Genomic DNA, 61,394 nt, shown 5'->3' with positions numbered 1-61,394 from the left:
AAGCAGTGGTATCAACGCAGAGTACTGAGGCGATTTTCTCTCAAGCGGAACTTGATTTATAAGTTACAAATTCAGAAGGAGGCTATATGGAGCCACGCGTAGGGTGTAGGACCTACACTGTAGGTACGCAAATACTAAAAACAAACTTGTTGGAATAACAAATTTATTAAACCTAAACGTTTCGGTCCTTTCTTTGGACCTTCTTCAGTAAATTTAATACAATAAATTATAATGTGGAATCTACATACTGACGCACGCAGCGCAAAAAGCCGTGAGCCCCCCAATCGATACCCCACTAAATAGACAAAGTGAAATAATATGTCATAAGGTACTCAAAAGTGGACTCTAATGAAGAGTATAGTGAGGAATTTCCGACAGGGGGCTCATTCTTACTCACACACTCTTACTCACACACTCATTCATCGCACGTTCACACGACCGTACGCGGACGCGTCCGACGCACGAGTGAAGAAGATATTCGGTTTGATGCTACTTATAAGGCGCCATACAATGGCTCATAGCCTGTTATCGAAGTCAATGTCGAAACACAATGTGTGGAATTTATTTCTCTCCCTCTCTCTCTCTCCCTCTCCTTATCCCTCTCCCTCTCCACTCTCTCTCTCTCCCTCTCTCTCCCCCCTCTCTCTCTCCCCACTCTCTCTCCCTCACCCCTCCGTCTCTCTCCCTCTATCCCTGTCCCCCTTTCCTCTCGCTTCCCCCCCTTCTCTATCTCCTTCTCTCAAACATACAATGTATGGAAATTAATGTTACAACTGATTTATGGCTCTATAAAGGAATTCGATAACAACTAAACGAAGACCGTCTTTCAGGAAATTTGTGGCATATTTGTCACAACAGATATATATGCTTGACTTAGACACTCTGTGTCTTCTTGTCGGTTTAGGCCATTTATCTGGCGTCTGATAAACAGCATCTCTGATACAAGTCTCTTTCTTAGAAACGGTTCCTTATCCAAGATCTCAACGTTATCCCAATCAAATTCTTGGTTATTCAGCCTGTGGTCCGTGATCACGGATTTTTGCGCGGTGTTTCTTTTTATGTGATTTCTGTGCTCCCTAATGCGTGTTCTCAACTGTCTGCTGGTCTGACCGACATAAGAGGCATTACAATTTTGACATGAAATTTTGTATACAACGTTATTATGCCAGTCTTTCTGCAGTGTGTCTTTATGCACGCGGATAAACGAGCGTAACTTATTCAAACCTGTGTAGGACATTTTTACATCTAGATCACGGACCACATGGCTAAACCGCTCGGAAAATTTGGGTATGTATGGGACATTAAAATATGCAACGCGGGCCGAATTAGTATCAGGTGTTCTGTTAGCGTCACCTGAATTGTTATTTTTATTTCTCGCAAACAAAGTCCTAAGCCTTTAATGAAATGTTTCAAAAATCAGTTGCAATGGATACCCATTATCACGTAACACCCCAATGACCAATTCGAGGTTCTTTTGATGATATCTTGGGTGTGATAACCAGAAAACCCTGTCTATTAGGCCAAATATTGTGCCTCTCTTGTCGCAGAGAGGGTGACAGGAATAATAATTCAGATATCTTCCCGAAAATGTTGGTTTATGGTACCAGTCGAATTCAACATATCCCCGGTTTAGAATGAATGTAACATCCAAAAAATCGAGTCTATTGCCCCCCCCCCTTTCCAAAGTGAACTGTAATCTATTATGACACGCGTTAAACTGTCTTAGTATCTCCTGGCTTGTCCCGGGAGGGACGGCCAACGCGATATCATCAACATAGCGTACGTAGATCGGGAGTTCAAAAGGAAGGTCTCCTATCACTCTGCTCTCCAAATCGCGCATGGTTAAATCGGCTACTATGGGAGACGTAATTTATCAATGCAGGGAGCCTACATTGTTGACTTGATTTATAAGGCTTTATATAAGAATTTCGCAAGGTCGTCTGAATATAGTACTCGCTGAAATATGAATCGTCGTATGCGTCATGATTGTGGTCGTTTGCGAGACGGTCAGGATCAACGTCTGATGCTTCGCGCGATCGATCGTGCTTTAGGCAATTACGTAGAAGCTCGCGAAATTTATAGGAGATGGTTGCAAGCGCACACTAACAGACAACTACGTCCTGGTGAGATTTCAGATCGGCGCGAGTTTCAACGTCTTGATCAACGTTTTAACGACCAGGAAAGATTCGAGGTTCAGAACGCTGCATAAGAGCAGGACGACCTCGCATCCATTGGAGAACCGAACCAATCATTTTTATACACCCTGTACGTTGAATAGCAATATTATCAACTTCACTTTCACTGTTAGCTTTTTCAGACTGTTCGAAACGTGAACGAATGCAAATTAAGTACCTGCATCCCCGCTGAAAATCAGCCAAACATATATCATTAACGATATATTTAAAGTATCCTCGATGTGAGAACGTGACTGTGGAACATCAACAAACGTGCCTTGTTATGACAATTTAATGTCATATCCAGTAAAGCAAAAGATTATCGTTCACAAAACAGTCACTTTCGTACACCGAAGAAAAGCAAATAAATAATAAGAGTCTTTTAGATGTGACTCATGACCGCGATCTCGATCGATCGAGAACCTTCTCGAAAACAATGCCAATAAAGAGGCCACGCTCGCTCGCCAACGGCTCAGATCGCTTTTCGTTTACACACGTATTGGAAGTCGTCACGCAATTCTCTCGCGAAGAAAGTTTGCACTCAAAGTCGCGCGCTTCTTTCATGAAAATCTAAATTGAAATAATCTTATTGAAAGAGTCTGTTACTAATTTGTGTACACGTATAAATTACTGTTGTAAATATAGCTTGTTGTGTGCGTCACTAAAATTTGTGCAGAGTTTCAAACCTCTCAGACCCTCTACTAAACACAGACAAATTAGATTTTATAGTACTATCATCTGGTTCAATGCAATTTTCTACAACTTGAGTATCCTTAGTGAAAACTTTCGCTGCATTTATACAATTGTCCTTTTTGATCTCATCTAGTAAACGATTAAATTTGCTTGTATTATGATATGCACTGGTGTTATGCACATTTTTGTTTTTAGATACACAATATGTAGTATTGTATATAGAGCATATAACATAAGTTATTATATATTATGCATATACATAAATCAATTATTTTAATTACCAGGGTTGGGAAGTAACGCGTTACTTGTAACGCCGTTACCGTTACAGTTACTTTTTTCGGTAACTGTAACGATAACGGCGTTACAAAAATTTGTAACGAAAAAAGTAACTTCGTTACATTTTTCAGTAATGAGTAACGAATTTAACCGGTACTTTGGTCGTTATCTTTTCCGAATTTATTCGGTATAATTTTCATACAAAGGAACATATTGGCAAAAGTGGGAAGCGTCCCATTTGACTACTATTACATTTATTGCGTTATGTATGTTAATTCGGATATAGTACGTCGGATATAAGATTAGGTTGTTTCATATAAAATGTCCGATTTTGCAATGTAAATTTTGAAGCTTTCTTTGTCAATAAAAATCTTTATATAACATAACATAACATACTTTTATTCGTCCTCTTGGGGATTGAAGGCGCTTTTAACGAGGAGCGTTCGCGAATCTCTTACAATCCTCCTTTCTTCTCTACCATATATACAATACAATAATATCACATACTGCCGACCGTCTTCCAACACTCTCCTTTTTCCTCCACATCTCCCAGCATTCCTCTATCGCCTTTCTATGCACAATCCGGCTCCTTTTCCCTTTTCTCCTCTCCTGCTTTTTCGGCCTGCCTTCTTCTCTCCACCTTCCTTTTCCCTCCTCTTCACTTTTCCCTTGTCACCTTTTTCTCTCCTCTCCTTCCTCTTTTCCTTATCCCTGACTCATCCTGCTTTCTTCTCTTTTCTCACCAACTCTGTCTCCTTTCTTCCACCAGAACCCGAGCAGGCATATGGGGTGTGTTGGTTCTTACTTTGATTAATATAAAGTTAAGTTTAAAAAATATTATATTTCTTTAAATTTTTTATTAAAAAATATTATCTATACTATTATTATAAAGACACAGAGTTTGTCGGTTTGTTTGTTTGTCCTCGATGATCTTTAAAACAAGTAGACCGATTGAAATGCAATTTTAAGGATTGATTCTTTATCATTTTGGGAGTGTTATAGGCTGTGTAATATATTCTTCTGAGAAAATTTTTTTTGGGAGTGGGTATGCATAGAAAATAAATCGATAAATCAATAATCGATAAATGAATAATCAATAAATCAATAATCGATAAATCGATAATCAATAAATCGATAATCAATTAAAATGTAATTTTAATTTAATTTTAATTTTATTAATTTTAATTTTAATTTTTTATTTTAACTTTAAATTTAAATTTAAATTTAAATTTTTATCTTATTAATTATTTCATCTTATCGATTTATGGATTTTTTTTCTTTTCGAGGTGAGTCTTACACTCCCATGCTATGTATCTGACAATACACCCAAACACACAACACACACACACACACACACACAAACTTCTTTTCAAAATCATCTCTTGGTTTTGGCGTGAGTGTTTGTAATTATTCACTTAAAAAAAACAAAAAAAGGGTATCGCATGATGGAGTTAAATGAATGAGAGAAGGAGAGAAAGAGAGCGAAAGAAAGAAAGGGTTGACTGGACAAGTATAACATACTCCATGCCTTATAATACAGTACGAAAAATCGTACCGTGTGCCGCTGGCTTTAATGGTGATATGAGTTTTTAATTCGTGAGTCATTTTATAAATCGATCATACCCGAACAAATTCGAAAACACCCGAATACACCCGAGCACACCCGAACAAGTCCGAATACACCCGAACACAACCGATTATACCCGAACACACCCGAACAAGTCCGAACACACCCGAACACATCCGAATACACCCGAACACATCCGAATATATCCGAATACACACCACATACACACACGCACGCACGCACGCACGCACACATCATCGTCGATGGTATATGGCAACGTTTATTTTTACTGCGGGATATTAATGCAGTATCAACTTGCCTTTTTTTACGCGAGTCATGTTATAAATGATTATATACATAAGTTGCTGGTTTCATATGTTAAATGTCATCATGGATGAAATAAATAGTTCGAAAGAAATAGAAAAAGTCACCATGGATAAAATAGATAGATTAAAAGAAATTGAAGAATTTAGAAATGGTAAATATATTACACATACAGGGGTTGGACAAAATAATATGAACACCACGCAATATAGTACATCTTGTTTCATGTTGGCAACACTGCTTCCGTGTAAATAATGCGACGCGTATGTATTGCGCAGTTTACGTGCCAAGTCTTGTAGATTATATTTCAGTGTATTATACGCTTTGTTCTGCGACGGTTAAAACAAGCGATCGGTGAAATGTGTGATCTCTCAGACTTCGAAAGAGGGCAAATCGTTGGTGCTCGGTTAGCGGGAGCGTCTGTGACGAAAACAGCTGAATTGTTTAACGTTTCACGAGCGACAGTATCCACGGTAATGACAGCATACACAAAACATGGTAAAACATCATCGGCGAAGAGGAATAGTGGGCGAAACCCAAAGTTAACTGACAGAGACCGACGAACATTAAAAAGGATTGTGGCCAGACGACATAAAACTACCGCGGCAAAAGTGACAGCAGAACTCAACACTCACTTGAGTAATACTGTTTCGACAAAAACAGTACGGCGGGAGCTCCACAAAGCTAACATTCATGGAAGGGTTGCAATTGCGAAACCCTTTATAACGGAAGCCAACGCTAAGCTGCGAAAGAAGTGGTGCCACGATCATAAAACCTGGACACTTGATGATTGGAAGAATGTGGTATGGTCCGATGAATCATCGTTCACATTGTTTCCTACAAACGGCCGGGTTTATGTATGGAGAAGCCCAAAAGAAGCCTACGATCCGGACTGCCTGCTTCCTACAGTCAAGCATGGGGGAGGTTCCGTTATGATTTGGGCGGCTATATCGTGGTATTCAGCTGGTCCTCTCATTCACATCACTGGCCGGATTACTGCGAATGAATATCTCGACATCCTCAATGATGAAGTTCTTACTATGACTAGCATATTGCTGCCAAACACTGCCATATTCCAAGATGATAATGCGCCCATACACACAGCCAAAAAGGTTCAGTCTTGGTTTGAGGAGCATCAGAATATCATCAAACATCTTCCCTGGCCAGCACAATCGCCAGACCTCAACATAATTGAACCGTTATGGGGAGTTTTAGAGCAGAGAGTGAGGAGCAGATTTCCATCTCCAACATCATTGAAGCAATTGGCGGATGTTTTGGTACAAGAATGGGACAACATTCCGTTGGAAACTATTCAGACACTCTACGAATCTATTCCGCGAAGAATTGCAGCTGTTCTACAAGCAAATGGTGGCCCAACACCTTATTAATAAATAAATTTTGTGTATATGTCAGGTGTTCATATTATTTTGTCCACCCCCTGTATATACATATAATATAGATTAGATATATACATATAATATATAATATAAATGATGTAAAATATAATATAAATGATAAGTAACAATGTAGGCTCCCTGCATTGATAAATTACAAATTCAAAAGGTGGCTATATGGAGCCACGCGTAGGGTGTAGGTACGCAAATATTTATTAAAAATAAATATTTATTAAAAACAAACTTGTTGGAATAACAAATTTATTGAATCTAAACGTTTCGGTCCTTTCTTTGGACCTTCTTCAGTAAGTCGTCCAATTTTTTAAAATATAATAATAAGAATAATAATATTGACGAGAACAAAATTGAATCTCCGACAAAAACACGTTACATTTCGATACCTTATGTGAGTGACATTAGTGATAGTATCTCATTTTCTCTAAAAAAATTCGACTTGGAAGTCGTTTATAGATGCCCTAAAAAACTGAATACCCTCATTAAGTGTGGCAAGGATGTTTTAACTAGAGATCGCGCGACTAACGTCGTTTACAAAATAAATTGTAATGACTGTCCAGCGGCATACATAGGACAAACGAAGAGACATCTTAGTACACGGTTTAAAGAACATTGTAATAATATAAAATTGCATCATACGTCACATTCTGTTATAAGTAAACATCGATCTGAGCATAAACATGATTTCGATTGGAATAAATATAATGTTTTACATACTGAAAAACATGTAAGGAAGAGAGAGATAGCTGAAATATTTTACATTAAAAAACTTGATAACAACATAAACTCACAGAAGGATACAGAGAGTTTAAATGATGTCTATAACAAAATAATTAAGGTCGTGTAAGTAAGCTTACTTGAAATCTATTATTCTGTGACGATCCTTCGGGAGGATATGTTGTCTGCTGTCTCGCACTTTCAATTTATTTGACTTTTTAAAAAAATGCTGTAATTGTAACTAATTTTATTTGTAAGTATGGGTATCTCTTGTAAATTGGGCTTGGTTATACTAAAAGTGTTGTGTGTCACCGACGATATGTAAAAAAATTTTGTTTCAGTGTTTCACTCGAAAAGGACCACAATCATATGGTCGAAACGTCGTGAAATTTAAATAAATTTATTATTTGCTAGTTTTGGTCGATCATTTCCACTACTCCTCTTCTTCAGTAAATTTAATACAATAAATTATAATGGGGAATCTACATACTACCGCACGCAGCGCAAAAGCCGTGAGCCCCCCTATCGATATCCCATTAAATAGACAAAGTGAAATAATATGTCATGAGGTACTCAAAAGTGGACTCTAATGAAGAGTATAGTGAGGAATTTCCGAAAGGGGGCTCATTTTTACTCACACACTCATCCATCGCACGTTCACACGACCGTACGCGGACGCGCCCGACGCACGAGTGAAGAAGATATTCGTTTTGATGCTATTTATAAGGCGCCCTACCACGGCTCATAGCCTATTATCGAAGTCAATGTCAAACACAATGTGTGGAATTTATTTCTCTACTTCTCTCTCTCTCCCTCTCCCACCCCACTCTCTCTCTCCCTCTCTCTCCCCCCTCTCTCTCCCTTTCCCCCCTTCCGTCTCACTCCCTCTATCCCTGTCCCCCCCTTCTCTATCTCCCTCTCTCAAACATACAATGTATGGAAATTAATGTTACAAATGATTTATGGCTCTCTAAAGGAATTCGATAACAACTAAACGAAGACCGTCTTTCAGGAAATTTGAGGCATATTTGTCACAACAGATATATATGCTTGACTTAGACACTCTGTGTCTTCTTGTCGGTTTAGGCCATTTATCTGGCGCCTGATAAACAGCATCTCTGAAACAAGTCTCTTTCTTAGGAACGGTTCCTCATCCAAGATCTCAACGTTATCCCAATCAAATTCGTGGTTATTCAGCCTGTGATCCGTGATCACGGATTTTTGCGCGATGTTTCTTTTTATGTGATTTCTGTGCTCCCTAATGCGTGTTCTCAACTGTCTGCTGGTCTGACCGACATAAGAGGCTGCAACGGACTTTTCTCCCTAGTGCCGCGCAACTTCGTCACTTTTCTCGGTATCTCTACACACAAAAATTCGACAGATTGCTTGGGCGCCAGGTACGGTCAGGCCGCACCACTCAAAATAACACGATAATTAATTCTACGATAGTGACGGCTTAAGCTCGGTAACTCAGTTTCTTAATTGGCAGAGGGGCAGGATTCTTAATGCGGGGAATCGTATTCGGGGCTTCGGAGAGAAGGAGAGTCATTAAATCGGCATATTGAAATACTTAAATAAAAGTTAAATAAATATATTTCATATTAGAAAATTGATTGAAGTTTCACATTACTTATTTACGGCCTCGTGACTCGGTAGATCCTCGACACTCGAGGTTTTACAAAACAATTATGGTTCGATATTTATCGCTACCGAGGGGAACAGATCCCGTATTACATTTCAATCGAGGAGGCGGGGGAGAAAGACATTCCCAAATTACAAGACTCAACGACTCGACACAAGACAATCAGAAGAACGAAACTTGATAACTAATTAGACTAACATTTATTCACAAAATTCTGGACTGTCGACTCGGTACGGCTCTCCACGGAGAGAGAGAGAGAGAGGCTGCGCAGTTCTTACTTTAATGGCGAATCTCGGTACGGGCCTCGCGTTTCGGACACTCCCGAGTGCTCGGTAACGAAAGTAATTAACAATAACATCGATAACAATTTTAGCCGTGTTACTAGAGACGCGAGTCCCCGCCGAGTTCGCTCTTACCGAGACTTTGAAGTGGTGGCCTTACAATCTTTTGTCGTCCGTCGGTGTCTCACGTGGTTCGCACGCCGCAGTCTCGTCGAACAGTGTACGACTCTGGGCTCACGGCACGCCGGTAGCCGGCGTCGGTGGCGCTGCGCGCGCCGCCTATAATCGATCCTTGATCCTCTGTCGACGCTAGTCGATCCTTGTGGGCTTCGTTGCCCCGGTATTTTCGAAACTGCTCTCGGTACTTTTCGGAATGTTGGTGCGGATAATGTGGCTGCTCGCTGCACGTTCCGAATAACTGCTTCTCTCCTTCTCTAATGGCTGTCGACTTGCGGGGGAACCCGCCGAGAGGTGATCAGTCTCCGACGGTTCCGCTTTCTTCGGGACGGTGCCGGCGGCCCCACTGGAGTAGCCATCCCTGTCTCGAGATGTCGGTACCTTTTTATGTGCTCCTCCGCTTAATTCCGTCCGCTATCCGAGGCTGTAAAACTTATCCGGCAGTAACGGGCCCTTGCGTATTTATTCTAGTTATTTTACAATAAATACCTTACTTGACCGTGTTATCCGGCGTCCCCGAGCGCACCGCTTCCACCCAGGTCGTCCACTCCTGCTGCAAATTCCGCCATCCCACGATGGCTGCTCCCTTCGATACATTAGGGCCTTCTCGGACCACTCACTTCCACTCGGTAAATCTACGGGACTTAAATAACTAAAGGCGAGTCGACGAAGAAAAGTTCGTCGCTCGCCGACCCAAAATTCGTCCTCTCTCTCGACCCTTCCTCGGCCGGGCCGTGCCGGCCCTGTGACGGGCGTAAAAAACGTCACGTCACAACTCCCCCCTTTCCGGGGAGGACCGAGGCGATCTTGGACACCGACGCACATCGATGACCACCAATCCGAAGCCAAAACACCAATTCCACCAGGACTTCCAAAACGTCCCCAGAACTAAGCGCTCTTGCCAATTCTCTCCGGGAGCTTCCTGTACCGCCTAAGTCCTAATGTTTAATATACCGAAAACTTGACACCTCGACCATTCCTCCTTTGATAATCCGGTAGAGGGTGGGATAGTTTGGGTAGGCACAAAACATTACAAAAGTAAAAAAAAAGAAACGCATCTATACCGCCTGATACATATATTTTTCTCTCTCCTTCCATAGGCTTTGCCCTTATACAGTTGTATACTTATTAGTTCCCGCCCTCACAGCCGGTTCCATCTTATTGAACGTAGGGGGTGGGCGGGAGAGAAGAGATAAATAAAATAAATAACAAAAACAAAACAAAACGGGGTTACTTCCTTAAGTACACACAAAAAAAAACAAAACGAAAACAACCCAAAAAAAAATATTTTAGGAGCTTAGAGCCAAGAGGGGTAGGGCGTGGGACGCGACTCTCTGCGGCGTCCATTCCACTCCTCGGCTTGGATCCTCCGCGGGCCTCGGTCATCCTGCGAGGGAGCGTTTGGCTCATACGTGGGTCCGCATCGCGGGCAGGAGCGCACCGTCTCTCCGGCGCGCCCACACCCGTAACAAAAATCCGCTCGTCGCGGCTGTGGACAGGCTGCCATTCGGTGGCGGCCGCCACAGTTCCAATAGCCGCGTGGTAACTCCTCGGTAATCGGCGGCCCGCCGGAACCTCTGGCTCTCTCCCTCGGTATCAGGGACGGCTGGGCTAGATCCGTCTGCGTGGCCCTATCTGTTGACCCCGGGGGGTCCACCTGAGTGGCTCTATCCCTCCGGGATACCCAGTCCGTCTGGACTGCCCGTCCCGTTTGCCACGGCAGTAATCGGACCTGCAGCCCGACGCTGCGACCCTCCGGGCGGCGGTAGATCTCCCGTCCCGAGAGAGCGGTCTGGGTGCCCGTTTCTCCGGTGGACGGGAATGTCCGCACCACTGCTCCTCGCGTGGTCACCCGTAGGCCACGGATCGTCTCTCCGACGTCCGCCACGTCGCTCCAAAACTCGGGGTAGCTCTCACCAATGTAGGCTACGAGGTGGTCGTACCTCCACAGGAAGCGCTGCCACTCGGCCCGGGCGGGATCCATCTCGAGGAAAAGCTAGTCGGAATCAGGGGTGTGATACGGTTTAAGATCTTGAACATGGATTTTGCCTACGGTCGACCCGTCTAAGCGAGTCAACTCGTAGACTACGGTGGATAGCTTCTTGCCGATTCGGAAGGGATCCTCGAATTTAGGTGCCAATTTCGCCACGAAGTTATGCGCGGCGGAAGACAGAACGTGCTGTTTTTTCAGCACGAGCTCTCCCGTACGGAAAACACGGGGCCGACGCCGCAGATTATAATGCGACGCTTGCCTCTGGTGTGCCCCCTCTAAATTCTCGGTAACCCACTCCTGTATAACCTTTAGGCGGTTCATCCTACTTGACCAAGTCGCGGGATCTGCTGCTTCGACCTGAGTCATACTGTTACCTCGGTCTCGCAACCTTGCCCTCGGTACTAATTCCCGCCCCAGATTCAAAAAGGCCGGCGATGTTCCTATCGAGGAATGCACGGCTGTGTTATAGGCAAATCTAAAATCGGCAATATGTTTATCCCATTTTCTATGGTCTCTATCGATAAACGCGACGATCATAATTTTTAAAATTCGATTCACCCTCTCTACGGGATTCGCTTGAGGGTGATACGGGGGAACTGTCGTGTGAGTTATCTTATGATTGTCGGCGAAATCCTTTATGACTCTATTCACAAACTCGGTACCGTTATCCGTTAATAGAAATTTTGGAGTCCCCCATCGCGACATTACTAGATCTTCGAGAGCCTCCCTTATTTTTGGTCCGTTCGCCGATCTAAGCGTCTTACTCTATCCATTTGGTGAATAGATCTTGAATCACCAAGAGATACTGAAATCCCGATTTACTCCGGGGTAACGGCCCCATAATATCCGCTGCGACTATCGTCCACGGCGCTTCCGGGATCCGTCTACCCATAAGTCCCGCAGGGTTGGCTTGCTCGACCTTAGTTCTTTGGCACGTATCGCATCTCTTTACGTATTTGACTACGTCTCTAAACATTTGCGGCCAATAGTATGATACTGACAGACGCTGATAAGTTTTATCGATACCGAGGTGTCCGGATTGGGGAACATCGTGCGCTTCGTGTAACGCTTCCCCCTTCAATTCGCAAGGTAATACCAGCTTCCACCTATCCAAATCCTCCACGATCTCTGAAATAACCGGTTTCGATCTTAGGAAATACAATCGCTCGTCTAGGACTCTCCACTGATTGTATCGCTCCGGCTCTTGTACTACCTGTACGTACCGTCGCTTGTACCATTTATCTGTACTCTCGGTATCCGGGATATCGACTGTTTCGGCCGGCGCGATCAAAGCAACATTAACTTCCCCCTCATGGCTTCGCGATAAGGCACATGGTGTAGTGCGCCTTTCCTATGTACGATCTCGTAGTCGTATTCTAGCAACTCGAGGGCCCATCTCGCTAGCCTGCCCGTGGGGTTTTTTAAATTATGGAGCCATCTCAGGCTATTGTGGTCGGTTATGACAGTAAACCGGTAGCCCTCTAGATACGGTCTAAATTTCTTAATGGACCACACAACGGCTAGACACTCCTGCTCGGTAACAGAGTACTTTTTCTCGGGGTCCGCGAGGGCTCGACTCGCGAAAGCGATCACTCTCTCCCCCTCCCCAAAAGATTGCGTCAAAACAGCTCCTACTCCTACCGAGCTGGCGTCTGTTTGTAACACGAAAGGTTTTTCGAAATCCGGACATGCTAAAACCGGGGCCGTTGTGAGGTGTTCTTTAATAAATTGCACCGCGTTAGACTGCTCTATCCCCCACTCCCATCGCTTATTTTTCTTAAGTAGACGGGTTAACGGTTCCGTAATCGTGGCTAACTGGGATATGACTCTGCGGTACCAAGAGGCCATTCCTAGGAAACGTCTGAGTTGTCGGATGTTTCTCGGTATCGGGAACTCTAAAACGGGTTGCGTCTTTTCCGGATCAACTGTGAGTCCCTCCCTCTGAACAATAAAACCAAGGTACTTTACTTGGGATTTGCAGAACTCACACTTCTCCGGATTGACCGTCAAATCCGCTGCAGTTATTTTTGCTAAGACTCGCTTCAGCCAAACTAAATGCTCTTGAAAAGTAGGAGTCACGATAACTATATCATCCAAATATGCGAACGCGAATGGTTCCATCTCCGGACCGATTAATTTATCCAACAACCTCTGAAACGTGGCCGGAGCTCCGTCTTTTTTCGAGATCTCGTTTACCTTTCTAAAATCTAGACAGAATCGGTACTTCCCGTTAGACTTCTTCACCATCACCACCGGGTTTGACCATTCACTGAACGAAGACTCTATTATATCCGCGCGTAACATCTTATCTACCTCTTCGCGTATGGCTTCCTGTATTCGCGGAGAAACTACATAGCAACGTTGTTTGACCGGCCTATTAGATCCGGTGTCGATACGGTGTTCTGTAAGTGACGTTACTCCCGGATTTTCGCTCGGTATCGGAACGGTCTCTTTTAAAAATTTGTCTAATTTTTCTCGTTGGGTGATGGTGAGTTCGGGCAGCCCGCTGCACATATAATTGGTTCCCTCGGTAGAATCGAACTGATGGCGGACGGTAGGTTGCCGCGAAAAGAACCACTCGGATCTTGCTAAATCTAACCCTATGCCGAATTTGCACAAAAAATCCATCCCGACAATACAGGAAACTGCTAGATCCGGTAGCAACCCTACCATAAGTTTATGCTCGACGTCGCCTAATCGGAGGGGTACTTCGCAAATTTCGCCGATTCGCGCTATTTGGCCGTTGGCTGTCCTTATTTGTCCGTCTCGGTATCGCGATACGGATATTTTGAGAGATCTGATCAATTGAATTCCTTCACTCCCGAAGAGCGTTCTACTAGAACCGGAGTCTACCAGGGCGGTCAACGGTTTTCCTCCTATTTGTATATTGAAATACTGCAATGGCGGAAACTCGGTATCATCTAACGTAACGTACGACTGAATGCCTGCCGAATTTACATTTTCGCAGGTCTTCTCCACTGGAGTCGTTAGGACCCGTTCTACCGACTCCAGCTCCCGTTTCCCGAACAGTTAGGACAGGTACGCAGCGTGTGCTGTTTCTTTCCACACCGATAGCAGTGGAGATTTCGCGCCTGCCTACAGTCTCGCGATCGGTGTCCCTTCCCCTCACAGTTCCAGCATTTTAATTCGGCTAACCGGGTATTATTCGCGGCAGAAGTTGAGGGTTTCGGCTCGGAATTGGCGTCTGATATCACGTTCGCGGAGGGCCTCCCTCCCGTCTCGGTAGCCCCGCCTTTCTTTCCTGGTTGTTTCGGTACGGATATTCCTGCCGCGGTAATCGTCTTAGAATTTTTCGAGGATCGCGGGGTTGCGCGATAGGCAAGTTCCGGGAAAATAGAACGCGTCGCGACCGGTAGCTTGTCGAGGTCGTAGCATTCTTCTACCTGAGAGGCCAACGTTTCCAACGAGCGAAAGTCGTAAATCTCGGTACGGCGTACCGCGACGCGCAATCTCGGTAGCATATTTCGGTGGGCGTAGTTCAGTTGCTCGCCTAGATTCCATGTGGGGTCTAGGCGTTCGAATAAAGCCTGCATACAGGTTATATAATCCGCCACCGGCTCATCTTCCCCTTGTTTCCGGCGCATTATTTCATCCCTCAACATGAACTGAAAATTTGGACAACCGAAACGCGAACGCCATGCGGCCTCAAAGGCTCCCCAAGTATGCCAAAGATGTCGGTTCAATCGGAACCAGTGAGCCGCGGTGCCCGATAGAAAGAAGGGCAGACATTTAAAAATTTCCTCATCGTCTAAAGGAATTAATTGACGACCCTGCTCTATTTTAATTAGGAAAGCTTCCGCTTCTCCATCCCGGGCCCCGGAGAAGTTGAGGTTCCACTTCCTCATAATATTATACGCGTCCATTGCCGTATTTGCCCTACCGCGAAGTAGTCGTGGGTTAAGGGCCCTTCGCAACTCTGGAGGTGTCGGGACCTCCACCCGTGTCAGGGGTCGTCTCGGTATCTGCCTAGGCTCCCCCCGACCGCCCCCTCTTCCTCTTTCTGTTCGTCATCGGAGGAATTATCGGATATCTCGGCTGTAGATACGTGTTCCTTCCCGGCTAAGTTCGCGGCCTCGAATCTAAGCAGTCTACTCCGGAGGGTGGGGAGAATCCCTTTTACTGATAATCCCCTAGCCGCGAGTTCCCTTTTCAGCTCGTCCACCTTAAGAGCGCATATCCATCCCAGGCTCTCCTTAGTGGTCATTATTGCGAAATATCGCGAGAGAACGAAATATTGTCGATAATCAACGCGTATCTTTCGTTATTAAACCCAGCACGGACGTCACCGAGCGATAAGAGACGGAACCAGTACGCTTTAAATATTTTGTCGTCCCGCGAGATCGTCGAGTTCCGACTCTCAAATAAATATTACTTCCCTATTATTCGACCTCGCCAACCCAACGCGACTCAATACACATCAAATTCCGCAACCGCGATCTCGATCGTTCCGTTTCAAAATATAGAGAGGCAGCTCCTTTGTCTCGAGCGTCTAAATATTACGGGAGTATCCTTGTTGATTCATTCAAGGACTCTCGATAACTCACTCATATAGTACCCAAAAGAATGATTATGCCTAACCATTCCAATGTATCCGATCAAGTCGGAATGCTCACGAAAACTGTACGCGCGGGGACACACCGAAAGAGAAAAAAAGAATCGGGAGAAACGAAAACATATAACACCCGAACGAATCCTTCGATTCCACTGTATTATTCTAAATATTTTATTACTACATATAGGATTCATTTAACAAAAAAAATTTTTGAATGAAAAGATGTAACGTTATTCCAAACAGAAAATAGAACTGAAAGAGAGAGAGAGAAAGAAAAAAAGTATATATATATATCCTTTAATTACCACGGCCCCGTTAGGCGAATATTCTTGTCGAAAATTTTATTCCTAATACTATACAATCTCCGACACCGCAAAGGTCTTACCCGAATAATCTATATCACACACCGAGTCGCAAAGGAAACGTATAAGGATACACAATATTATTGTATGTAACCGATACGCGGTGTTTACAGTGCCGTGCGCGAGCTTCAATGGAATGCGTGCTCGAGCCCGCGCAGCGGTTCTCCGCCTCGAGGGAGAAACAATGTATACGCGATGGCACTCTAAATTCGGGGTTTACTCGTCTCGGCAAGAACCGTCTCACAGGAAAATCTTTTTCCCAGCTCAAAATATATCACTTAAATAAATACAGGCGGGAAATACACATAGATAACAGAAAAAAAATCTTGTGGAAACAATAAGGCAAACGAAAAAGGTTCGGGAAATATGGAACGGCTGTGTGATGGCGATAGCCAACGCAAAGAAATCTCCTATCTCTCTCCTGAATTCTCTCCTTATGCCTCCCTCTGCGTCGCTTAAGCCAAGTCTCAAATTTCTTAATTAACCGAGGTTAAAATAATTTTCCCTCGGGCCCCACGTTGGGCGCCAAATTTGCAACGGACTTTTCTTCCTAGTGCCGCGCAACTTCGTCACTTTTCTCGGTATCTCTACACACAAAAATTCGACAGATTGCTTGGGCGCCAGGTACGGTCAGGCCGCACCATTCAAAATAACACGATAATTAATTCTACGATAGTGACGGCTTAAGCTCGGTAACTCAGTTTCTTAATTGGCAGAGGGGCAGGATTCTTAATGCGGGGAATCGTACTCGGGGCTTCGGAGAGAAGGAGAGTCATTAAATCGGCATATTGAAATACTTAAATAAAAGTTAAATAAATATATTTCATATTAGAAAATTGATTGAAGTTTCACATTACTTATTTACGGCCTCGTGACTCGGTAGATCCTCAACACTCGAGGTTTTACAAAACAATTATGGTTCGATATTTATCGCTACCGAGGGGAACAGATCCCGTATTACATTTCAATCGAGGAGGCGGGGGAGAAAGACATTCCCAAATTACAAGACTCAACGACTCGACACAAGACAATCAGAAGAACGAAACTTGATAACTAATTAGACTAACATTTATTCACAAAATTCTGGACTGTCGACTCGGTACGGCTCTCCACGGAGAGAGAGAGAGAGAGGCTGCACAGTTCTTACTTTAATGGCGAATCTCGGTACGGGCCTCGCGTTTCGGACACTCCCGAGTGCTCGGTAACGAAAGTAATTAACAATAACATCGATAACAATTTTAGCCGTGTTACTAGAGACGCGAGTCCCCGCCGAGTTCGCTCTTACCGAGACTTTGAAGTGGTGGCCTTACAATCTTTTGTCGTCCGTCGGTGTCTCACGTGGTTCGCACGCCGCAGTCTCGTCGAACAGTGTACGACTCTGGGCTCACGGCACGCCGGTAGCCGGCGTCGGTGGCGCTGCGCGCGCCGCCTATAATCGATCCTTGATCCTCTGTCGACGCTAGTCGATCCTTGTGGGCTTCGTTGCCCCGGTATTTTCGAAACTGCTCTCGGTACTTTTCGGAATGTTGGTGCGGATAATGTGGCTGCTCGCTGCACGTTCCGAATAACTGCTTCTCTTCTTCTCTAATGGCTGTCGACTTGCGGGGGAACCCGCCGAGAGGTGATCAGTCTCCGACGGTTCCGCTTTCTTCGGGACGGTGCCGGCGGCCCCACTGGAGTAGCCATCCTTGTCTCGAGATGTCGGTACCTTTTTATGTGCTCCTCCGCTTAGTTCCGTCCGCTATCCGAGGCTGTAAAACTTATCCGGCAGTAACGGGCCCTTGCGTATTTATTCTAGTTATTTTACAATAAATACCTTACTTGATCGTGTTATCCGGCGTCCCCGAGCGCACCGCTTCCACCTAGGTCGTCCACTCCTGCTGCAAATTCCGCCATCCCACGATGACTGCTCCCTTCGATACATTGGGGCCTTCTCGGACCACTCACTTCCACTCGGTAAATCTACGGAACTTAAATAACTAAAGGCGAGTCGACGAAGAAAAGTTCGTCGCTCGCCGACCCAAAATTCGTCCTCTCTCTCGACCCTTCCTCGGCCGGGCCGTGCCGGCCCTGTGACGGGCGTAAAAAACGTCACAAGGCATTACAATTTTGACATGAAATTTTGTATACAACGTTATTATGCCAGTCTTTCTGCAGTGTGTCTTTATGCACGCGAATAAACGAGCGTAACTTATTCAAACCTGTGTAGGACATTTTTACATCTAGATCACATGGCTAAACCGCTCGGACAATTTGGGTATGTATGGGACATTAAAATATGCAACGCGAGCCGAATTAGTATCAGGTGTTCTGTTAGCGTCACCTGAATTATTATTTTTATTTCTCGCAAACAAAGTCCTAAGCCTTTCGTGAAATGTTTTGAAAATCAGTTGCAATGGATACCCATTATCACGTAACACCCCAATGACCAATTCGAGGTTCTTTTGGTGATATCTTGGGTGTGATAACCAGAAAGCCCTATCTATTAGGCCAAATATTGTGCCTCTCTTGTGGCAGAGAGGGTGACAGGAGTAATAATTCAGATATCTTCCCGAAAATGTCGGTTTATGGTACCAGTCGAATTCAACATATCCCCGGTTTAGAATGAATGTAACATCCAAAAAATCGAGTCTATTGCTCCCCCTTTCCAAAGTAACCTGTAATCTATTATGACACGCGTTAAACTGTCTTAGGCTTAATGATATCTCCTGACTCGTCCCGGGAGGGACGGCTAACGCGATATCATCAACATAGCGTACGTAGATCGGGAGTGCAAAAGGAAGGTCTCCTATCACCCTGCTCTCCAAATCGCGCATGGTTAAATCGGCTACTATGGGAGACAGCGGAGAACCCATGGGCGCTCCGAAAGTTTGTTGATAGATTATGCCATCAAAGGTGAAAAAAGTTGAGTGAAGAACAAGCAGGATTGCCCCCAAAAATTCCACGCGCGGTATCGTACAGTTATTCTCTATGAAATGGATGTTAGTGAATAGCGAGACCACATCCAGTGAAATAAGTTCACAATTGTCACCAATGTAAGTTCCATCGAGTTTGTTGACCAGTCGAAAGCTATTCTCCACATGACTGTCCGCCGCCGGGACCGACTTGTATATGATTTTGTGGAGAAACTTCGCAAGACGGTGCAGCGGCGTGTTCAGTGAGGAGACGATGATTCGCAGGGGGCAGCCCGACTTGTGAATCTTAGGGACCCCATAGGCTCTCGGCAGTACTCCCTCCGAACAATTCAACGACCTGTATGTCGTATCGGATATGTAATCTAAGTTTTTCCACCTTGTAAGCAATTCATGCAAACTGTTGATAATTCTTCTGGTGGGATCCTTCTTTACTCTAATGTAAGTATTTGTATCACCAAGGAGGACCTTCATTTTGTCCAAATAAGATGTCTTTTCTAAAGCGACCATTATATTGCCCTTATCGGCTCGCGTAAAAATGATATTAGGATTATCGCGTATAAACGTTCTCGCTGCTAGGGACGCGCCCGAGAGCTCCTTATCAAACAAAGATTCTTCAGGGTTGCAACTGGCCAACTTGTTAACAATTGCCGACGACCTCTGGCGAACCAAAGGCCGAACGCCAACTTCCACTCTGTCGATACTATATTCTATACTTTTGATAAATTCCATAAAAACTCGATCTTTATTCTTACTTGGTAAATAAAAGTTGTCGCCCAGTTGCAAAACTCCCTGTATTTCTAATGGGATATCTGTTGAGGAAAGGTTTTTAAACCACTTCTCCCTGATGTGCAAAGGGGAGACTGTGTGGTTGTCAAAGGATAAGGGGTTCAAGTTAATAGTAAAGGAGGAGGAAGTAGAAGGAGCGTTTAGAGGTGTGAAGGAAAATTCGGAACCCCCGGTTCCGAAGAGACTTGTTTCAGAGATGCTGTTTATCAGGCGCCAGATAAATGGCCTAAACCGACAAGAAGACACAGAGTGTCTAAGTCAAGCATATATATCTGTTGTGACAAATATGCCTCAAATTTCCTGAAAGACGGTCTTCGTTTAGTTGTTATCGAATTCCTTTTAGAGAGCCATAAATCATTTGTAACATTAATTTCCATACATTGTATGTTTGAGAGAGGGAGATAGAGAAGGGGGGGGGAAGCGAGAGGAAGGGGGAAAGGGAGAGAGAGGAGGGAGAGAGAGGGAGAGAGAGAGAGTGGAGAGGGAGAGGGAGAGGAAGAGGGAGAGAGAGAGAAGGAGAGAAATAAATTCCACACATTGTGTTTGACATTGACTTCGATAACAGGCTATGAGCCGTGGTAGGGCGCCTTATAAATAGCATCAAAACGAATATCTTCTTCACTCGTGCGTCGGGCGCGTCCGCGTACGGTCGTGTGAACGTGCGATGGATGAGTGTGTGAGTAAGAGTGAGCCCCCTTTCGGAAATTCCTCACTATACTCTTCATTAGAGTCCACTTTTGAATACCACGTGACATATTATTTCACTTTGTCTATTTAATGGGATATCGATAGGGAGGCTCACGGCTTTTGCGCTGCGTGCGGTAGTATGTAGATTCCCCATTATAATTTATTGTATTAAATTTACTGAAGAAGGTCCAAAGAAAGGACCGAAACGTTTAGATTCAATAAATTTGTTATTCCAACAAGTTTGTTTTTAATAAATATTTATTTTTAATAAATATTTGCGTACCTACACCCTACGCGTGGCTCCATATAGCCTCCTTTTGAATTTGTAATAATATAAATGATAATATAATGTGATGATGTTCTAAAAATTTTTATTATTCAATATTATTTTTAATATATTGTCATATAACTTAAACTAACTTTTAATTAAAAAATTGCAGTGCTAGAAGATGGACTTGATTATTTATTAAAAATGCATTAGAAGAATTTGAAAAACAAGACGAGTATAAGAAAGAAGGGCATAAGAATGAAGAATATAAGGATGAACACAAGAAAGAAAATAAAAAACGTAAAGAGGATAATGATGACAAGAATAGGAAGCCTAAAAAAAATGTGATTAAAAAATTGTTTTAAAATATCATCAGATTATTTATATATATAGATTATATCATCATTATAACACATTTATATTTGTATATCTATATATATGTCCCATTATATTATATTTATATATGTGTGTTTTATATATGTATAAATATTTATTAAAAACTATATATAAAAAATTATATTTGAAAATTATTTAATAAACAATAAAATAATAATATTATTTGTTAAAAGTACATTGCACGCACATTTGCCGACCGAGACATAGAAGGTGGTGAATGAATACGCGCACTTGAACAATAATAGCTGATTTATTTAGTTGAAATTAGAATGAGTGCAGCGATGGGCAGCGATCTGTCGCGTGAGCCGCAGTCGGTCAAAATGTTAGAAATACAATAAATTTTCTGATCTCTTGGAGAACTCCGCGTCACACTTTAAGTTACAAAACCTTAGAGTTATACATTAAATTACTACAATCAGGACTGAGAAATGAGCGAAATTGCGAGCTTGACGACTTTTCGACACATACTCGTCTTTCGGTTTCTCGCCGATGTCTTTTGAACTTTCTCCCACCCCAAAGGTGATGATCGCGCAGCTAAACACGCGATAAGCACGTGCCGTATCAAAATAAGATCCAGCGCTCGATTAAATACGAACATTCCGCCACCATTAATAACAATTAATCCTTACGCTCATTTACAATAGGTGCAGATAATTCATCGGATAGCGGGAGTTTACATGGGAGTTGATCGCTCTTTTATACATTCCGTTCGCCGTTTTGAGAGTTACAACTCGCACTTTATTGTCAGTTCCTTTATGAGTTTCGATAACCTTTCCTAATTTCCACCTTAATGGCGCATTATTTTCCTGTATCATGACGACATCATTAATTGCTAAATTGTTTCGCTCGCGTGTCCATTTAGTTTTGCCTTGCAGAAAGATCAGATATTCTCTGCTCCATCTTTTCCAAAAGTGTTGCGCAATTCTTTGAACCGTCTGCCAGCGATCGAGTCGATTAATAGGTAGGTCAATTACATCAATGTCCGGAAGGGCGGTCAATGGACCGCCTATCAAAAAATGTCCCGGTGTTAGAGGCTGCAGATCCGCGGCTGTCGATGGCATCTGACAAATTGGACGCGAATTCAGACATGCCTTAATTTGAATCAACACGGTACTTAATTCCTCGAAAGTTAAAAGACTTTCTCCCATAACGCGTTTTAAATGAAATTTACACGATTTTACTCCGGCCTCCCATATTCCTCCCATATCAGGAGATAACGGAGGAATAAATTTCCACTCAATCTGATTTGGGATATGAAATTCGTCTGCTATTTTTTGGTTTTCCTTCTCAAGCAATTCGTACATTTCGCTAAGCTCGTTTTTTGATCCAATGAAATTAGTCGCATTGTCGCAATAAATGCGTTGTGGATAGCCCCGACGTCCGGCGAAACGTCTAAGAGGGGCTATAAAGGACGCGGAACTGAGATCGCTAACCGCCTCGAGATGAATCGCTCTAGTCGTAAAACATACAAATAACGAAATGTAAGATTTATTAGTTTTTCTTCCACGATCTCGATTAACTAACGTTGTGATAGGTCCAGCAAAATCTACTCCTGTTAGGAAAAATGGTCGCTTCGGTGTTACTTGATCCGCGGGCAATCGTCCCATCATTTGTGACAACGGTCTTGGTTTGTTGCAGAAACAAGTCACACAATTATGTGTGACCTTTCTTGCGATATTTTTTCCCTTGAGCGGCCAATAATTCTCCCGGATTGAATACAATAATGCTTGCGGGCCTATATGCAACAATCTACGATGTTCTCTTTCGAATAATAACTGAATTTACTATCCGAGGGCAAGATAATAGGATGTTTATTCTCAAATGTTAATTGAGAATTTTCAATCCTACCGCCCACCCTGATAAGTTCGTTATCATCTATAAAAGGGCTAAGCGACAATAACTTGCTACTGGCTCTAATTTGTCTTTTCGCTCGTAAAGCTGACGTCACGTCCGAGAAATGACTTCCTTGCACTGCCAAAAGTAACAATTGATGCGCGTGACGAATCTCGGTGGTCGACAGACCTCCAAAATTACGTTTACTGCGGTTTGATTTAACATTAAATTTAAATCGAATTATCCAAGCTATAATTCGTTCGATTCTTCTTGACAATGAAGAACAAGTATTTAGTAAAAGTTCTACGACGCGATTTTCTTCGCTAACGATCGCGAAAACTCGCCTGTTTAATTTTTGTTCAACTTGAACAATTTTCTCGTCTTCCTCGGTAAGGCATGACTGTTGCAATTTGCGCCGTTCGCAATCCGCGAAACGCGATAACCAATTCGGACCTTCCCACCAAATTTTGTTTTGCTTTAAATTCGTCAAACTCGTGCCCCTTGAAATCAAATCTGCTGGGTTTTCACTTCCGTCGACGTGATGCCAATGCTCAGAAGGAAGAATCGACTGTATTTCGGCTGTCCGATTTGATATGAAAGTTTTCTGACAAGAAGGATCGCCGGCGATCCATGCTAGCGCTATCATAGAGTCGCTCCATGCATGCACTTCGTCGAATTGAATCTTGAGAGCCCTTTTGACATTTTGAAACAGTCTAACAAGAATGATGGCACCGCACAATTCAAGCCTTGACAACGTGATAGTTTTACTTTTAATCGGTGCCACTCGTGACTTCGAACATAATAAAAAGGAGCTGGAATTATTGTCCCCGTCGATCGCCTGCAAATAAATGCAAGCTCCATAAGCTTTCAGTGAGGCAAAATGCGTGTAGACTGAAGCGCATTGCATTGGGGCATTGAATAACTCTACGCGGAACCCGAATCGCGCCGACTCCCCGCAAATCCTCCGCATACGCATTCCACGCTCGACGAAGATTATCTGTCAGCGGGTCATCCCAATTCAGATTTGATATCCACGTTTCCTGCATAATTAATTTTGCCCGAATTAAGATAGGACCGATTAACCCGAGTGGGTCAAACAATCTGGAAATTGTTGATAAAACTTCGCGTTTCGTTGAAACAGAATTCGCCACGAAATCGACGGAAAATTGAAACATATCTGACACCAATTCAATCCTAGTGTCTTTATGGTACTCGCTTCGATCGCCAACACAGATGGTTCCTCCATTTGATTGGTCGCTCGCATATCTCGCATTATTTTCTCGCTATTTGTGCGCCACTTGTGAATCTCGAATCCCCCTCCGCGCAACAACGCTTTTAGCTGTGAAATTAACCTTATCGCTTCGTCTTCGCAATCGACCCCGGTAATAATATCGTCGACATATAGATTGTTTAATAACACCTTTGACGCTTCGCCGAACTGACTCGCTCCTTCCCCCGCTAATTGTCGTACGCAAGGGATGGCCAAAAACGGGGCGCATGCCTGGCCGTAAGTGACTGTATTCAATCTATACTCGTTCACTGGGTCGCTCGGAGAAAATCACCACAAGATTCTCTGATAATCGCGATCACTTAAATGCACAAAAATTTGACGGTACATTTTTTGCAAGTCCGCGGTGATCACGATGGCTGGCAAACGGAAACGCATAATTATGTCGATTATGTTATCCTGCAAGTTTGCTCCTATCATTAGTGTGTCATTTAAAGAAATACCGGATGTGGTCTTTGCCGAAGCGTCGAATACCACTTGTAATTTCGTTGTTGTACTTGATTCGCGATTTACGCCATGATGCGGTAAATATACCGGATCTGATGCGTTATCGTTCTCGTTAATTAAAGACATATGATTCAAATCAATGTATTCGCGCATAAACTTGGCATACTGATCGCGGAAATTTGAGTTTCTTTGAAATTTACGCTCTAAATAATCAAATCGCCTCATAGCGACTTCCCTCGATCGACCCAACTGAACTTTGCTTTCGCAAAAGGGCAGCCGAACGACAAATCGTCCGGACGACGCGTCTCGAGTTGTTGTGTTTATGAAATGACTTTCGCAGCTTTGCTCTTCTCTGGACAATCGCGTTGTTTTTTCTTGATATTCTTTTAATTCCCAAAACCTTTTCATAGTTTCATCAATTGATAATTGTTGCGTTAACAGACACGTATGATTATTTGAAAACCGACAATCCGTCACTTGGCTGCCAATTAAATGCCGCGATATCGCGCCCGCTATAATCCACCCAAACTTCGTATTTTGCAACGTCGGTAAACCACAGCCGAGCTCAATTTTGCCGTGATCCAATAGCTGCAGAAAAAATTCGCTGCTTATAAGCGCATCGATATGACCTGGATTAAAGAATAACGGATCTGCTAGTTTAGGATTTTCGGGAATTGATAATTTAGATGCTTCGATAGAAAATGACGGTAACATTTTTGTTATATTAGGGACAGAGAAGAAGTTACGGCGCGCCTTCAGGCATTGGAGGACATATATGCTAAATTTCAAGGCATAACACAACAACTTTTAACAATAGAGGACGATCCAAGGGATCAAACGGAGGACTCTGAGTTCGATGAGCGATATTACACAACAAAGGCAGCTTTATTACAATTAATGGAGAGACTCAAGTCGCAGTCAGCTGGGCCGTCGGTTAACGGCGCAGGCAGCTCGACCAGCGACACAGCGATGAGAGACAAATCTTGGAGCAGCAAGCGACTCTAATACAGAGATTGACTGAGCGCAGTGATAACGACGCGCTATCTCGGACAGTGGAATAACAAAATCAATTATTAGAAAGATTGAGCACGCGGTCAAGCACTTCCGTACGAGAAGCTCAAGTAAAACTACCAATAATTAAACTGCCGACATTCGACGGAAATATGGAGGAGTGGAAGAGATACTCCGACACATTCAGAACATTAATTCACGATAGCGAGCTATCCGGCGTGCAGAAGCATCAATATCTGGTTGGATCATTAAGTGGTTCAGCGGCCAAAATAATTGAGTCGATCAACATCTCCGAAGACAATTATTCTATTGCCTGGGAATTATCAAGAAAAAGATACGACGACGAAAAGGGGATTAAAAAGCGACACATACAATGTCTACTGGATCAGTTGCCAAAAATAAAACGAGAATCCGCAAACGCGATCCAGGAATTAGTGGATCATGTCCAGAAACATCTACGAGTATTACAAGCAATGAAGCTGCCCACAGTAAACAAGTACTGATGGCAACAGCCATCGTAAACATTAAGACGAGCAACGGCGACTTTTAATTGCGAGCTTTGATAGATAGCGCTAGCGAGCTTAACATCGACAGCGTGTAAAAATATAAGTTAAATATAAAGTAGGAACGAAGTAAAGTCGACCCAACTAGCCAAAATTATATTTATATTTATATTAGCCGTAAAGTCGTTCACGCATACATAGTACATAGTATCTATACGTGCAACACACGTATACAACACATGCATACACGTATATCACACGTAAACAACACATGCAATAGATGCATGCAATAGATGCATGTAATGGTAATCTTGTACAGTTCTCACGTTTGACACAGGCGGTGTTAGTGGCGCTCCGCGATATTAGCAGCGTGCGGGGTTATGTATACACCGTGTCTTTTGATATAGTTAAGTGTGTGATAAGCTCGCTTTTATTTATAAGAATCAGGTAATTATTTCATATTTTTTATAACAATTATTAGATTTTATTCACTTCTTTATTTTATATTAACAATTATATTCTTATGAAAAAATAATAGGATGGTTGTGTAATAAGAAAATGCAAAATGTATCTTGTTATTTATAATAATTGTTAATATAAAATAAGGAAGTGAATAAATAATGAATAAAGCTAATAAATAAAGAGACAAATTATAAAGTTATAGCTCATATCATAGCATTCATAGCACTATTATGAGTGCTATGAGCTATTCATTCTCTTTACATTATTTATTATTATTAGCTTTTATTCGCTTCCTTATTTTACATCAATAATTACCCATACAGCACAAAATATTATGAATGTTTTCAAAAAATATTTCTAAATATTTCTATAAAAATATTGCATGAAAACATTTTAAAATGGTTTTAGGAATATTTTAAAATAATTTAAAAATTTTTTGTGATAACATTTTTTAGAATATTTTAAAAATCTTTTAAAAACATTTTTAAAAATGCTCTTCTTTATCGCTCAGATAATATTTTCTTAAATATTTGATACATTTTTTGAAATATTAGTTTAAATCTATATATTTATTATTTTATAATCTTGTTTCAAAATATTTAAAAAATATTTTACATTTATTATTGGTTTATTTATAATAGATTATATATTTTCCCACAGTTACAAAAGTTAATGTCAATATATTTTGAAAAATGTTGTTCACATATTCTATTATATTATTCAATTTTATTATTCTTGAAAATATTTTGAAAAACCTATTAAATTTTTGGAAATCTTTTTCTCTTTAATGAATGGTTTCATAAATATTAGATTTTTATGGATCTGGAAATTGTTTTTTCACATATACGTATCTCGTATATGAAATATATGCAGCAAAACCAATTTACAATTTTTTGTATTTACCGCGCGATTGCATGTGACACCATCTCTTGACAAAAATGTCGCGCAGCGCAGACTCGGAATTCTTTACTGAAATATATATTAATTTCAGTCAGTGAGAATCCCCGACTCTTCTCGCTCTCTAACTACAGACGTGTTATAATATGTAGCCGTGTATATATTTTGATCTATAAGCATTAACGTTCGTAAAAAGGTTACGACGAGCTTAAAAAAAGACATAATTCGTGAAAAATAGAAGCCGTGAAAAAAAGAAGAAAAAAAAGACGAGCTTTAGGTAAGATATATTCAATTTCTAGGTTAGGTTAAGTATTATTTTTAAGGTGCTGATATATTTATATATTAGAAAAGAGAAGATTTAATTCATATAAGAATAAAGCAGGTGCCACACCAAAACAAGAAGAAAAAAAACGAGTTTAGTGAAAGGTAAGATATTCAATTTAATTGTTTTCAATTTATGTTTTATTTATTTTTGCCTCTTTTTGTTTCTTTTCGTGTTCTTATATTATATATATACCGAGTGTATAAGGAGTAATTTCATTTCATGCATACACACACATTCTAGTAATATTACAAATAATATTATTATTATATTTTATAGATGAGTGCGCATAGTTTTTGAATAAATAAGAGAATAAAACGTGTTATATATGTGTCTTTTCTCACTGTTAGTAGTTGATATATATAATTGTTACTTTGATGTAATCTCTTACATCTCCCTTCTTTTGTAGTTTTTTTAATTTTCTTTCAACAATGTCAAATAAACGAAAAAAGACTGAAGACATATTACAGTAAAAGACACATTCGTCGTATAATTCGTCAGCAAACATTAAATGACTTGAGCGAAATTCATAGTCGAATTTTTAGTAAAGATAATTTTGCCGAATCTTCTACAAATGCTGATACATGTTATAATGGTGCTCAAGTCTGTGACAGTAATGTACAGCTCGCAGATCTTACAAATTCTTCGTCGCCAAACGACAATGTAGATCAAGTAGATGATTTGGATATTTCTATTGACCAATTCAGTGAGAAACAGTTTGAATCGGATGCAGAAAGTCAGGATGATGATGATAACAACGAATGTGTCGCAGTTAAAGTCATAGAAAATGAACAAATTGTTGAAACAAATTCATTTAAATATACTTCAGAACAACGAGAAGAGAAATTACAACAAAAACTATGCTTTTGGGCTCAACAATTTAAAATACCATTGAATGCTACATCCTCTTTGTTACGTATTCTAAATGAAATTCCAAATGTTACTTTACCTGTGGATGCTCGTACTTTATTCCGTACTCCACGATCTACTGATGTTGTTGACATGGGGCATGGGCATTATTGTCATTTTGGGTTAACTATTGCAGTAAAAAAAATTATTGAACAACGTCTTGAAATGCAGCATGTCTTTGATACTTTACAGTTAATAATAAATATTGATGGAGCCCCTGTAGGAGAATCCACAAGTAAAAGTCTATGGCCTATTTTATGTGCTGATTCTACATTAAATATCGTACATCCTATTGGAATTTTTTGCGGAGTAGGAAAACCTGAAAATTGTAATGAATATCTACAACGTTTTGTCGACGAAGCAATGATTTTAATTAATAACGGATTTTATTACAGTAATAAGACTTATATTGTAAGAATTGTTGCATTTGTATGTGATTCTCCAGCTAAGTCTTACATTCTGAATGTTAAGTATCACAGTGGTTATAACAGTTGCACTAAATGTAAAATCGAAGGTGAATGCATTGATGGCGTTATATGTTTCCCCGGATCAAGTGGTCATTTAAGAACAGATAATGAATTCAAACAATTAGCTTACATAGATGATTACCAACGTAAAGAAACGATACTAAATAAATTACCTTTGGTAGGTTTAGTATCAAATGTTGTTTTTGACCCCATGCACTTAGTTTATCTAGGTGTAATGCGTACATTAATACGGCTGTGGTTATCAGATCCTCTCAGTATTAGATTATCAGCAATTGAAGTCGATCAAATTTCTAATAGGTTATTAAATTTAAGAAAATACACACCGACAGAATTTGTTAGATGCCCTAGACATTTGAAAGAATGGAGGAAATGGAAAGCTACGGAATTCAGACAATTTTTGTTATATTGGGGTCCTTTAGTACTACAAAATATATTAACAGATGATTTATATAACAATTTTTTAAATTTACACGTGGCTGTGACGATACTTGTAAATCCTGGTCTAATAAAAGAATCAAATAACATCATTTACGCAGGGGAACTTCTACAACATTTTGTACAATGCTTTGAAGCTACCTACGGAAAAAGATATGTAACGTTTAATGTCCATAATCTGTTGCATCTATCGGCAGATGTACAAAAATTCGGGGCATTAGAGACCTTCAGTGCATTTGTCTTCGAAAATTATTTGAAATCGCTAAAACATTTACTTAGAAAAGGAGAGAAACCACTTCAGCAGATTAGTAAAAGAATTTCTGAATCAGATTATATAAGTCATCATCAATACATACAAATTGACTTCAACAAATGTAATAAAATTCATTACATAGACGATGTTTATTTAAAGCAAGCTCATAATACAGGCCTAGTAATTTATAATCGGAATTATGAGTTTCAATATAAGATATTACAAATGGATAATTTAGTCATAAATTCTACTGATGATCGAAATAATTGTGTACAACTTACGAATGGGATTATTGTTGAAATTTATAACTTTGCCATATCACAAAATAAATTATATATAATAGGCAAACAATTAATAGAAGAAAAAAATAAACAATTATATACAAAACCATGCTCTTCAACATCTATAAATATAAAAATTGTTACTAATTCTGAATCGATTAAAGCATGGGTATATGAAGGCATATTCTGCAAAATGTACAAAATGCCATATCGTAATCATGTAATTCTGTTTCCTATTATTCATATACAAAATGTTTAAATTTATGTTGTTAATTTTTAGTAAATATATATGTGTGCTGTATTGGCGCGCGAGATTCGCGTAGATAGAGCGGTACACGAGCGAGATTGGAAAAGTTCGGAGGCAGAGAGGAGAGAAACTTCAATAATCAAAGTGTCCGTATTGCAGTGTATTTTTCGTGTCCAGTATGACAAACAAGTGTTCTAAACAATACAAGTCGGCGGGTTCGGCAATTGCAAGTGCAACGTGCGCGTGAGCAGCGTATAGTTCGGCGACGGCGCGAAAAGAAGAAACTAATCGACAGCGATCTGCGAGCGCGAACGGTCTCGAGACGAGTGGGCAAACAGGAATGCGGAGTCAACGCAGGCGGCTGTATCCCTTCGACCTTCGAGAAGGTTCTCCCGTTAAGAGACCAATGATTTTTGGTCTTGTAACAATACATTAACGGATCGTCTCGAAAGTCGGGGGACAAAGCTGTTTATTGTTTTCCGCGCCTGTTTGCCCAGGCGAGCGAGTGTTTGAACGAGCGCGGTGACGTAAACGCGCACAGCTGATCGAAGCGCGCTGAAACGAGAGCGCGGGAGCGCGAGAGAGAGAACGACAAACGCGCGAAATCGCGGGAGAGAGTGACAGGCGCGCGGGACGGGCCGCGCGACACTCTCATTTATCACGCCGATTAATTCTCGCGAATGAATTCGCGACAATATGAAATATACATAACCAGATGTTAACAATTTTTTATTAAAATTTTTGTATTTGTTCATTACAATGGATCTCTTTATTTATTTAATAAAATCATCAATGATTTATTTATTTGTATGTTAGAAAATGTTCTCTATAGTACAATTTGAAGAGGGACTTGATGTCATACCGACCATATGGCTTAATAAGGACAAGATGATTTCGAAATGGCCTCCGTTCTCTTTGAGAGAATCGTATAAAATTACTAAAGCAAAAAAAAATTATCAATCCCGACAAAGCAATGGTATGAATATGGCATTTTGGAGATCATCAAAACAGCAGGTGAACCAGAAAATTTATTATCATTTATTAATAACAATTGTTGCTATATTAAAGTTTATTCAAGAAATGTTATGAATTCTGTGCAGACTTATAATTTTTCTACACCAAAGTATCTAATATTAATATAGTGACTCTAGTTCGGATTTTGATTCATTTTCTTTATTATAAGAAAATCGTTGCTTAAGAAGCAGAAATATTTCGAAACTTGTTATTACTGTTAATCGTAAAAAATATATAATGTATAAAAAAAATATTTTCATAACAATTATCTTAGAATTCGGTTTATAACATAATTGAATTTTTGCTCTTAATTAAATGTTTGCTTCTTTTAATTTGATGTTAAATTTTACATTTGTTTAAAATTGTTTTAATAGTATATTGTATCGTGGAATAATTGTATCTTCCAGATACTTACGAGGATGCGTTAGAAAAAATGAAATATATAGATGAAATTTCGGACGTAAGCGATGGATAAAATGAAACGAATTCGACATCAAAGGCATAATAATGTAAAGGCGCAATATTGTTTTGAAACTGATGATAGCGACGATGAACTTCATCCAATGAAAAAAAGTAAATCTGATATACCGTACCCACAACAACCGTCTACCTTGTCAACAACTATAACAAAATCTGTATCTCAATCAACTAAGCCGAATAAAGTCAAAATAATTGAAGATAAGAGGCTTGCATTTCCGAAACGTTTTGTAGTTGATAAAAAAGGTAACTTACAACATATAAGATTAAAACAACGATGTATAATTATTTCAATTCTTTATCGTATTTATTTAGTATTAATGTATATATGTACTTATTTATTTATTTATTATCTGGCAAAGCTCTTTGTAATAACGCTATATTTTAGACTTTATTCTATTACATCTTACCCGTTTCTTGTAGAAACGCATATAAACAGTTATAATTATAAATTTTCTTTTTTTATATGTCTTTTTTAAACTACATTATCAACTACATTATTAATAAAACATGGTATTGTGTAATTATGACAGTATCACACATTTACTTCATTTAACATAAATATAGAAAGTAATTTTATTTTATATTAGATCTGACGAAGGAAACAGAATTCAGTACAGCATCATTTACTGAAACGCAAATAAGTATGTTTGATTCTGATAATAATGAACATAACGAGACTGATGAACCCAAAAATAAAAGTAAATCTGGCCATCAATCACCTCCGCATAATTCATCTAATTTAGCAATCATTCCCAAAGCTAGAGTTGAAAAAATGATAGGAAAACCAGAACCATTAAAAGATATAACTGAGGAATTCTGCGGACGTTCTTTCGTCAATGAAAGAGGTAACTGAATATGTACACTTGCAATTCCATCTCTTAATTTAGAATTTTTCTTTGCTATTGATTCTGTAAATGAATATTTTTAAATATATATAAATATTATGCATGTTAATTTCATGTTATAACAAAAAAATTATTACAGCCGGAAGCAGCACAGAATTATCAGCAAACAAAGAATCATGTAATGTACTCGCATGTGAAACAAACCTTAACACATATCGATATATAATTGGTGAGACAATTTATAAGTAATCTATAGATATAATACACATAGTAATTTTTAGTACTTTTTAAAGTATTTTTTAATAAAACTCGAATAAAAATGTAATTTTATTAATATAATGAATAAATTGTTTCAGAACTGCAGGAAAAAATGCTTTACAAAATAAACAATATTCAGCTTCAAAATAAAACGATAATAGCAAAACTGACTACTACTATTCTAGAGAAAGATTCTCATGCAAAAATGCCTCGTGAATCACAGTTACTCTTCTGCAGTGAAGAATTATCACAACTATTTCCTATTAAAAGGTTCGAAAATATGATGGATCTGGAGAAAAGATTGAATAAAAAAAGTTTTTTTGACCAAGTAGTAAGTATTTTAATAAATTCATGTTATATAATAATAATAGGTACAAAAAATTTTTGTTTCTGACCTTGAAATGAAATTAGATATTTCCTATATATTTTTGAATGCTATACACATGAATCTGATTTCCAAATTTACGTATACGTCAGAATCTTAAAAATAATATACTAATTTTAATTTATGTTAATACACACAATTTAATATAAATATTAAACATTTTTAGGTCCAGTATTTTAGAACTAAAGGCGGTTACAACAGTCATAGTCTCATATGGAACATAATGAGTACATGCATAACAAACACTGTTGCGGTGGAATTTAGCTATAAAGGCCAAAAGGGCAAACAGAAATTTTATTGTACAAAGTTGAATGCTTGCATCGTATAAGGTATACCATAGTACGTATAAGGCTTCTGCGTACTCGCCGCGGCCATGTTAGATAGTAAGGTCCAGATAAGCGAGAAATGACACACTGAGAATTCGTGCCGTTAAAAGTAAAAAATATTTGGATAAAACAACAATTTTTCAGATCGCTTTAGCTTATAACATTGTTCAAAAACGATCTTTTTCCCTTGATATAGTTAATAAATAGCCATTATATATATATGGCATTCTTTATATCACATTTATTTCACGTTTAATAACTGTTAATGGAGAAGAACAATTTTTAAACAATTTTATAAGTGTATACTAAAGGCTTTATTCAAATTTTTTTTATTTAAATGACACAAGAATTCTCAATGTGTTATCATTTCTCACCTCTGACGTCACGATTCCTACTTGGCCGTGGCGATCTCAAGAGAGTCGTAAATTTTAAATATAAAAATGTTATTATATTTAATATTTATAATAATATAAGTTTCTTTTTTATGATAGAAGCAGCACAGTTTACTTATCCGAGTATTACCGATACGGAAATTATTTCTTCCATTTCGAAATGGCTAGATAGTTCTAAGACCAGACTGATGAAGGAGAGATTGCAGTAAGTTAGCAATAAGAATCAGATATTCATATATTTTTTGTTTTCGAGTTAAGTGCAAACATTTATTTTTGTATTAGGAGCTCTACCAAATCAGCTGTTACTCTCAACATGGAGTTCGATGAAAACGATAATGATGAAGAAAATATAGATTGAAAAGTTTGTTTTTGAGATCAAAGAGGAAACTTCTCTTTTTAATAAATGGTAAAGTATTCGACCAAACTAGCAATAGTGCTTTATTAAGCTCACAACGTTTCGACCATGTGGTTGTGGTCCTTTTCAAGTGACACGAATAAAAGAACATTTTAATAATATCAAATTGCACACGACAAATCATTCGGTTCTAAGTAAACATAAATCTGAATCCGGTCATGAATTTGATTGGGAAACTGCCAATATTTTGCATAGTGAAAAATATGTTAGAAAGAGAGAAATAGCAGAAATGTTTTTTATCAAAAAATTTAATAACACAATTAATCTACAGAAAGACACGGATAGCCTACCTAATATCTATGACAAAATAATACAGGTCGTTTAATATAGCTTAGTTGTTTATATCATTTACCGACGATCCTTCACATGGATACGATGTGTTTCTCTTTTAATAATAATATATAAAACAATATTGCGTCCGATCTTATAATTAATGATAACGTATCTGTAAGTACTTTTATTTTCTAAAATTGAATTTGTTATTCTGAGACTGATCAATGCGGCGATCGAATTAATATATATATGTAATTTCCAGTGTATCACTTGAAAAGGACCACAACCACATGGTCGAAACGTTGTGAGCTTAATAAAGCACTATTGCTAGTTTGGTCGAATACTTTACCATTTATTATTTTATATACTAGCGACTTGTAAAATAACGAATATTATTCTCTTTTTAAGTTATACACAATAGCTACTTTCCATTTACATCAAAACTCAGATAAATCTCACTTTTGTCTTTTTTTAACATGAATGTTGAAGAAAGATAGAAGTGAAATTTATCTGAGCTTTGATGTAAATGGAAAGTACCTTTTTTTTTCTCGCTGTGGAAACCTTCAGAAGGTACCCTGGCCCCCCGGGTAGAGAGCAAGGGTTATGTGGGATTCCTTCTCCTCGCCCCAGGGAGAACCGGAGTTTTCCCTGTGGCGAGGCACAGAAGGGGACCGCACTAAAACCACAGCGGGTGTCCTTCCCGGGCGTTTAGGTAGGGAGCGCGGAGGATCCTGGTTGCCCATGCCGACTCCGCGCCCCCCCGCCTTTCCGTCTCGGGGGAAGACCGCAGGAGCAGCCTTCCCCTCCGCCATCGTGCGGACTCCGCGCAACGCAGGGCGACACCAACCTCACGCTGCGCCCTCCCAGAGAGTTTGGGAGGCGGGGTCGCGGCTCGAGTATTCCCGCTCGAGCCGCGGCCCCCCGCCTCCAGGGCTGTCGCTCCCTCCGCTCCCCGAAGAGGACGCGGATTCGGCGGTCAGCCCTGGAGGCCCGCTCCAGATAACCCCCCTCAGAAGGAAAGAGGTCATCTCTACAGCGGGAGAGCCCCCGCACCGGTGCACTAGGCTTCTGGTACGAGGACTCCCTTCGCTGCATCTCGTCCGTGAGGGGAGGCGCGCGCCTACCCGGGTGCCGGGCCCGAAGCCCCGACCCCCGAGCGCGCCCGCCCCCCCCAGGCCCCCCGGTTGCCGCTCCCACCGCCCCTCTGGGGGTTAGGCCTCGGCGACAACCGAGGGGGTTGCCCGTTCGGGGGCCGGGGAGAGGAGACCGCGCCCTAAGGCGCGGCCACCTCAGCCCAACCCCCGATTTCCCGAGAGATCACCGGGGGGGGGGGGGATCTGGGGATCACTTAAGTGTCTCCCCCCCCCCCCGGTGACCTCATCCCGCATCCTGACTGGATGCGGGTGTTAAGGGGACGCCCCCCCCCTCGCCGCATCCCGACCGCAGGTGAGCCCACGGCCAAGGGCGCAGAGGGGGGGGGGAACGCCCCCGACTGTCTCCTCCTTGTCACCCTCCTCCTCTTCCTCCTCAAGCTCCACTCCTCATCCTCGCTGCTCTCTCGCCCCTCCATCTCTCTCTGTCTCCTACCCGTCCTCTCTCGCTCTCTCTCCGCCTCCTCCTTCTGCAGCATGACGTTGCTGCAGAAGGAGGAGAACGCCTTCCATCCATCATCATTGTCTGTCACTGCCCGTATTACAGATCCGTCCCAATTGTGGCCACGAGCTCTGATCTTTCGTCCGCCCAGGCAGCACATTCCGCTAGTGTGTGCTGGGCGGAGTCCAGCTCGTGGTTGCAATGGTGGCATCGTGCCGTGCGCTCCTTCTGTATACGACCCAGGTACTCGCCAAAACAGCCGTGGCCTGTGAGCACCTGGGTCATATGATATGTGACACTCCCGCGTGCCCTGTCTAGCCATTCTTCTAGACAGGGCAAGAAATGGAAAGTACCTAATATCTCCTTCAGTAACCGTGAAAATACTTTTACTTTATTTTTAAGAAAACATTTTTTATTTTTTGATATTTATGAGAATACATTCTCTGTTATATTTGAAAAAGGACAGATTTTATTTTATAGTTTTTGTTAATGAAGAGTTTTTTTAGTCTTTGAAAAGATTTTATTATTTTCTACAGTCAATTTTCTATAGATTAAAGTAATAAATATAGATTAAAATAAAATTCATACATCTAGAAAAAATAAATAGATAAAAGTTCAATCGAATTTTTTATTTTACAATATATATCCCTACACAGTAATTTAATCAGATAAGTAATTTTGAATAATAATTTATTGCATTCTAGTAAAAGGTTAAAACAGTTACTTTTCTATTTTTTATTTCTTTCAATAATTAAAATGGGCGTTTAACAGATCAAAGCAGCTCAGTGAGCATGATTTTTTTATTATGATTTCTACACTGCTATACTTAAATGCAACATAGAATAAAGGCAAGAACTAATCATATTAAAAAATCTGACAGGTCACTGAGCTGCTAGTCTGCTTTGTCTGCTAAATGCATTGTAATTACTGAAAGAAATCAAGAAAAGTAACTGTCAAAAACCTTTGCTGAACGCAGCTAATTATTTAATACTAAAATATTTTGACAATATTTTCGAAATATTTGTAAAAGATTTTACGAATATTATTGCATATATTTGTGTGCAACCTTCTAAAAATATTTCTGAAAATATTTTTTAAACATGAAAAAGCGGACATAGAAACATTTTAAAAATATTTTCGAGAATTATTTTAAATCTTTTAAGAAATATTTTTAAAAGATTTTAAAAATATTTTGTGCTGTATGGGTATGTACTTATGAAAGAAATAGTAGGATGGTAGCGTAGCAAGAAAGTAGTTATTATAATGAAAGAAATAGTAAAATGGTAACGTAACAAGAAAGAAATAGAAGGATCTACATTTTGCAATGTATAAATACATGTGATATGCAATATGTGTAGTATACATTGCAAAATGTAGATCCTTTTATTTCTTTCTTGAATACATATTTATATAATGATATTTGCTTGTTTTCTTGTTACGTTACCATTTTACTATTTCTTTGATAATAATAACTACTTTCTTGCTACGCTGCGATTCCACTATTTCTTTCATAAGTATATTGTTAATATAAAATAAAGAAACAGTATATTTTGCATATATGTACGTACTCTAATGATTTATTTAAATATGTTAAAATATGTTTTACATTACAGATTACAGAATGAGGACATTGTAAGGTTAATTACCCAGATAGCAAAATGTTAGCAGCATGTCGGCAGTATGACAGCAGATCTAATCATGACTTTACAGTAGATTCCTATCCACTGTGTCCGCAATTGATGATATTCTGCTAGCATAGTTAGTAAGCAAAATCTGACAGCAGATTGGCGGCAGAAACCAAGCAGATTTGCACATATAGTTTGATGGCAGATTGGCGACAGAAACCGAGCAGATCTGTCAAACGCAATCTAATAGCAGATTGGTGGCAGAAATCGAGCAGGATCTGCAGTTCCTTGCCATTTGAACATATAAGTACCCAGATAACCAAGCATGCTAGCATGCCGTGCTCAGCACATCATGCAATCAATATGCAGTCCCTGTGTCATCTTGTATCGATAAAGCAGGTAACGCTTGCATGGTACTGTCACAGCATGCTGTTTAAATTTTGCATCACGTGTTGTCATTCTGCAAACACACAATGCAAAAATAATTGCGAAAAAAAAGAACGACGTTCACGTGGAAACATAATTAATATTGTATATATATTATATATACGACGTGTGTTAATTATATATAATTTAAAAGATTTTATTTTATTTCAAAAGGTAAGGAATTTATTCATATATTTTAAATTATATTAAAATTAGAATTCCGAGTTTGGCAGCTTTGAAGAATATATATATATTTTTTTTTATATATAAAAGATTTTAGGTTTCATTAAACGTGCGTCGATTGCAAAAGATAACCTAAATATATCTATATTATATTTTATAATTTAATATATATGTATCCGAAACACGTTCAGAGGACATCCAGAGGATGTTAGGATGTCCTCTGGATGTCCTCTAAACGTCTTTTGGATATGTTGTGCTGTTAGGGAATAAGATAATATTATTATATTATTGGCTCTTATTGTCTTTGATTTATTTGAAAATTAATTAAAATCAATAAAATTAATTAATTATAATTAATAATAAATTATTATTAATAAATAAATTATTTATTATTATTATTATTTTTATTATTTATTATTAATTACTTATTATTTCTTATTAATAAATTAATTATTATTAATAATAAATTAATAAATTAAATATAAATCGGTAATAGATAGGCTATTCGAGCCGTACGCGGATGTCGGTGCGTCGATTTCTATTACCGAAATCTATTACCGATTTATATTTGATATATATCGAGCCTTTATATTCTTAGTGTTTAATTCACGCCGGCTGAAAAAGGCGTTATTTACAAATAGTTGTTTATCAAGGCAGAGAAAAATATAGAGTCGAAGGGTCTGAATAGCTCAGATGGTGAGAGCAGTCGCCCGGCAAGCGAAAGGTCTCGGGTTCAATTCCCGATTCAGCGACTTTCGGATCTATATTTTTCTCGCCTACATTTCTTTAGGGGGGGCAGAGGGGATCTTTGGAATTAAAAATCTCGAATTGAGATTGTTCCGTAATAAAGTCTTGGCGGTGTACCAAACAAAATTTGTGTCCCGTGCACAATTAGTTAATTCCAACGAAAAATTAATTTTCGTTGGAATTAACTAATTGTGCACGGGGCACAAATTTTGCTTGGTACACGCGACGGTCGGCGTGTCACGGCCGCCCATATGGGTGCAGAGGGGGGGAATGCACTGACGGTCGAGAACCCTCGACGGGGGCGGCGGAGCTCCACCCGCTGACGTCAGCGCGCTTTTTGCGGGGTGCGGTCGGAACCCCGGACTCCCGAGAATATCTCGGGGGAGACAGAGGACACTCTACTTCGAAGTCGGGGGACGGTGGAAGCGGAAGCCGGAAGTTCGGAGCACGGAGATTATCTCCGCAGAGGCAGCGTACTCGTCTACCTCGGGCTCTTTATTTCGGGCGGAAAGAGTCTCCGATACGACGGAGTCGGAACGGTATCTCAGCGAGCTCTTATCGCGAGCTTTCTTTTTATACGGATCGAGTAACGGGATCGGAGGCTGGATCGAAGAAGGGGGAATAGGGGTGATACGACTCGGTTTATTTCGGCGCGCGTCGAGCGTTTTCGTGAAACCGTATTTAACGGTTTGATTAATTGTGGCGCTCAGCGCCTGCTGCCCTGCCCGGCCGATATTCGCCGGGCGCAGCCTTCCGACGGGTGGACGGTCGGGAACGATGCGGGGGGGCATCGTTACAAGCTTATCTATTACCGATTTATATTTGATATATATCGAGCCTTTATATTCTTAGTGTTTAATAAATTAAAATTAATTAGATAAATTGATAAATAAATAAAAAATTAAATAAATAGCTAAATAAATAGATATGTAATTAAATAAACAAATAAATAAAAATGACTAACGTGTTAAGAACTTAAAGGCTCTATTTTAAATAGAGAGTTTTTGCAATACCGTCTTTTAGATACGGTGAACGCTAAAGTCACGTTATTTCGATCGAAGTCATAACGTCCACGTTAAATATGAACTTTATTCACTCAAAAATAACGTCACACGTTATCTGGATAGCGTTACGCGTTACGGTGAAAGAAGCGCATGCGCAGTTTGTCTTTTTCGATCGAAATAACGTGACTTTAGCGTTCACCGTATCTAAAAGACGGTATTGCAAAAACTCTCTAATATATATTTAGAAATAAATAAATCTACATTTAATATAATAAAATAAATCTATATAGTATATATATAATATAATCTAGAAATTAATTAATTAATTAAGTAAATCTCTTTTATTTGATAGGATTTGAAACACAGTATTTAAATAAAGTATTTATTTATTTATTTTCAGGTTGATTATTTTATTTATTTGGGTGGATTAAATCCTACTGATTGCGCTGCCATTTATTTTTAAGCAAAAATAATCGAAAAAACGACGTTCACGGAGACATAACTATGTCGTGTGTTAATATAATTTATTATAAATAAGATTTTATTTTAAGGTAAGAAAAATTTATTCGTATATTTTAAATTACATTAATAAATTAGAATTTCGAGTTTGGCTAATTTTCAAGAATATATATTTTTTATAATAAAGATTTTAGGTTTATTAAACGTTAATTGCAAAGAATTAACCTAATATATATATATACTTAATAATATAAATACTACGATCAAAAAGAATAGAATAAAATTAGTACATTTGAAGGTACAAAATAAGAAAAATTACAAAATGTATAAGTTGCGTAAAATGCGTTCTCGCAAAATTTTATATAACGTTTCAAAAGAATACAAACGAAAACTAGAACATTCAATTCGTGCTTCACATCAAGAAATAATAAACGAAAGATCTGATCTTGCAAAGATAAACGAAAAATCTGTGAAAAGGAACAATATTACTAAATTGAATGATCCGCCTAATTTTTCTGTAATGCAAGAATTTGAAACTGTATATCTTGACGATTCCTCTGTAACAAATTGTAATATAACTGATCAATTTGATAGTTTAAATAATACTTCAGATCTGACAACTGCTGTGAACGAGAATCTGAAGGAGTCTGAAGACATTACCGAAGAATTTTTAATTCCTAAAGAAATAAGTTTCAAGGAACAACTGGCTTCTGTCTTTGTAAAAACAAATATTACTCATGTCCAAGCCAAAGAGATTTTAAAACTTCTTAAAACTCATCCATGTTTTTTAAATCTCCCGAGAGATCCAAGAACAATTTTAAATTCTTCTCGCACATCATGTTGTATTAATGAAATTGCTGGAGGGCATTATTTGCATTTAGGTTTTGAAGAGGGAAAGTAGATATACTAGGCGGGTTCTAACCCTGGGGCAATGAGGGGGGGTGAGAGGCGAGGGGAACCCATGGCGCGGGGGAATGACGTCACGCGGGAGGCGTCCGCGATGTACCGCGATGTACCGCGAGGGGGCCGCGGGGAGGGGGAAGCGTCTGCGATTTAGGTGCCGGGTCCGCGAGGGGTCCGCGGGGAGGGGGAAGCGTCCGCGATTTTGGTGCCGGGTTCGCGAAGGATCCGCGCGGAGAGAGGAACGCGAAGGAGAGCGCGAGGCGAACGCGAGAGAGAGATGACGCACGCGAAGGAGAGAGATAGCGGTCGCGAGATAGTGCGAGATGGCTAGGTAGCGAGATGACGCGAGGCGTTCGCAAAGGAGAGCGCGAGGCGCACGCGAGAGAGATGACGCAAGCGAGGCGTATATGCAAGAGCGAGAGAGATAGCGGTCGCGAGATGATGCGGCGATGGAGAGCGCGAGAGCTGATGCAGCGAAGGAGAGCGCGAGAGGCGGACGCGAGAGACTTTTTTTTTATAATATTATTTATAGTAATTTTTAATTAATAATAAGATTTTAATAGGAGGAAAGGAGAGAGGACTTATTCTAAAATAAATACATTTATTTAATATTTTTAATTAATATTTAAAATAATGTTTATTTATAAAATAGGTATGTGTATACACGTGTGATGTGTGTGTGTGTGTGTGTGTGTGTGTGCGCGCGCGCGTCATGATGATCAAACCACATGGGTCGATATGATATTTCGTGACGATCGACCCATGTATCACGACTTGTGATATGAGGCGGAGGCTGCGAGGTGGTGGCTGCGAGGTGGCGGTGGGGCGGTGGCTGCGAGGCGGCAAAGCGGAACTCCTACATGACAGAAATTTTTATTAAATATATTATTATTTATTTTATTAATCAATTTATTATTTTAATAATTTATAATTGAAGAGAAATACTTACTAGGCCCATAATGGCTCCGGGACATGTTCGGGAGGATAAGGTTCCTCCTCGAACAACTGGCGAAGGCAGTTCATCCCATTCACCGTCAGGGACCTCTTCATCCATATCGTCCCACAGCTGGTCATTATAAAATCGGTCATATTCCCGATCTATCCGCACCCACCTAATGTGCACCTCACGCTCCGACTCGTACCACAAGTCGTGATACATGGGTCGATCGTTACGAAATATCATATCGACCCACCTGGGTCGATCGTCATGGCGCACTATCTCTCCAATAAATTCCATTTTTTTTTTAAATTGTTTTAGACACTAACACGTCAAACACTAAAAACTTTATGACGAACATCGCGGAGACAGACCCGCTCACGTTAAAAAGAGTAGGGGATGTATGACATAAGAATTAGCTTGAACGCTTACTCGGTACATGAGATAAGAAAACAGATGGTCCGAGACAAAGATTCCATGATGAGAATAAGCATATGAATAATATTTAAAATTGAAACCACAATCGAACGTCAATAGAACCACGTTCGAACCACAATCGAACCTCGATCGAACCACATTCGAACCACTTTCATACCTCGATCAATCACCTTCGAATCACTTTCATACCTCAATCAACCACCTTCGAACCACTTTCGAACCACGATCAACCACCTTCAAACCACGTTCGTACCTCGATCGAACACCAATCAACTACCTTCAAACCTCGATCGAACCTCAATCAGCCACCTTCGAACCACGATCAACCACGTTCGAACATCGATCGAACATCAATCAACCACCTTCGAACCTCGATCGAACATCAATCAACCACATTAAAACCTCAATCGACTACATTTAAAAATTATAACATAAAAATGCTGTCGCATACTGAAATTAATACGAGTACGTGCGGACATATAATTCTTGTATGCATATGAGGAAAAGGAGAGAGAGAACAAAGAGAATATTATTTTAATATTAATTTATTCAAAAAAAGGGTGTGGCGAATCATTGAGATGATTTGACCATCAATTAAATATTATAAATACATTTTCTAAAGCGCAATTTTTTACATATTTATCGCAACGTAGGCTATAGGTAGTATCTAAGTTGTTTAAGGTAGGAATATCTTCATGGTTTGCATCCAAGGTCTCAATAATGAAACCGTTTCTCGCATCGTCCATTATATCGGTCAACCATTCTCGCTTTTCATGGCCTTTTACGTACACAAGAGAGGATGACTCTTCTTCTTCTTGTATCATACCAGCGATAGCTGTTGTAATCAAAGGCTGAGCCATGCTGTATGGAACGTTTCCCATCTACCCATTGCAATCCATGATGATTTCGAGTCAACCATGAGGCTTGACGTCTCTCCGATTTTATGAGCACACCCCATGGTAGGGGGCATGCGAAAAAATAATGTGAAACAATGAATCCTCTTCTGAGGATCGCCGCTTCCTTCACAATAAACTGTTTATTGAAAATAAATCCTTGTAGATCCACAAACGTTGGTACAACCATATTGTTGCAAGAATGTTGGACGACTGATATCGATTGTTAAATCTCAATCTTTTATATCGGAAGATAATTGCTGGTTAAGTAATTTTACGAACTATAAATGTAAGATGTGATTGCCAGTTGAATTTTAAAAACAAGGTTAAGAGTATTTTATTGACCAACACTGGCTAAAGTAATAATTCTTTTATTACTTGTAATAATCTTTTATTACTAGTAATAAAAGAATTATTACTTTAGCCAGTGTTGGTCAATAAAATACACTTAACCTTGTTTTTACGAACTATGTTGGTCAACGGACAATATTCGACAATACGATCGTGCAAAATGAGACAATAGGCGGTAGTATTTGCCGGTACATCTTCCTTACATTAAAATTCTATTCTCACGATTTGCGAAAACGAGAGTACATATCATACAGAATCGACCATCTGTTTTTATCGAAATCTAAATTTAAATCATCGTAGGGATAAGATTCCGAGTTTAGATATAGCTTAACGTTGGCTAATTTACAATGATCGAATGTAATATTATCTTTTGTCATAACATTCTTTTTACCAATCTGCAGTGCAAAGATAACATATCGCGGCTTTTCCAGCTGAGAAGCGGTTTTCACAGTCCACGAATGCTTGGTCGTACTATGTAATAGCGGAAATTCATACAGATCCCAAGAGCGAAAACTCATGTTTAAGAATCGCCCGCTTTCCAATGCTCGTAACAAGAATAGTTTATTCATTTCGTTCAATATTACATGCGGCATACGCCATTGTATCTTGATCAATTCAATATCAGCTTCCGCACGTCCATACAGACAATTGTTGTCGTTGCGCGAACGTATCAAAATTAATTCATGGCGAGCGTTAATCACAACTTGCTTGTAATCTTCGCAAAATCCCAACAGCATGTTGAGCGGTACGCAAAAGTTAAACATGCAACTATCACCACATGATCCATTATGTGTCATATCCTACCCGGCATTCTTCAAGATTTTACTTCTCTCGGTAGTTAAAGAGACATAATTTTTCAACGTAGAAGTTATTCCAACGTTTCTGTTGCGATCAATCTCCACACCATCGAGTTCATATCGAATTTCATCAAACATGAATGCAACGCAGTTATTTGCCAATACCAGCGTTTCATTTGCATCTATTTTAGATATCGTCAACTTTCCCTCAACATACAGAAAGCGAAAGCTTTCGGGACATACAGAAAGCTTTCGGGAACGTGTACAAATCCTGGTGGTGTATAGGTATCCGTATCTCATCGCTATGTCCAAGCGATGAGTTGGCGTATGGATTGTACGTATGTGTCTCAACCTTGACGATACGATCATCAAAGACTGGCTCACCACCAATATTCAAAATGTCAATCATCTTTTCGTACGATGAATCCCAATGATTTTAAAAATTTGCGATTCAATGCGCTGAGTTTCTTTTTAGTGTAACGAGATCTCTGGTTATTGTCGCTCACTGCAGCCGCCGCAGTTGCTCTCGCAAAAGTATTGTCCATCGTAAAATTATTGTCTCTCACGTGCTCCGTATCATTTAGCACGAGCATCACACGCTAATTTTGTCGACGCCGTACGTGCAATCTTACAGTAACTTCCTCTCCTCGAAAATCCAGCAATCGTCCTTCTTGATCAACAATGCGTATCGTTAGATCAGTAATGCTCCGTACGACGATCGGAAGATAAATGATCTGTGCAGGCGTTTCCGATATCTTATATCCTGGCGGCACGCTCGGCGAAAATTCATGTATCGTGTGTACGCGCTTGTCATTACTGTACGCACCAGTGGTGACGCTACATTCTATACGGATAATATTCACGCTAATAATATTTGTAGGTAAATCCGAATCATGCCATTTGTGAGGTTGTAATATACGATTCGACGAGAATCCCAACAGCGATCCTATGCTGTCTGGTTTACTAAAATTTATTCTATAGATGCATTTGATTTCGCTCTTTAGAGTATTATGATTGTCGCGAAGCGCTATTGCATCTTCATTCTGCTTTTTATTGGAAGGATATTGTAAAATTGCACGTCTCAGATACTCATCTATAGCTTGTATTTCGTATGATCCCTCAGGTATTGTAATTTTCTTGTCATCGTTATCAAAGTAAAATTTATTATTCTTAGAATTTACATTCGGTATCGTATGATAAGTTTCAAAATCTGTTAAACCGAGCTCATAATCACCATTCGATAAATCTATAGCTGGAAAGTAGCTTACAGCGAGAACGCTACTTTTGCCAGTCAACGTTAGTGTTAGCGACATGTTGTCAAACTGAATCGTGATGATGGATTGACAGGCTTTATATCAGTCGTTTGAAGAAATCGTAAACACAATTGTCCACAATTATTCTGATTATAATTTTGATGGGATGTGTGATTGTATTCTATTTTCGTAACATTTAAATATTGCACCAATTCTTTGGGTGGTTGAAGATTGCCAAAACTATCGAAATATATTGCTCGATTTCCTCTCTTTACATATGCTACCCAATGGGTACCGGAACCATCAACGTCATCCAAATTTACAATACCGCTTTCATTTTGTCGTATACCGCTTATCGGTAAATTATTGCGCATGAAAACACCTCTAAAGAATGGTATACGCATACGTCTTGCCAGTTGTTGCAATTGTACATTAGTTGTTACACCCACAGGCATTTTTAGCGTTTTTTTTGACGTTTTTTTTTCTTAGTTGAGAATCCCTGTCCACGCTTGTATGGAGCGAGATAAACTCCACGACCTTCCATAGCGCGATTATGACGTTGCATTTCTTCAAGCTGACGTTGCATAGCCTTGCTATCATTCACAGCCTTTGCGACTCCCGCTGCTCCACCACGCCAACGAACCGAGAACTCCCAGCAATGGTAAAATTGGCAAGATACCATCACGCTTCGCCACAGGCAGTATTCGTTTCTTCTTCTTTTTCGAAGATTTTTTCGTCTTCATCCCCATACCGAATTTTGTCTTTGCTTTCATAGCTGCCCAAACAGTCGTAGCGGCTGCTCTTTCACCAAGAGTCGAATCTCTCGCAGTAATACGTTTTCGCGCTTTCGCAGCGAGTATATTATCAGCAACGTGTCGTTCTCAGAGGGCGTTGCTTTGAGAATATGCAATATCGTGCTCGCGACACGCGACATCCAATGGATTAATACCTCGATCACCTTTAGCCAATCGCTTTTCCAAATGAGTCCCCGGACCGCAAAACTGATAGCCGGGGATATGGAATTCGATCGGAAGTGCGTTTATCGCGCGATTAAAGAGACCACTACCTATTTTCGTTGACTTTCGCTGCAATCCTTTATCATCGGCGCTGGACCGTCGATGTGTATTTGCTGTCACGGTCGATTGTAATGTTTGAAACAGCGGCGACAGGTCTGAATCTCTGGATCCTCCTTTATGTGTTCCGGAAGCTTGTCCCACGCGTAGTGGATGTGATTTTCATATCGCAATAAATATGCTTTTGGCACAAATTGAAGCTGTTCGGCGCTTAAACCGTGAATATCGGAAGCATTTGTTAGCAGAGCAAACATTTTTTCCGCAAACATGCGGTTCGTTCAGCAATCGACGATAATCAAAGTTACAAATTTAGACGATAAAACACGGTTAATGTTGGATAAAGAAATACGCAGACATGGAAACATGCTATCAAATACTATACGCGGTATCATCTGCGGCCCCTCGAATTGCGGTAAAACTAACACGTTGATTAGTTTGATAGAAAGCCCGTATGGTGTTCGCTTCGAGAACATGTACGTTTACTCGAAATCGCTTCAACAACCGAAATATCAATATTTGGAAAATTTGCTATCACCGATAGAAGAAATTGGTTATTTTACATTCTCTAATAATAGCGATGTCATTCCACCGAGTAAGGCGCTTCCGAATTCCATTTTTATCTTTGATGACGTGGCATGCGACAAGCAAAATATGATAAGAGAGTACTTTGCAATGGGACGACACTCGAGCGTTGACTGTTTCTATATTTGTCAAACGTATGCCAAGATACCCAAGCATCTTATCCGTGACAATGCAAACTTATTAATTTTATTTAAACAAGATGGGACAAACTTGAAACATGTGTACAACGATCACGTAAATACAGATGTCTTACGATAATTTTCGCGCTTTTTGCCAGAAATGTTGGCAACATAAATATGAATTCGCGGCGATTGACAAGGACAATCCGCTGACTAATGGACGATACAGAAAAGGATTTAATGAATTTGCAATACCACAAAGCAGTTAGTCGTTTTCGACACATTGATCGAGCAACGTCTAAATTGCAACATGATGAATAACGACCGTGAAAAGATTGTGAGAGAGATTGCGAAAACGAGCGATTCAATCCGTAAAAAATATCGTTTCTTGAAAACTGGTAAAATGGAGGAGGACGATGCATTGGAGAGGCATTTTAAACCAATCTCTGAACCTCTGAAACAGCTTGTTGAAAATACAGTCGGTGTTGAGTATGGTGAAGAAAAGATCGAACCATCGAGTATGCTCGGAGAGAAAAAAGAGTTTAAAACAAAGCGATCAAATATATCATTGAGCGTTATAACTTCCACTCCAAAGCGAATAAAAAGCAACGGCGAATGCAACAATTATTGGATGCCACTACTTCTACTCCGATACAAGATGTACAACCAAGGCAATTATTGCATGATAAGACGTCTATCGAGGAAATTTTCGAGACTTCACCTGAATCGCTTGTGACATCAATTCAACATTCATTACAAACATCTGAGGGTCAAAATTCATTGCGAAATCACCTGGGTCCACTTGCTCAAAAATATGTGGCAGCTATATTGAGTCAAGATAAAAATTCCAAGATGGATTACGTATACGGTGTTAAATTTATCGACAAAGGAATGACGCTCGGTAATAAAAATTTCGATGTGGATAAAAATGATAATATAATTATCGATGGATCAAAGTACGTTGGAACAGCAGGTCTTTACGAGTTGGTTTTCAAGAGAATTCCCGACGATGAAATATATACTGCAAATGACTTGCAGAACTACAAAAGTATATTAATAAGAACAAATGCGCACAGATGAAATGGTAATGTGAATCAGCCAGTATTAGGTAACAAGGGATACAAATATAAATATATAATCGCACCATTATTCTCTGATAAAAAATCTGGAAAAGGTATACCGCGTGCTATGACCTTAAACAATAATAAGATTCATTACGTGCATTGGAATGATCCCAACGAGTTGGTAGATCGTCTGCGATTGCTCGAAGCTTCATGTCAAGCCGGCAACAACGCCCACGGCAATGAAATATTATCGATTATCGAGGAACTTTACGAAGCTGGTATTATTATAAAATAAGTTATACATACACGATACGAATCAGTCTGTCAATATTAGTGGTATCGAAATGTCGATTAATAAATTTGGATTATCACTTGGAACGTCGAATAATAATTCATATTATCAATGGAATGGATTAATAAGAAATTACTTGCGCGATAACACTCTGTGTCTAACAACCTCCGGCTATGACGCAAGGTCGCGCAAGATACGACGTGTAGCGCAACCGGAAGATGATAATGATGCAGCCAACAAACGATATGTCGAAGCGAGTGTCAAGCTTTTGAGAGATCAACAGAAAGAAATTGAGAAAAAAATAATGAGGCTTGAAAGGAATATGCAGGCGCTATTATTAACGCTGGATAAAATGGTTGTAACGCAGACTACATCAAAAGATACATAAAGAACTGTACGTGAAATTATATCACATTATTACAAATATGCCTCGATCAAACACCTCTGAAAAGCAGCTATTCGTGGAAGAATTGCACGCTCCAGCGAGAAGAAATTTCCGCGTAGACGCGTCATAGTATGTGGATACGACGACCTGTGGCAAGCTGACGTGGTCGAGATGCGTCCTTATGCAAGAGTCAACAAAGGATACAATTACATACTCACCGTCATCGATGTGTTGAGCAAGTATGCATGGGCCGTGCCGTTCAAGAATAAGAGCGGACGCGAAACAGCTGACGCTATCGCCGAGATAATTCGAGATAGCAAGAGATGTCTGAGAAACGTACAAACCGATAGAGGAAAAGAATTTTACAATGCAAATGTGCAGAAACTCGTAAAAAAACACAACATCAATCATTACTCGACGTATTCTGTTATGAAAGCCTCAGTGATGGAACGATTTAATCGTACTTTAAAGAACAATATGTGGAAAATGTTTACACTTAATGGCAATTACAAGTGGATCGACGCGCTGTCCCGACTTGTTGCAGAGTACAATGCGCGAAAACATCGCACTATCGGCATGAAACCTATCGATGTTACTCCGGAGATTGCCGAAAAACTTTTAAATACGGTATACAGTAACGTAAAAATTGTTGCTCCAGCAAGATTCAAAGTAGGCTGTCAGGTACGCGTGAGTAAATTCAAGATCATCTTCGAAAAAGATTTTACATCAAATTGGACTACCGAAATATTTAAAATTATCAAAGTGCAGAAAACTAATCCTGCGACATATATACTTGAAGATTCGCGCGGAAATTCCGTCGCCGGAGGATTCTACGAGTACGAGTTACATCATGTTGCAAATCCCGATGTATATCTCGTGGAAAAGGTTTTGCGGAAAAAAGGTGATGATGTTTATGTGAAATGGTTGGGACTGGATAAATCTCACAACTCATGGATTCATAAAAATAATGTATTATAAACATTTATTTAAAATGTTTGTACACTGTTTATTTTACATTATATTTATCTAATAATTTTATAAATACAAATATACATATAATATACATATTTATACAAAATATACATATTTTACAACAAATATTATTTACAAAGGTATTTTATAATGTCCCCATGGTAATGTATCAGTGGTTTCAGGTATGATATACCGCTTGTCATCGTGAGGACTTAGAGCAATTTTCCTCTCGCGAATGGTGTATACTTCATGCAATTTCGATCTTATACATGACTGACTACGTGTCATTTCAATCTCTTCATTCAAACACCGCGTGTAATCATCAAACGTTATCGTTCTCGCGACAACGTTACTCTTGACACCTTTTACTTTTTTCGTATCTTTCTTGCCATCCACTCGCAAGGCATACATTTTTGCTCTAAGCTTACAAATTCGGTTATAATCACACCGTTGTTTTCATCTTTCATTAGACCGGGTACCTTTTTATTCATGAGCGGTATACCGTACACATTGTCCGCAGTGTAATCGCTCGTATCAAATTTGTCGAGGTTGCGCTTTATATTCTCGTACACATCTTCGCATTCGATGTGGTATATTAGGCTGTCTGTGTCGGTGTACATTACCCGGCATCTGTCACGATACAGCGGTGACATGTACTCATGATGAAATTCATATAAACATGTTTTGGAGATGTCGAGTATGCACATGCCAACATAGATTGGTTTATAAAATTTTACCTCGAGTTTGCGTAATTCGACAGCGATTAGATTTTCAGAAAAGATGCTTCTACTGTGGAAATTTGGTTTCGCAATCATTGCCTCTGCACTGTATCTTCCTTCTCAATGTGTGATAAGTTTTACATCAACCCGATTACGCACATTTTCCATCGTTTTGCCGAATACTGCATTATTCATCAATTTATATAAATTTTTTTCAAAATAATTTTTTGCTTGTGTTCTAAATTGCGTATTAAGTTCGATATAATTTCGAAGCCATGGAGATTGCGCGAATTGTAATATGCGATGTATTTTTGCAACGCGAAGGCCGTGACGCGTACATTGCTGTAGGTTGCGGTAGTGTATCACATATCGCTTCTTGTCGTATAGCGTTGCGAGAAGCTTATCTTCCCGCTTGCCTGGCGACTTGTCGCGTGTCGGGCAAAACGGTAGGTCAGATGTCGCGGATATTCTAAATCTACCTCGAGGATGTAGCCTGTGGGTGAATCGAGCGCGATAGATGATGTGTCGAAATTAGATATATCGTCGACCCATTGAAAATCAGCATAAGGCAATGGTTGACACATTGCCAATCCATACAAATTATTTACATCGAAATACATTAGATATGAACATGGTTTCAATGGATCGTACGACTGCATATACTTGTTATTAGCGTGTGCATATCTGTTTGAACATTGACTCAGACCGCCGCGTATACCCCGTTCGATAAACATTACCATATCAATGTCTGTGAGCAGTTCGAAATTTACACGTGTATGCTTTAACATGGCGTCCCACGTATACCCGGGGAGAGTATAGTAATACGCGGGGTCGAGCCCATAACTCTCGATACATTTATCCCGGAAATTTTCAAAAATGTCAGCTGATAACATAACATCAGTTTTTAAATACAGATCGCTATATTCGCCCAGCGTTCGAATGGAGAACCGCTCCCAGACGTTTTCGGCGTTCGCGTAATCATTCTCGGATACAGTGTCGCCGGCCAAGGAACTGTAAAATGATTCGCGCGGTGGTAGACATGTATCATGTAACCTTTCAAAACAGTCAATGTATTCGTATGGAAAGACACCTTTCCGTGTTAATAATTCGAAATTTTCGGTGGATAAATTTTGAAATTTTAATTGTAAATTTTTGAGTTTATCTTTACTTAGAAATGATGCCAATTTGTCGAGACTAGTATTGAGAAATTTATATGAATCGATAAAACGTAATTTAATATTTCTGGATTTGTCTTCTGCAATTTGAACATTTTTTGTAAATGATATATATTTTCCTTTAGTTATTGGAAGTAATTCGATTCCCCCTTCGAACGCTGTAGCTATTTCCTTAATTATGAAATGTGAGTCGTAACCGGATAAATTATGAAATACTATTGGAATACAAAAAGAGTTTTTATAATTTAAGTTGCAATTTGAGTGTGCTGGACCTCTGTACCGCCCGGTCAGATGGCAATGATCGCGTACGCGTGTATCGTCATCTTGCGTGAATGGTTTCTCACATATATGACAATGCGTCGCGTTATGAAATTTTTCCCACTCGTCTGATGTTAAATTTACCATGGGAACGTTAGTTGCTAAAATATTCTTTATGCGTATCGCTAAATTTTGTAGTTGTTCGGAAAACCACGAAACGCAACTACACTACGACGAGAATAATACTCGGATAATGAATCGTCATATGAGCAATGTACATATTATACTATACTAACTTACTATACTAAATACTTGGTGATGTTGATATAAATTCTTTTCTTCTTCCTTCTTATCCGTCTTTGTCAGCACACATTTGAGGTCTGCGTATACAACAAAAGGAAGTCGCTCTTTGCGATTAAAGTTGTTGAACGCGAGCCACTTGTCCTTATCGCTCGGTAACCGGATAGCGCAGTCATTCATCTTTCCGCAGTCTACTGTATGTGACTGCAACTTGTCTTCCGAACCGAAATAATGCAGACATCTGTAAAATAACAATTATAAACAATTGCACATTTATTTATATAATTTGTAATAAATTTACATACCGATCGCAGATATATTTTCTGTCATTGTTTTTGCTCAATTGCGAGCTCACGAGCCGGGAGAGATTCTTGATCCAGACGAAATGTCCAACGCTGTTGCTATCTTGCACGTACAGCAAGTTTACATGTATGTCTTTCTTTTGCTCGCTGAGACGTATCGAGACAATGTTCTTTTCTTCGATGCTGTACACATTTATCGAAATGTTGTTTGATAGTTCAAACTTTTTAATTTGATTCACAGTCACTGGAAACTCAATGTCCTGGAAATTTAGCACTTCCGTGTAATGAGGATATGAAGATTCCCGTTCCACTTTTCTTTCAACAGGATATAGAGCAGCGACAACTGCCCATGCAAAACATGCATTGTCTTTTGATTGCATATTCACCACTGCTCTTTTGTTCATTATTTCTCGCGGTAATTTAACATGGCATCCCGCGCGCATTGGATTATACTTGTTTATATTTACAATTAAATTGATTATTCGCGACAACGCCCAACCACTATCACGTTCTTGAAACTCTTCGAGAGATGCCAATGTGGACTCGATAATGCGGCGCTCGTACCATTCACGCAAATCGGAGGTGCGAAATATTTCATAGTTTTTAGTATTGATAGTTTTATTGGCGCGCTTATCGCCCGACACGAACTCGCCATTAAACATATTGTTCACTTTCACACTAGGGTATTTTTGCAATACTTTTTGCACGTGTCTGATCACAATGTCTTTGGCGTCTTCGAGAAATTGACGAGGTTCGATGTGGTTGCTGTTTATCACCGCACCAGTCAAGATGCGGCTCTCGAACGCCGTATCAATCTCTCGCCATATGAGTCTATCTTCTCGCGCACTGCTTCCGGTACCTGCGTGTATGAAACGGTTACGTACCGAATTCTTCAACCCTCCGAGACGCGCGATTTGGGAGACAAGCGATTGTCGAACTCCGATCGGTAATCGTGGACGTTTTATTCGACTTTGTTCTTCCAGTGATTCGATGTATTCGTCACATTGCTGCTCCCACACAATATATTCTTCCACCGAATTCACCCTTGTGGTTTGCTCCAACAAACTTGCTTCCAATTGTGCCATATTTCTTTACTCGAGATGCACTTCTTGAACCTCTGACAAAGATACTGACAGAGTATGCCTCCTTATCAGTATTTTTATTTGATCACTGACACTTGAAAAACTCGAGTATGTTGCGATTTTGTCACGTGCGGCTCATCGGCCTTGAAATTGATACATTTTGCGTCTAATATTTCATTAAGGATGATGTCATAGCGATCATGCAGCTATGTTTGAAAATTGCGATTTTGCACATTTTGCTAATCAACTAATTGTGAACACCTGGGGGATGACAGCAGCCGGTGCATCGGCGCTTGAAAATTTTGAATATGTTGCATTTTGCACATTTTGACCTTGACAATAATTCTAACATTTCATTTGAGGATGATGTCATAGCAGCCGCGCATCGGCGCTTGAAAATTTTGAACATGTTGCATTTTGCACATTTTGACCTTGACAATAATTCTAACATTTCATTTGAGGATGATGTCAGAGCAGCCGCGCATCGGCGCTTGAAAATTTTGAATATGCTGCATTTTGAACACCTGGGACTGATGTCATAGCAGCAGCTGTGCATTAGCGCTTAAAATTTTGAATATGTTGCATTTTGTACATTTTAACCTTTACAATAATTCTAACATTTCATCTGAGGATGATTCACTAGCAGCCGTACATCGGCGCTTGAAAATTTTGAATATATTGCATTTTGCACATTTTAACCTTGACAATAATTCTGACATTTCATTTGAGGATGATGTCATAGCAGCAGTCGTGCATCGGTGCTTTGATTGGTTGAAAATAATATTGGATCAGCAATAATCCCTACCCCATCACAATGGATATTATGGATAAAATTTAAAAATAATTTAGTATCACATTGATCACTCGATTGAAAAGGTTCTTTTAAAATGTACTCCGCCAGCATGAATTATTACGTTCCAGTACAAGAGAGAATGTTTTGTGCAAGAAGAAATGTGACAAGTAAGTTTCAATATTATCTGTTAAATGAATTTTTCAATAAACAACTTTTTTTTTTTTTTTTTGTTAAATAATTATTTTCAATAAAATTTTTGTAGCGCTTCATCTCATCGTGCGGCTCGTATACTTGGAAGAAGATACGTCTTAACACCAACATCATACAAATATTTGGAAATAGGAATCAGCGTCGGAATAATATCCTATGTGGAATTGGCTCTCGGTGATAATCGAGGCAATCAAATAATATTGCCCATTGAAACATGGAAATCTCTAATGCGGAAACGAGCAGACATTGAGCAGCTAACTGAAACTCCGCTATGGATTAGTGATCTGACACTCGAAGCGGTTAACATGTATACTTCAAAAATTATAAAAATTACATCATCTGATAATTCTTTGTACATGAAACCATCAACGTTACTACATTTATTCGATTTCGAAAAATGTATTGATCATATGTATTCCTGGCTGTGTGAGAATACTCATAGTGTTAATGAAAAATTTAAGCAATTTGTAAATATTTTACAATGTGATAATATCCGTGATGTGAGCAATGACGCAAAGGCGATACGTGATAGTAATATGTTTAATAGCGAATCACTTATAGATTGTGAATTGATAACTTGTGCTATAAATGAAATTATTTATAATGCTTGCAACAAATAAATTATTTTACTGTTAAACTGTGTTTAATTATTTCTTCCCGTCTGATATACATAGTCGACAAAACTCTCTGGAGATGTAGAAAAATGATGAGCTAGATGATACTCCAGTTAGAACAGAGAGATGAAGAGATGAAGAGAGATGTAGAATTAAAATCAAGAGGGGAGCAACATTATAATATATGTGTCGTGTCATAAAGTAGCAGACTTATACTCACATGCTCGTGCTGTGCGGTTGCATGAAACTGTAAGATATACTCTAATTGAAGGGAAAACATGTTGCAACTGTAGATGCTCCCTAAATTAAATTTTATCGTGCAGTGTGTGTTCTATTTGCACACATTAAACTGTTTAAAAATTAAAACACTTAAAGTGCTGTGAAAATGGCGAGTGATGTGAAGATGCTAACTCAGGACGAATACATTGCATCGCTGGAAAAAGATGTGTTAGAAATTGCTGCTGCGTTGGAAAAAGAAAATTTTACAGTGCGTCCGACTGAAAGTGATAAAGTGAGTTATCTGTTCTGGGAGTTGGAGTGCGATGGATGTATCGATTTGCTGAAAGGACAATACCCACAACCATGGAGATTTTTTTGGAAATTTTATGAAATAAAAATAAATCCAAAATTATTGATCGGAGATTTGCAGTCACGGACCGCTCGAATCGCGCGACTTGAAGAAATAAGAAGATTGCTACGCAGACGTTACTTAAGCGTAGATACCAATGTTCCAGCACTATCGACAAACACTCCAGTAAATTCAATCGTGCAGGCAATACACGGGCGCGAAATAGGTTTCAAAAACGTCACACGAAAAACCTGTATGATTGCATCTTTACGCATAATTTGTATCATCCACTCGACTTTTTTGAATGGCGAGTTCAAAATTTCTATGTAACAGAACTCAATCCTGGTTGTATTGCAAACGAGTTTTCTTGGTTATCTGTGTAAGTCTCTTTATTTTTATAATAATAAATAAATTAAAATATTTAAAAATTATGAAATTAATTAATAAAAAACTTTTTTCTGTTATGCAGGAACCTTTCACGACCGCTGCACCATCGTGCCGCGCCGACGTCCGCCGACACCCATCACCTCATCATCACCATCACCATCGCTCAACACCGCCCCACATCCCCTATTTATATTTTACATTTTATATTAATTTATATTTTATATATTGTATATTTTATATTTTAAATTCACACACACACACACACACATCACACGTGTATACACATACCTATTTTATAAATAAACATTATTTTAAATATTAATTAAAAATATTAAATAAATGTATTTATTTTAGAATAAGTCCTCTCTCCTTTCCTCCTATTAAAATCTTATTATTAATTAAAAATTACTATAAATAATATTATAAAAAAAAAGTCTCTCGCGTCCGCCTCTCGCGCTCTCCTTCGCTGCATCAGCTCTCGCGCTCTCCATCGCCGCATCATCTCGCGACCGCTATCTCTCTCGCTCTTGCATATACGCCTCGCTTGCGTCATCTCTCTCGCGTGCGCCTCGCGCTCTCCTTCGCGAACGCCTCGCGTCATCTCGCTACCTAGCCATCTCGCACTATCTCGCGACCGCTATCTCTCTCCTTCGCGTGCGTCATCTCTCTCTCGCGTTCGCCTCGCGCTCTCCTTCGCGTTCCTCTCTCCGCGCGGACCCCTCGCGAACCCGGCACCAAAATCGCGGACGCTTCCCCCTCCCCGCGGATCTCTCGCGGACCCGGCACCAAAATCGCGGACGCCTCCCCCTCCCCGCGGACCCCTCGCGGACCCGGCACCTAAATCGCAGACGCTTCCCCCTCCCCGCGACCCTCTCGCGGTATATCGCGGTACATCGCAGACGCCTCCCGCGTGACGTCATTCCCCCTCCTCGCGTGACGTCATTCCCCCGCGCCATGGGTTCCCCTCGCCCCTCACCCCCCTCATTGCCCCTGGGTTAGAACCCGCCTAGTATATCTACTAGGGAATTAAATCAATTCTAGAAAAAACTTCTTTGGATATAATTCCTAGTAATCTGAAAATTGATTTTCATATAGATGGTGTATCTTTATATAATGTAAGTCATATTTAATTGTATCCTATACAAATTAGAGTCGCTAATCTTGATCAAAGTAAGCCAGAAGTCGTAGGTATTTGGAAAGGATTGTCGAAACCTACAAGTGCGGTAGATCTATTAAAACCATTTGTTGATGATGTATTAAAAATTAAAAATAATGGAATTATTTTTAATGGGAGAAAGCTAACGTTCTGTCTTCGTTGTTTTATTATGCTGATGCTGTGGCCCGAGCTTTTATATTAGGTCATCAAGGTCATCAAGGTCACAAATCTAGAGCACCATGTTCGAAATGTTGGATCACAGGAGAAAGTATTAGTTAAGGTGTCATGATATATAGCGCGGTATTGAGAATAGATTGAGAACAAATGAGGAATACAATATATATTTAGATGGCGAGCATCATCACGAAGGCGAATCTTCTTTGGCACGTCTTTCAATGGATTTGGTAAAACAAACTATATTTGATTACATGCATTTAGTTTGTATCGGTGTAATGGAAAAAATATTTCTCGCTGTTATTGATGGAAAATACGCTTCCTCTGCAAAACTCTCATCTTCTTCAATAAAAATTATTTCTAATAGATTTTTATAGCCCTCAATAGCTATAACTACTTAAGTTACATCCACTTGTCAACGCGCTGGCTACGAAAAACCGCATACGCAGCAAGTCACGCGCGAAATATTAAAATTGCAAAAATGCAAGCGAAGCGAAGGAGACTTCGAATTTCCTTCGCTTGCACCCGGGACTTTGACCAAGAGGGCCTGTTACCAGGCACCCCCTCCGATCAAAAGACTCCAAAATCCGGCTATAAAACCGAACAATAGACGCGCTCGAGCAGTCGCAAATTAAGAACCGAATTAAGTGTAACGCCGTCGCTAAGATTATAACATACGCGACCCGCTGAACGTCCTAAACTATACGAACGTCACGGAACGACCGTAATCCTACACCATTCAAGGATACGACGCGAGCGCGAGTACTCTAACTGAGATAAGAGTTAAATAAAAGTGTAGACAGTTTGACTAAAAATCGAATATATTTATACGAAGATCTACAGTTTCTTCATTAAATATATATCCACGGACCGGACCATCCTGACGCCCACGGATTCCCATCCCAAATTCGACGCAACCCCTGTGCCTTTCACGAGGCACACAACAATATTGGTGGCAGCGGTGGGATCGCGCCGAAGGACCGCCAGGATCAACCGGAACCAGAAGACCTGAAATAATACAAAAGTGTTAGAAATCAGGCACGTCGAAAATAATCGACGGAACAAGGACAACACAGAAGGCAGCATACTAAGACCTGCAACATACATATATACAATGTGTAGAAGCAGGCACGTCAGATAACAAAACAGCTGACGGACCAAGAGCATCGTACCGTACGTGCACCACGGTACGTCTCACACACACGGACAATGTATCAAGCAGAAGTAGAGTAGGCCGCCGTCCAAGGACCAACGATCTACGACACACCGATGAGATCACAGCGCAACCGAGCAACGACCCGCCGTATCAACTTACAACGCCGGGCCGCCAGCCGTATCAACGCCAACGAGCAATGACCTGCAGCGTCAGCAGTCGAGCAGCACAGCGCACGATCATGCTAGCCGTAATACTGTAAGTCCGAAAATAATTACTGTAAAAATATTGCGTGAATGTCGGAAGGGAACAAAACACTCCCGAAACCGATAGCGAACAAATCTTGGCTACATAGCGACTCAGCCAAGCAAGCGATTCAAGCGTTACCGTTAACTGTAGAAAGACTCGAGCGAGTTCGAAGAAAATTAGAGAACGAATATTCAAGCGAAAGCGAAGTCGAATTACCCGCGAACGTCATCGTTAAACGCGAGTTCCCCTTCGATAGCTTTGACGAAAGCATACTAAAAGCGCGAACTGACGGTAATAACAAAAATAAAGAGGAAATTAAAATACGCGTGAGCAGAACCTAGCAACGCGTCGCAGAAAAGCGGATGGTCAACTACGTACGATAGTAGTGATTTGATTCTAACGGAGACAGAATGTCGGTAATGCACACTCCACCCAATGGTGCAGCTGACGTATCCGAGGGTGCTGTCGACCGCGAAATTGGTCACGCGAAAATATAGCGCACGAAAACGCACAATGCGTAGAAGTTGACGTACATAGGACACCCGCCGAACATAGGACACCCGCTGAAAACAATACGGATACGGAAAACCCTTTGATGCGCGAATTGCTACAAGGCATACGAAACCTACAAATTGAAATGCGGACGGAAATAAATAAAATACGCGATTCGAGGTCATGCGGGGAGACATCAGACGACAGTCGTCGCAGCTCCCGCGAACGCACGCGAAATCGGGATACAAATAGGCATCGCGATAATCGACGAAATCTCCGTGAACACACCCGTAATCAAGATGCGGAAGAGAGATATAACAGTCGGCAAGATTTACGCGAACTCACTCCCGAGCGAGACGTGGACAGACACAGAAATAATCAACGGGATCACCGCAACCACTCTCGCGATCGAGACGTAGGAGATCGACGGAATTTACGCGGACACACACGCGAACAAGGAGCAGATAGGCGCTGCAATAGGCAGAGAAGATCCCGCGAACGCGATGGTGATAGAGATTCGGCCGAAGAACACGAGCCTCGTATGGCTTACGGACGAACCGAACGTGACATACGAAACCGGCGGAATGCCGCACAACGCTACATATCATTAAAAGAAGCGCGAATAATGATACCGGAATTCGACGGTACAACGCGAACTCGAT

At 40.0% G+C, this 61,394-nt stretch overlaps 6 protein-coding genes across 6 annotated transcripts; 1 reads left to right on the top strand and 5 right to left on the bottom strand.

Moving 5' to 3' along the window:
- Nucleotides 1-11,256: 11,256 nt before the first annotated feature.
- On the bottom strand, nt 11,257-15,137 carry LOC145944752 (uncharacterized). Its single transcript, XM_083053305.1, has 4 exons — nt 14,384-15,137; nt 12,613-14,198; nt 12,018-12,466; nt 11,257-11,728 (listed from the first exon to the last, which is right to left on the bottom strand). The coding sequence occupies exons 1-4, from the start codon at nt 15,135-15,137 to the stop codon at nt 11,257-11,259; spliced, it is 3,261 nt and encodes a 1,086-aa protein (XP_082909431.1).
- Nucleotides 15,138-21,875: 6,738 nt separating this feature from the next.
- Nucleotides 21,876-22,847, bottom strand: LOC145944751 (uncharacterized). The gene has a single exon (XM_083053304.1). The coding sequence runs from the start codon at nt 22,845-22,847 to the stop codon at nt 21,876-21,878; it is 972 nt and encodes a 323-aa protein (XP_082909430.1).
- Nucleotides 22,848-22,975: 128 nt separating this feature from the next.
- LOC145944750 (uncharacterized) lies at nt 22,976-23,980 on the bottom strand. The gene has a single exon (XM_083053303.1). The coding sequence runs from the start codon at nt 23,978-23,980 to the stop codon at nt 22,976-22,978; it is 1,005 nt and encodes a 334-aa protein (XP_082909429.1).
- Nucleotides 23,981-24,631: 651 nt separating this feature from the next.
- Nucleotides 24,632-25,216, bottom strand: LOC145944748 (uncharacterized). The gene has a single exon (XM_083053302.1). The coding sequence runs from the start codon at nt 25,214-25,216 to the stop codon at nt 24,632-24,634; it is 585 nt and encodes a 194-aa protein (XP_082909428.1).
- A 755-nt stretch (nt 25,217-25,971) lies between these two features.
- LOC145944747 (uncharacterized) lies at nt 25,972-34,674 on the top strand. The gene is made up of 6 exons (XM_083053301.1): nt 25,972-26,307; nt 28,505-30,382; nt 32,146-32,353; nt 32,698-32,955; nt 34,416-34,521; nt 34,599-34,674. The coding sequence occupies exons 1-6, from the start codon at nt 25,972-25,974 to the stop codon at nt 34,672-34,674; spliced, it is 2,862 nt and encodes a 953-aa protein (XP_082909427.1).
- Nucleotides 34,675-53,543: 18,869 nt separating this feature from the next.
- Nucleotides 53,544-54,297, bottom strand: LOC145944746 (uncharacterized). The gene is made up of 2 exons (XM_083053300.1): nt 53,858-54,297; nt 53,544-53,793 (listed from the first exon to the last, which is right to left on the bottom strand). Exons 1-2 carry the CDS (start codon nt 54,295-54,297, stop codon nt 53,544-53,546), a joined length of 690 nt encoding a protein of 229 aa, XP_082909426.1.
- Between the last annotated feature and the right edge of the window lie 7,097 nt (nt 54,298-61,394).

Source organism: Prenolepis imparis, unplaced genomic scaffold, assembly GCF_030444845.1.
Source record: "Prenolepis imparis isolate NDT839.2.m4 unplaced genomic scaffold, iyPreImpa1.0 SCAF_13, whole genome shotgun sequence".
NCBI classification, from domain to species: Eukaryota; Metazoa; Arthropoda; class Insecta; order Hymenoptera; family Formicidae; genus Prenolepis; species Prenolepis imparis.
Note: the sequence above shows the minus strand (reverse complement) of the source record. Positions and strands in the feature narration are given on the sequence as shown.

Bases quoted from the DNA above. Each gene is read 5' to 3' on its own strand.
- LOC145944746 (XM_083053300.1), bottom strand. From the start codon at position 54,297: ATGCGCGCGGGATGCCATGTTAAATTACCGCGAGAAATAATGAACAAA. The intron at 53,794-53,857 runs GTATGTAAATTT...GTTATTTTACAG, and splicing joins AGAAAATATATCTGCGATCG to ATGTCTGCATTATTTCGGTT.
- LOC145944752 (XM_083053305.1), bottom strand. From the start codon at position 15,137: ATGGACGCGTATAATATTATGAGGAAGTGGAACCTCAACTTCTCCGGG. The intron at 14,199-14,383 runs GTGAGGGGAAGG...TAAATTCGGCAG, and splicing joins CGAATTAAAATGCTGGAACT to GCATTCAGTCGTACGTTACG. The intron at 12,467-12,612 runs GTACATAGGAAA...CGGTACGTACAG, and splicing joins TAGAATACGACTACGAGATC to GTAGTACAAGAGCCGGAGCG.
- LOC145944750 (XM_083053303.1), bottom strand. From the start codon at position 23,980: ATGCAATGCGCTTCAGTCTACACGCATTTTGCCTCACTGAAAGCTTAT.
- LOC145944751 (XM_083053304.1), bottom strand. From the start codon at position 22,847: ATGGGACGATTGCCCGCGGATCAAGTAACACCGAAGCGACCATTTTTC.
- LOC145944747 (XM_083053301.1), top strand. From the start codon at position 25,972: ATGGAGGAGTGGAAGAGATACTCCGACACATTCAGAACATTAATTCAC. The intron at 30,383-32,145 runs GTTGAAATTTAT...AATAATGTAAAG, and splicing joins AACTTACGAATGGGATTATT to GCGCAATATTGTTTTGAAAC. The intron at 32,956-34,415 runs GTAACTGAATAT...TTTTTATGATAG, and splicing joins TTCTTTCGTCAATGAAAGAG to AAGCAGCACAGTTTACTTAT.
- LOC145944748 (XM_083053302.1), bottom strand. From the start codon at position 25,216: ATGAAAAGGTTTTGGGAATTAAAAGAATATCAAGAAAAAACAACGCGA.